This window comes from Ictalurus punctatus, chromosome 10 (assembly GCF_001660625.3).
Source record: "Ictalurus punctatus breed USDA103 chromosome 10, Coco_2.0, whole genome shotgun sequence".
Lineage (NCBI taxonomy): Eukaryota > Metazoa > Chordata > Actinopteri > Siluriformes > Ictaluridae > Ictalurus > Ictalurus punctatus.
This window is the reverse complement of record NC_030425.2, coordinates 10248601-10320689: the sequence shown is the minus strand read 5'-3', so window position 1 is coordinate 10320689 and position 72089 is coordinate 10248601. Positions and strand designations below refer to the sequence as shown.

General features: G+C 35.8%; 1 non-coding gene across 1 annotated transcript; it reads left to right on the top strand.

The window, feature by feature from the left end:
* The first annotated feature begins 29820 nt into the window (after positions 1-29820).
* Positions 29821-47618, top strand: LOC124628568 (uncharacterized). The gene is made up of 4 exons (XR_008397122.1): positions 29821-30296; positions 33824-33975; positions 37742-37882; positions 45904-47618. It is a non-coding gene; the product is annotated as an uncharacterized LOC124628568 (transcript).
* The last annotated feature ends 24471 nt before the right edge of the window (positions 47619-72089 follow it).

Here is a 72089-nt window from a genome sequence, read left to right as displayed (position 1 = left end):
AACATTGACCCATAAAATAATTGGTTCCAAATGAAGAGTTAAAGTGGCTGTAATTTATTGCCATTCCACAGTGCATGTGCAGGATGTTTCTCATTTTGAAATAGACTGTAGGAAGGTTCTGGCACACACTGGGTTTATCAACATTTTCGTCCTTGATATAATTAGAATATGAGCAAGCAGTCCATATCTACAGCAAGCACTCTACACTGAGTTTAAATTATACTATAAACAGACAGAAATCACTGGAGTACAGTAAAGTTCAGTAAGTATTTTACAGATTCCTAAAAGATTAGACTGGAATGTGTAGGGAATATCACACAACATGGCATTCTGTAATAGGAATATAATCATCAATGGGATGATGTGTGATGGGGTCAATTATTTTCCTATAACAAGTCCTGAAGTGTTTTATTCCTTTTATGCCACAGTAATGTGACAAGCATTTTTTATTTATTTAAGAATGGCATGTCAACATTTTTATACATTTATAGATGTGGATTGTCTGCGAAACAAGTTTTTTAATTTAAAAGGAAAAAATAAATCTTAGATGCATTTGAAGATTGCATGTTATTTAGAAAGATTACTAATGCAAATCATTCAGTGTGGATTATTCCCTGAACTATATAAAGATGACTACATTTAACACATTGTGTTAGTAAAAATCCATCCATCCATCCATCCATCCATTTTCTGCACCACTTATCCTACACAGGGTTGCGGGAAGCCTGGAGCCTATCCCAGGGGACTCGGGGCACAAGGCAGGGGACACCCTGGACAGGGTGCAAACCAATTTCAGGGCCCACTCACACACTATAGACAATTTAGAGATGCCAGTCAGCTTTCAACGCACGTCTTTGGACGGGGGAGGAAAGTGGGGTACCCAGAGGAAACCCCTGAAGCATGCAGAAAACATGCAAATCCTCCGAAGCATGCGGAAAACATGCAAGCTCCACACAGGCAGGAATTGGGCACCCAACCCCAGTGGTGCAAGGCAAACATGCTAACCACTAAGCCACCATGCCCCCTGGTATATACATATGTCCATGAATTAAATAAATACATGCCATCACAACAACTGATTCAGAATCACACATTAGCCATTAAGAGACAACAATTAACACTGTGTGTTGGGAGCATACATATGAGCATGTCGACACCACACCTTTCTCTTGGTTCAATTTTGTAAGGGTCAGCAGCAATGTTAAACAGTTTAAGGAAGCATCAGCCAAAGCTGCAGTAGGATATGTAGATGAGTTCAAAGGCAGGCTGGCAGTGGTTACGAATGGGGGAGGCAGCAAGGAGGCATGTCAGATGCTGGCTCCCTAATTACCACCAATCTGGGATTTATTGTTCAGATTGGATGATCGTCCCTTTAAATCTTGAGAGGGAATCATAACCTGAAATATAGAACCATTAAAAATGCATATGGGCCTTGTTTCAAATGCAGCCATGACATATTTCATGCTGACGACAACATGTTGGCCTGTTAATGGTGGTCATTAAACGATGCGTGGTTTCGAGATGGAACTGCTATGGCAAATGAACCTATATATCATATATGTGAAGCATACAATCATTAGTCTGGATATTTCACTTTATGGGAAAGTCCTTGGTCATGTTTTCTTTACGTTGGTTCATTTCTTCGTAGTAGGTTTTGGTTTGCCTGTTGCCTGTTTGTGTTGAATTATGCATGAGTCTTTTTCACAGTGTATGCTCAAGGGGGTGGGATTGTGTGTGGTGGAGAAGATGTCTTCGAGTTTTGTAGCTTGCATGGTGCTCAGTCTAACTTTGCTTTGACTGGATGTGTTGGCTGAGTGGGAATTGCTGTTGCCTCTAATCAGTTTGCCTCTGTCATAGGCCCTCTGACATGTGGGATGATGAGAAGAGGATGCAAGTGGCATGGTGCATTTTTCTCTTCACGCAGGTGGCACTAGTTGTTTTACACTCTGTGTGTGTGTGTGTGTGTGTGTGTGTGTGTGTGTGTGTGTGTGTGTGTGTGTGTGTGTGTGTGTGGTTTATTTTAGTCTGAGAGTGACTAAATGAGGAAGAAAGTTTTTTTTTTTTTTTTTTTTTTTTTTTTTTTATATATATATAAATGAAATGAGATGTCATTATTTAAACACCCATAACTATAGTACTATAAGAGCGTGTGGGTTTTTGTGCAACATGATGTGCTCTGATACATAGATAGTGTGTATACAAAGCAACTATTTTAAAATTCTTTCCTTAATAAAAGTAAATTATCCTCAGTTTAAACAAACTACAGATAAACTGGAATTTACAAGGTAACTGAATTAGAATAAATCTAAATTAAAAACTACTATAACCTTGGTGTCACTATAAGCATGTTTGTCTGAATGTATTAGAAGTTCCTTTAGCTCTTTCAGATCATGGGCTCTTAGTGTGACTATTAGATTCAGGTGCGAGAAACAAAGCTAAGATCCTTTGATACTGTAAAGGGTGACTGCATATAACATTTTGTGAGATTATGTAAGATTACCACTTCCCTAACAATTACATAAATAAGGACTAAAACAGAGTGGTGTGACACCCTTGTACCACTGCAATTTGTCAATGCCATTTTTTTTTTTTATTCAGCAAAGAATGGCATATCATACTTTTTTTTCTAAATTTTTTTTAATCTGATTATAAATAAGAACTGTTTTTTATTGTTTGGAAAGTGCTCAAATATGTTAGTTTTTGTTATTACTTATGTAAATAGTGAATAGTAGTAGTAAAATACATTTATTTATGCAAATTGTACATAACTATAAATAGCTCCCTCACCAGATTCTCTCTCCAGAATTTAATTTAACTGGCCAGATTTATTATTTTTTATCATACTTCTTACGAAGCGATACATCATCAGTAATGTAACCTGGGCTCATCAGGGATTTTGGGTCTTTCAACATCCAACACCTCGCTCGGTGACCCAGGCAGGGTTGATCATGCCTTGGCTTGTGCCAAAGTAGTTTATATGTTCCAAGGATTACCCCGCTTATCATTCAGCATCATATATTTTTCCAATGCATCCAGAAACAAACAGGCCTCTCCCACTGGCACCATGAATTAATTTTCAGTGTCACTGGTTCTGTATGGATTTCTCTTCAGACTTAACACCACACAGATATGTCTGCCTGACAGACCCAGAACCATACAGGACTCTCCAGTGACTAAGGCTGAGGCCAGCCCCACTGGATCAGTTAATGCATGCTCAGGGCCATTGGTTCTGTATGGAATTCTCATGCTGCACAAAGATATCTACCTACATGCATTAGAGCACGACAGTAGCACACATCTCACCCCTATCTAAAATACATTGGGGACATTGTAGCCAGCCAGCTCACTTAACATGGTTTGTGGCTGAGTAGCTTATGTATTCCATGATCAATGCCATTCTGCAGCATCTGTGGTGTCTTTGATAGCTTTCCTAATGTGCGGTCCTGTGATGCCAAGGAGCTTTAGGGCCCTGTACAGAGACTGGCCTATACAGAGCCTCTGCAGCCAACTTCAGTGGGCTCACATTGAGCCCTCCATCCATTGGTTCCAGCATTCACCCACCCGGCCATCACTCTTTGCTTCTTATTTCATAGGCCTCTTCTATCCAATTTTCCTAGGGAACTGTGAGCTCCAGCAGGGTCATTTGATGTTTCTGACATCCAGACAATTTCTGGTCTGAGTGTTGCTACAGTGATGGTGTCTGGGAATTTGAGCTGTCTACCTAGGTCAACCTTCAGTTGCCACTCCTGTGCCATACCAAGGAATATGTCTGGTTTGGTTAATTGCAGCTGCAGCTTTTCTCCTGTCTGACAAAGTGATGACCTGTCATGTTGTTGCTTTCACAAATACTAGTATTATAAAAAAATATTAGAGATCAAAATCCTATGTAAATGCCCTGGAAGTCCTTAAACTGTGTATAATGCTGGATATGCTGTTACCTTTCAGGCAACTAAAGCATCAATAATATTTGGCAACACTTTCTATGAAGCCCATTTTTATAAATCATTATAATGTAACTGTAAGTTAGTAATGATTCCTTCTAAGCATTTTTTAAACACTAATAATGCCCCATGAACATTGAATAATGTTCTAGAAATTATCCATTGATAACTTATAATGCAATAATTATAATAACTAATAATTGTTATATCACGTCACTATTCAGTAAAATTAATTATATTATATATTATATAATTCATTATCATTATTATAACGTGCCGTACTGAACAAACTTTATAAGCATGTAACTTTATAATAATGAATAGTTATAAAACAAATATAAAATATATAAAACTATAAATGCTTATTAACAGTTCTGAAAACATATTTTAAATATCAAGTGCTTCAAGAAAAGTAAAATGTTAAATTATTCCTTGTTATAAGTTGTAAGACACTATTAACTATATTTTTGTCATGTAATATGGAAACACTCAAGTCCATGTTATTTACAAAAACACAAAGTCACATTATTGAAATTTGAAAACGTATGTCAAAATAATAAATGTACATTACAATCCTTTAAAGGGACAGGAAGTATATGTGACATGCGTGTTTCAGTAATGTGTTGATACCACATGGTTTTTTAATGAATAGTGAGACTTTCATTAGAACAAAATTATGAAATACCAGATACAATATTACAACTTCAGCTCACAAATACAACTTCGCCTATAAAGGTATTATAGGTAGGTTATAATATACAGTATAACCTACCTATTAGGTTATAATATACATTATAACCTACCATTATAACATACATAACATAGGTTATGTATGTTAATAATCTACACTCATATATGAATATATATATTCAATTCAACATTCAATTACTTGTTAAATGTACCTTTTGTATTGGTGATATAATGTGTTACAACACTGTTTATAGTACTTGTAGTTATAACAATATGTAAAATGCCACATAACATGTTATGAGTGTATTCATAGGTCATTATACATAAGGCCTTATTAGGAAGCTTTACTGGAATTATTTATAGCACATTATTAGAGCTTTATGAGGCATTTTTAGAGTTTATAAAATCCTTACAAGGAATTATGACAAAGAATTGTAAGTAAATTCCTAATGATGAATATTGGTTACATAGAAACATGTTGCCAATATTTTTAGACTCAATGTCAAGAAATGCCTTTTTCTTAGCTTATTAGCCATTCAGGAATTGTCATACTTATGAACACTGCATGGCCCCTGGGTTCTCTCACTGACTACACTAACATAGTTCCCTGGCTTTTAATTTGTTTGTCTCATAACAGCCAAATTAGAGTTAGTGCTTACTCATGTCTCTTATTAGCCTGTCAAGGCAAACCTAGGATGCATAAAGCATTTATTGCTTTGTTTTGTTCCATGGACCAAATGCATACTTGTTTCAAAATATCATTTGCAAACCAAGAACCATTTTTTTCACATTTGCATCTAAAGCGGAATTGCATCTAAAATTCCTTCCTGCAACATGGAATATTTTAAATACTGTGAATGATATGATGAACATGAGCACAATCAAAAACATGACCTTTATATTCTTTTCATTGTAAAATAAACAAATTACCTTCATGCAGCTTAGGATACACTTTTTCAAGTTCTCTCCACACGTGCCTGGAGCCATATATGTGCAAATACTTTGGCATGAGTCATATTTCAGTCTCTCTATTTTATTGTTTTAATATGTTATATACAACATATCAGAGGAATTACACAATAACGCCATATTTTATGACTTATTGTTTTTGGGTTTGTTTTATTTCATTATTTTGGCTTTTATTGTACATTGTAAGCTTCAGAGGCTTAAATGATTTTTTTTTTGTCCCACAATGCTTCAGAGGAGGTAAAAAATCAATTTTTCCACCTTGTGGTGATTTATATATTCTATCTGCTGTGCCTCACCTCCAGTTCCCCTCCAGAACACAAGTGGCGATCTATAAGGCTGTAACCCCAGAGACTGGTAAATCATAGTTAAAGCAGGAAGATGGTAATATTTCTCTAATCAGCATGCGATGCTGGTTGTTTATTGCAAAATAGCTCTCATCTAATCATGTACTTCATGAACACTGAATCAACAGCATATAAATGTCACCCAGTCAACTTGGATCTGAGAGTGATTAAGCAGGGCTACTGCTTTGTGCATAACTTCAGGCATTATATACCAGTAGTGGAATATCATGACATCTGAATTGAAATAAAGACGACTGACAAAGGAAAAAGTGGTGGCTCTGTTATACTGCCAGAGGCGTTTTGGTGGCACAGGTTGGGTTGTTTTGCAAAACAAACAAACAGCATTTTAATCTCTGTCCAATTATCATTAGCACTGACTTTATTTGTAATGTTTAACAGTTCATGGTTCCTTGTCCTCCTTTCTCGGTTTTCTGATCCTGTCCATAGTTTCTCGTGTTTACTTTGCCTTGCCTCGTTCGTGTTGTTTGTAGATTGTCTGACCCACGCCTGTTTTTGACCACGTAATTGCCTTTCGTTTGGAATTGTCTGCCTGTGTCTTTAATAAAAGCTTTAACTGCATTTGCATCCTGCATCACCTTGTTTTCATGACATACATAAACTTGTGGAGTCTGTGTCAGCTCAACTGCACACTGTCTTTAAAGCAAAACAGGAACATATCAAATACTAAGAAATTCTGAAATTCACATAAATATTTCTAAGATTCTACTTTTCACAAGTTGTTGCTGATAATATAATTTTTAACAAAATCCTTTGTGTTAAATTGAAGAAGAATGCCAAACCGAAGCATTTTTACTAGTTGTCTCAGACTTTTGGATGTGTGATGGTCTCAAACTTATTGGAGACTTATGGGAATTTTTTGGCATGATGTGGCTCACCATCACCAATATCAAAACACCAACTGAGGGAATATCTTTTGGAAGAATGGTGTTTATCCCTCCAGTTTAGTTCTAGTCACTTGTAGAATCTATGCCAAGGTGCAGTGAAGCTGGTCTGGCAGGCCAACACTCTACTAAGCCACTTTAATGTATGCAATTTGTCACATGACTGTAGTTACTTTGTTAATGTTATGCAATACTGGTATACGTAGTGATGTTGTAAAATTATCTCCAGGTACAGGATTATTATTTCCAATATGCAACATAAGCGCTTTTACAGGAAACCGGACCAAAGACTATAATGCTTGCCCTAGATCCAGGGTTCTTTGGATGGCTAATGGTTTCTACTAGGATTCCTTTCTGATAGTGAAAACCTCTGTTCCTTAAGAGGGACGAAGCAAACATGTTCTGAGAGTACACTGCATCAGTATTACATGCAATTTATTTCTATTCTCTTTAAAATGTTATAAGGTTATGCCATGATATTGGGCAGTATAATTATAATACCATGAATTCTTCATACCACACAACCTCTACAGCAGGCAAACAGCCATTTCCTCCCAACTGCAGTACTTCTGCCTACTTTCTTCCTACTTCACACCACGCACTGCATATTTAACCAAGTCCACTATACACCAGCACTGTCCTCTTTCATTGCCAAACAAGTGCAGATAAATGCAGGGGACTCCTGTTTGGATAGTAATAGCTAACAGTGTGTGTAAACCTCATTCATCCATAAAACCTTATCTATCTGCAGGACTGGTGTGATGATAGATTTGTCTACTGTGTCAATGTAAAGTACAGTCAATTTTCTGTATTACTGTGTTAAATTCCATTTACTAGGAGCTGGTATTAATGATCTAGAGTGGTTAAGCACCAGAATACATACAAATAAAAAGGCTCTCTTTTGTGGATTCACATTGTCTTATTTGCTATTAACAAAAGTGAAGTGGATTATGTTTTACTTTTGTCGAATCAAGAACAGCAAGAATGATCAATGATCATGAAAAAATACACTGAATTGTATGATATCGAGGCTGATTTCTTTCTAGCCCAAACTGTAGATTCATGCAGGTTGAGATAGGATACAAGTGCGTAAAATCAGCATGGTTGTTTTATTAGTAGTAATCTAATCATCATCATCAATATTCCAGGTCAGAGAACAGACAGGTAACATCAGACAGGGCATATCTATGTCTACGTTTACACGCACATTAATATTCCATTATTAATTGGAATTTGGTAATTTTCTGATTAGTATTGTGTCATGTAAATGCCACAATCCAGTTGCCTGATTCAGATTAAGAAAATATTATGATGCTCCAAATTCTGATTCCTACCTGTTTTAATTCAAAATTTGTTGCATGTAAGCACCTTATTCAGAAAATCCACTGAAAGGAGATCTATGCACATGCTCACTCCGCAAGGAATTGTGGGTGCTAACAGATGCTTAGCTGTAGGGTAGATATTTAGGAATGGCAACTCAGGCATATTTACAACAACCATGTATACAGGAACATGCCAATCACTGTATATATATAAACATATTCGGAATATGGCTGCAACTTAAATGGAATTTGATGTGCATGAAAACATAGTCTATGATCAAAACTGAGAAACCATAAACAAATAAATACATAATTAAATCCAGAAAGAAATGTAAAAAAGCATTAATAAATGAGAATTCTTTATTTCTTATTTATGTATTATTGTATTTTACCCACATTTACTTATTTTTTCATTTATTTATTTATACATGTTTGTCAACATTTATGTATTTCCACATTTATTTATTTATACATTTCTTTGTCAGTAGGGTAATGGGGGGTGGGGGGTGGGGGGGGGGGGGTGCATTTTACTTCAGTCATAACAGTCTAGCTCAGAGTGCTGGCATAGGCACAGGCAGAGCTCTTTGGCCACTGTGAGAGCCTGTGGTTTGACAAAATGAAATGCAAGAGATGAATTTCAAATAAATAAATGTATAAATAAATAAAAATTACAAATATAAAAATACATAAATAAGGAAACAAAGTATAAATACTCATTTATTTTTGCTTTTTCTTTGTAGATTTAATTATGTATTTATTTATTTCTTATTTTGCCAGGTTTGGGATTCCATACAAAACCAGGAAGTTCTACACTAAGTGGGGGAATTTGTGACAGCTAACAGCAAAAGCACCTTTTTTTGTTTACCATTCTTAATATTCAGAAGAGAAGTGACATGATTATGGACATGAAACACATGACTTTAAAAAAAATAGCAATCATATCTGGCACTGCCTGTTTTTCCTATGCGTGTGTTCCTGTGTGTATGCTAAATCATTTCATGCATATGATGAGACTCAGCTATAAGACTCAACCTTAATGGTTTCATAATAAATACACTGCAAAACAAATCATCTTAGCAAGTGAAAATATCTTGAATATAATTAAATTTATCTAGTATTTCTTAAGATTACAATAAACCAAATATAATTAAACATATTTCTAGACATTATTACTCATTTCAAGCTTTTTTTATTCTACTGACAGATAATGTTGCTTCTTTCTGCTTTTTTTTATATACAAATGGCTTGAAATAGATTTAATAATCTTAAATGTGGTTTATCAGGATCTTATAATAAGAAATACTAGATAAATTTTAGTATATTCAAGTATATTCAATTTGCTAAGATGTATTTTTTTGACTAGGACCACAGGCAGATTTGAATTACTGAACTGGAGGGTATTATCATATCTTCAACAAGTCTTAACATGTTTGTTTTGATCTAATTATGAGTAGCTGTATGTTAGGTTAGGTTAGCTGTACGTGTAGGTTTTTCTCAACTTAATGAATCCAAAGGGACAACACAAACAGTTTAAAGACAAGTGGATGACAAGGAAATGAGCCTATATTCCCAACTACTACTGTAGAAACATCGCTCTACTGTGTTTATGAACAGCCAGTGTCCACTTTCCATGAATAATGCATTCGGTTGTGACCTCTTTGTGAATTTGGCTATAAATTGAATCTTTACAGGGGGCTCGGGAAAACAGGGCTAGAAATAAGTTGGCATGGCAGGGCTGATCATCTGGTTTATGTCTGACCTGTCCCTCCCGATGTATCATGCTGAGGCGTCATGGCCTGTTGATGGGCGCCTACATGACGCTCATTTGCAGACAGATTATCTTGGTTTGGTGCAGGACACTTTGATTAATTAAATTTGAACCTGTTCTGTTCTGAGTTTCTGAAATTGCTAACTCTAATGGCCAGTGTGCGTCATCACTGTCAGGAGATGGATCCCCTTATGTGCTGCAGTTGTTTGTTGCTGCTGTTGTTTTCGATTTCATATCATAATTATAAGCAAATTGTCAAGTGGCAAATGCCATATTAATTTTACAAAATGTAATTTGTACGTTTATTAAGGCCCTTCTTGAAATAAATGGGATATTGCCCTCTGATTAGAGCAAATTCCATCATCTATCTTACTCAGTAGGTTAAACTTCCATGACCAAAGCAATAAAGTAGATAACCATTAAATACCAGAAATGTTTATGAGAGTATTGTGGGGAAGAGAGGCAAATTATAAGGCTGCATTTCAGGAATATGGAGCCCACAGGGACTGCAGTGGGCATGTTGGCAGTTTGTAGAGAGCAAAAAAAAGCAGTGTAGGCAAAATACGTGATGCGGGGTCTTACTCTCCCTCTATAAACCTTAGTAGTCTATTCAGATATCACCAAGAGAGTTGTAAAGGATTACAAAGTGTAAGGTTTTATTGTAACAGACTTTACAGTAGACACTCATCACATGCAACAAGAGGCTTTAGGTATACTACATTGTGAGCATGTGTGTGTGTGTGCGTGTGTGTGTTTTTTCAGCCTGCCAGCTGCTGAAGAGTGAAGATCACATTGAAGAGCATAGATCATTGTGTTACGCTTGTGCTCTTATCTCCCATTGATTTTTTCCTGGCTATGAAGTTGGCGTAACAGCTGTGTGTCCTCCCATGATATAAGCTGCCTTCTGCAAACAGATCAATGTCTGGAGACTGCATTTCCTCTGGGCTCTCCGCAGCATGGGCATAATACCTTACCCCAGATTCCAGATACACACTCTGTGAGGGATGCATTCACTGGAGGTGTATTAATAAAATATAAAGACTTGGAGTACACGGAGGCAAAAGAGCTTATTTATATGGAACACTGTGAGCTCTGAGAATTTACACCATGTCTTATATAGAGAGGGAAGAGTGCAGGATAACATCCTGCTCTGTTTGTGGTCACTTTTAAAAAGTGAGACACTGATCACTACCCACACATAAACTCGCACAGTAAACAGGAATGACTGCTCACTAAGTCGAACATGGTCAAATAAGGATTTAAAACCATTCGATCCTGAATGGTTTCTGAACTAAAATGTATACACTTCTGTCATTTTAAAACTATAAATGACTGTCAAATTTATAATATTCTTATTCATGCAGCACAGAGGCTGTTTTACACGTAGATTTGCTAGCTAATTAGCTTGATTTGGGTGAAAAGATTTTTTTTTTTTTAAACGAGTTCATCTGTGCAATCTGTGTGACCCGTGTCTTAACTGTACTTTATATAGATAAAATCATTATCTAAAATAATTTAATACTGATTCATGATTCATCTAAATGAAATCAATTCTGATTGTTGTTTGAGTCAAGTTATTTTGACATGGCTGAATAAACATGACTAAGGTTTTTAGTTTTAGCATTCATTCATGTTAAAAGCTGTTAACTTATAAATCAACTGCTTGAAGATTTAGTTTTGCTGACTATTTATATGTAAAAATAGGGCTCTTTCATGTTTACCATTTTTGTGTGGACACGCCACTCATACTCTGGTGTACACTCTGGCCTAGTGGTGCATTCAGTACTGTTTTTTTAATTCCATTCCCAATTCAGCCCAAGAATCCTGACCAATTCTAACCATTCCTGATATTATTCTGGTTGAGCATGTTCAAAAAGCCATTTTGAACCAGGTACCATGGTGCCACAGCAGCTAGCATTGTTACCTCACAACTCCAATCAATCCTGAGCCCAGGTTATTGTCTATGTGAAGTTTCTTGTTGGTTCTTGTGTTTCCTCCAACCTCCAAAAAGCAAGACAGTAAATTGGCTGGCAGTGCTAATTTGCCCCTAGGTGTGAATGTTGTCCCATCCACAGTGTATCATGCCCGGTGTGCCTATCCCATGATTCCTATATGCGGAGCCTCGACGATGCTGACTAGATTAAGCACTGTAGATAATTTACACTCCGTGACCATGGTTATGACCAAAGATAGAAATGAGTGAGCAATCCATAAACATAAGGTATCTTATTTGTTTTTTTGTCATTTGAAATATTGCAAAGTTTGTCATATATTAGTTCAGTGGGGCAGTGGTAGCTCAGTGGTTAAGGTATTGGTCTACTGAACAGAAGGCCATGAGTTGTCCCCCATCACCACCAAGGTGCCTTTGTTGGGCCCTTCAGTAAGGCCCTTAACCCTCAATTATCAATGAGATAAATGTTAGTCGCTCTGGATAAGGGCAACTGTCAAATGCCATAATTGCAATTGTAATGTTCAGCTTCTTGAGATTTGAATCAACTTCTGCTGGAAACTTAATCCAAATGTCTGATTTCCATGTCTTATTCACTGTCACGTACTGACCAGTGCAGTAGCTTTTTGCACATTCATGCTGACATCCTTTGTTGAGCTGTCAGAAAAATATTTTCATTGTGGACAAAATGTACAGCTACAATAGAGTTTTACTGAACTTTACTGGAAATGTGTTGTCTTTGTCATTGTCCCGCAAGCTTCATATCTGATCTCTCACTCCTGCCAGCATGAGAGTAAATATGTTCCTGAGCGATTTTTACCTCGGAAAAACAAGGTTTTCTCAGCCCCTGTTAACGTTTACCATGGTTCAGTTTGTTACTGGCAGGAACACAGTTTTATGACGGTCTGAAAGTGACTATGTAAGCAATTATATATCATGATGGTGACGTTAGTTTCATTTTCGGCATTCATCTTTTTAGTATTTGATTACGCTGTGTTAGTCATTATAGACAATTATTACAAGTGTACAACAGTATAACCACTGAGATGATGCACACCAACTGTTCTCTGTGAAATTCAGCACAACAGATATAAGCCTCCTTTCCCCACAGAAGAAACTGCATTTAGTTTTAGAGAACAAGTATATCAATACACATATATTTATTTTCCTTTAAATTACTTAAAAATAATTATAAAGAATATTTTGACATCTCAGTGAACAATATAAGTGGATTTAAATCAGTGCAATATGTGCGATAAACTATGGGTATTATAGGCGCTTTGCTAAGCTAGCTTTGAATCACAGTTCAAGCTACAAACACTGAATAATAAAAAATGTAACAAGTCAATGACATGAAACACATTTTATTGCAAAACACATACACAGTACATGTCCAAATAGGAAAAAAAACAAAACAAAGACAGATCTTTTTATCCTGCTGCTTTATTTATCCTTCCTCCTGAAGTGAAATAACATGAAACTACAGTGTGACAACATGCATATAGAGTCAGGTCCATAAGTATTTGGACAGTTATGCAATTTTTGTTTTTTTGCCTCTGTACACCACCACAATGGATTTGAAATGAAGCGATCAAAGATGTGATTGCAGTGTAGACTTTCAGGTTTAACAATAATATTGCATTAACCATTTATGAATTACAGACATTTTCCCCCTGCACTTTCACAGGTAATTTCAATTGGACAAACTAACATAATCATAAATATTAAGATTATTTTTAATACTTACATATGCAAACACTTTGCAGTCAATGACTGCCTGAAATCTGGAAAACATGAACATCATCAAATGCTGAGCTTCCTTCCATGAGGTGCTTTGCCAGGCCTTTACTGTAGCCACTTTCAGTTGCTGCTTTTTGGGGTCCTTCTGCCTTCAGTTTTGTTTTCAGTAAGTGAAAAGCATGTTCAGTTCTGTTGAGGTCATTGGATATTTAAGAACATTTGATTTCTTTGCCTTGATGCAATATTTTTGTTAAACACCTAAAATTAAAGCTGAAAGGCTAGACTTCAATCACATCTTGATTGCTTCATTTCAAATCCATTGTGGTGGTGTACAGAGGCAAAAATAGTAGTCTCTTCAAACAGCTGAAAAATTGGTGTTTTTTGTACTAGGGATTAAAAACATGTTTTTTGTGTGTTTTTCTTTTGGATCATAGTGTCCTTTATTATTTGGCTTAAGAGCAGCAGCAAAGCCCTGTCTCATATTTTTGCTCCCTTGCTAATAGCAGCGGGGGAGTGAGGATCAGAGCATTGCCCTAAAAGTTAGCTATGGCACAGAGAAAAATAGTGGGATGAAAGCAATGTGAAATGTTTTTCACCCTGAAAGTCAGCTCACTCAGTTCTTCTAGCTACTATACACAACTAATATTGATAGTCCAAAGGATTAAGCCACTGCATCCATTGTGTACATTCAGAGATAGGAAAACAACTGATCTGCTCCACTCATGGGGATTTTCTTTGCTTAAAAAGTAAAGCAAGAGTAAATATGTACATGGGTAAGTGTGTGTGCATGCAGGTTTTGATCTGTATTGGCAGCTCTTTTCAGGGGAATGTAGTTAATGCTTTTTCATTTGCATATCAAAAGGTGTTACATGAAGATTTACGGAATAGAAAAGAAGAAACCAGAATAGTTAGAGTTAGATTTTATCAAATTATTATAATCTATTTCTTATGTAAGGAATACCACATGACAGTCTGTGTTGTTGTTGGAAAATAATCCACAGTGGAGTGAATGTCCGTGAGATATTTCCTGTTATCACTTACATTAAAGCAGAAGTAAACAGTCATATCCTCACCAGCCTCTCTTCTTCATTTTCTTGAAGTTAATAGCTTTTAATGTTACAGAGAAATCAGAAATCATAAAGTCCTCTGTCCTGAAGACTCTCCTGTGATTGTTAAAAAGCTTGTTGAACTGATTGTTAAAAAGCTTTATACTGGCGATGCATTCCATAAATGTTATATAAGCATTTCCTAACAGAATGTTTAACATAATATGCACCCAATATCTGATCATACCTGCTCTTTCAACTCATATAAGCAGCAGCAGGGATGTGCCATGTCAAGTGCACGACATTCGCTAACCTCTGCTCAAAAGTTGCTAGATTTCCTCCTCTACATTGCAAATTCGCTAAAACAGTGTAAAAAGTCACCAAATTTTGTGACAAAGCTGGTAAGTTTGCAAAGCTATATACAGTGTGCATGGCACTTGCATATTTGTTTTTGGTAAATTTCCAGATGGATGTAAATAAATCTGCCAGTGTGCACCAGTGCAGGAATGGGTTAAGTGCAAAATGAGAACTCCTGCACTTTCCTTCACACATTCAAACCCCAGCTAAGAGAACTGATGCAAGAGCAATGGTGAAAAGCAAAGAAATGGAGTGGAGCACTCTTAGTTAGAGCCATGGGATTTGAGAGAACTCGCTCTCTTTGTTTGGTAATGTGTCATTTTACACTTCATTTCTTAGCACTCGGTCCAGATTTTTGACTAGTGGAGAGTGGCCAAGGACTAATCACAAGCTTGGATTCATCTCCACTCTATCACGTGATCCACTGAGGCCTTTTTCAAGGAAGTGGAAGCCACTTACTCTGGGTTTTTTTCTGCAGTTGTTTTCTTTCCTTCTTTCACTCCTGCTCTCTAGAGCTCGAAAATGCAAGCATTCTCCAAATGGAGTCCTCTTCCCTATAATCCAGGTCATACTCTTCTAGTGGTTGAAAGCAGAATATTTACTTGTGGAATGTTGTTGTGCTCTGAAAATACAAACTGTGATAATGCAGACTCTAGCAAAGCACATTTGCAAAGGCCAATTCTTTTTAATGCAAAATATTTTGTAAATTATAGGATTTTATGCTTTTAAATGCAATTCCCTATTTTTTATAATGTGTAATGTGTTTTATTTTTTTTTTTTTAAAAATAATGTATCTATTATTACACTAAATATCAGCATTTTGAGCCTTCTCAAGATATTTCTAAACTCTCAGCTTCTTATTTAGTTATTTATATTAAAACATTTTATTTAATAACTACCTGATATACAGTAAGATGTGGAACCAATTAGCATTAGCCACACTGTAGAACTATTTTCATCCTTAAACAGACAAGAAATACATAAAATAGTTATGTACATTTGTGTATGTTTGTGTCATGGCACACAACAAATTTTGGTTAAACAGCTGTTTACGGAAACCACAATATATTGACTCAGGATGGTCCTAGCTCTTTGGAACAAAAACTGTTCCAATAAATCTCTAGAGCACATTACAAGGTACATGGACATATATAAACATTTTACACATTCTTGTTCCATAGACTTAGAACTTTTAGTCCAAATGTAATGCTCAAGATAGCTCATAGTTCCACATTTAGGGTCAGTTTATTATGGAAAGGGTTTAAGTCTCAGTCTTAATTTTTAGGGGGTACCTAGGTAAATATAGTGTACATGTGGAACATTCAGATTTGAGACTTTTTTTAGGGGGTTAGAAAGTGATTTTTTGTAATTTTATTTAAATTTCCCTCAATTTTGGGTTGGATATCTCTGGTGGGGGACCTGAAATTTTCACAGAAATAAGTCCGCCATAGTAGTAGTTCCGTATCATACTGCTGAGCGGCTAATCATTCCACCACGATGGTTCCACTATGAAATGGAACCTCGACATGAAAAGAAGAAGAAGAAGAAGTAGCAATCAAACACACCTGAACAAGCTAACCAAGGTCTTCAGGATTACTCATGCAGGTAGATACACAGGCAGGCAAGTTTGAGTTTGGAGCTAAACTGCAGATTTGAAGAACCCTGTGGTAGTCAATGCTTCACTGTTGCCAGTATCAAATGTAATAACCTCACTGACAAGCATAAGCTATTGTATGTCAACTATAAACATAATTACTGTAAAAACTGTTATTGTTATTATTTGTTACGCTTATATTACATCTGTTAATTTTTCAAAATGCATGAATAAAGTAGGCTTTTCCACAGATTTCTATTAGCCCTAACTATGTAACCAGTGGGATCTCAAACTCCAAATTTACAGCAGAATGCTACTATAGAAGACTTACTGTATTTCTGTGAACATTTTATTATGTAAACATAATCTGATTTGTATCCCCCACCAGAGATATTCAACCCAAAAGTGAGGGGAATTTTTTTTAAATTACACTTTCTCCCCATAAAAAAATAATAGAAGTCTTCAAACCTGAAATGTTCTGCATGCACATAGCCTAGGTACCCCCTTAAAAATAAGACAGAGACTCAAACTTTTCCCATTATACATTGGCCTTAAAAGCGGAACTGTGAGCAATATTGAGCATTACATTTGGATGTAAGTTCTAAATCTAAGGAACAAGAATGTGCTCTAGAAATCAGTTTTTCTTCCCAAAGAGCCATCCTGAGCCGAGATAAACTTCTGTTAACAGCTGTATAACCAAAATCTGTTGTGTGCCATGACACAAAGATGGCCATCGTAGTTAAACCAAGTAAAATAATAATAATAATTAAATTTGTAGTTTTGCAATGCCAATACATAGAGGTAATCGCTCTAACAAAATTGGGAAAATGAAAAATGGTCAAGCAACCAACATTAGATCATTTAAGATGGAATGACCCAGGTGTGTAGTTACAAGAGTGAGGAGTGTCTGGACCTGCGACTGCATTTGCAGACTGCCTAAGATTGGAAAACATTAAGGAAATAGAGATGGAGAACTCGGGGTAATTTAGATTCAGTCAAACTAAATTCCCATCATTACATGTGTTAGCAATGAGCAGCAGTTCCAGGCTTTCAGAAGGGCCTATTATTGGTCTCTGAGGTCAGTCTCTCACAGGCACATTAGGCTAAGAATTTCCATCAACACATACAGTGCACATCACTGACACCACTACATTGCTGTTATCCTTATCACACATAACAAAAGAATCCCACCTCTGCCAGGAACACAGGGTTAATGGGGTGCCATTCTGTAGCAGGAAATGCTTTTGGATTTGTATGCAAATCTGTTAATGTTTGTTAGATATAAAGTTTTTCAATTATGAATTAAGTAAGGAATAAAACATGATGGGGTATAGGAAAATAATCAGTGACGGGGTGGTGTGATGCAGAACACCACAAAGTGGAGCTACTGTTACTATCCTGAAGTATAGTAGATAGTCTAGGAGATATTGTTACTATCCTGATTATTTTCCAATAACAGCACATCCCGAAGTATTTTATTTCACTTATACTTCAGCATTTTGTCAAATTTTACAAAGTTTTATTTATTAAAGAAAGGTACATCATACTTTTAACAATTTCTAGGTATTTAATGTTGTGGAATGTCCATGGACAATTTATTTCCTGTTATCACTTATATTTTAAGACAAAAATAATGACATGTCCCCAAGAAACCAGAAAGCACAAAGTTCTCTGACCTGAAGACGTTCCCATGGCAGAAATGTTATTGATTGTTACAAAATGCTGACACTGGAGACTCCTTCCAAAAATGACAAATAAACATCTCCTTACAGAAAACTTCACCATATCAACAATTCTACTTCTTTGTTAAATAACAACACTGTTTTTGTTTTTAATTTTGTTTATTATTAGACTTTGATTATGTGGACAGCTTTCCATGACCAGAAAACCAAGAGTTAATCATTTGCACTGCACTGCCAGAAAAGATTCCATGACTGTCTCCCCTCTCTATAATAGCAATACTTGCCAGACAATTAATTGCCCTTTGCTGTTATGTGATGTGTGCAGTTATAAAAGATGTGGTTGCTGGCTTTACATGTCTCAGAGGAAGTACATTTTAGTCCTCACCCTCACACACTGGTAGCAGCAGTATGAATAAATTCTGTGAACACCGGGCAAAAAAATTTAGGCTTAAGGGATTTCTTTCTTTAGGCTTCTATTGAATTTATGTCCATGAAATTCATGACATGGACCATAAAATCAGCCTTTTCCTATGAAATTAACCATTTGCTCTGAAATTCAGAATTGAGCCAAACTGTACTTTGACAGGAGCTTGAAAAATATTGTGATTTTGGATGAATCGAAGCATCCTGGTCACTAGTGTCCAATGTGAGATAGGGCACAATTCCTGAAAATAGTGGACAGTTCTCCATTATGTTCTCCTTTGTTCTGCCACTGAAATTTAAATTCAGTCACTGGTAGCATTTCTGGATTTGACAAAATCTGTTTCGTTGGAATTATCCATCAACAATGCTAAGTCAGGAAGTCTATCAAAGTCACTGGATACTTAGTTATTACATTCAGTCATGGAGATGGCTAGGCTACTAGTATGATTCTGTGTGATTAATTCTGTGTGATTAAACTTATTTAGTCACTACTGTGAAACCTAGACCCTTTATATCTGTGAAATCTGTAGAGATTTTTTTTTTTTAGAAAATAAAATTTTACTCCTTATATAAATATCACATTGATAGTGACTAATGTACATAACAATCAGGACTGCTAACTGGTTTAATGTTTATATGGTGCATCGTTTCAAAGAGTGCTTCAATCTAATTGTAACTGTGAGCTACAACATGTATTATAGTCAGTCCTCATCTCTATGCCTCAACATCATCTCTGTGCCACTAGAACCCCCATCGTATCTGTAGTCATGCCATAAAATCATTTCATTTTGTGTTAAAACACTTTTTTGGTCATGCTCCTCCAAGGCATTTCCTCTAACCTCTGACAAGGCCACATAGGCATCCATCATCACACCTTTTTTCCTGCTTTTGTATAGCCCTGCAAATGTCATAAGAAATGAGAATCTATCAGCAGGCTGAATTGCATTGGACACTCTTGCTTTGCACCTCATGGGGGTGAGCCTGTCATAATTTCCTTGCCTCAAGGTGGTGGTGACATTTGTTGTGGGTTCAGAGGTTCACCAGGAGACCAAGAATGACTTCACCCAAATTGGAAAACCTTTCCTGATGGGAACTGTTGCTCTCATAAAAAAGACCAGGAAAATAAAATCTTGAATAGTGGAAGAAGTGAGAGATTCCTGTATGTGTTAATTGGGATGAGAGCTGTTTGCGTGCAGAAGTGCTTGTTCAACCCTGTTACTGTAACAGTGTGGATGTGAGTCTTCTTTTCTCTCTCCTTTTTTCAGTCTATGTGTCTCAAATTCTAATGCCATTAGTTGGTTGCCTCACTCAGAGTGCCAAGGTCCTGAGGAAGCCTTGCACCACTTGGCACTGGAGACGTCTGTCAACAGAGCTAACATAATTCTGCTTACCAGAGCCTCACTTGCTACCCTTTTCTTATTTACAGCTTGAGCCACTGTGAGACCTTCAGAGGGATAGCTGCTAGTTTGTGAGACTTATTTAAGGGCTGAGTATGTAACTCTAGGGAACCGCTATGTGATTCCCTTTTTTAAATAGACAAGGATCAGGTTTTGTTTACAATTAGAGTTGTGCATTAGATGTAAATGATTGGCCTCTATACAGTCCAGTGTTGCCAACTGTTTTCAGGAGAAAGTAGTTCGTGCATGGCCAAAAAGTCCCTAGAATTCTGCAATTGATGTCATATATTTTAACTTTTTTGGTGACTAGTTATTGGGAAATAATGGTGATCAGTTATTACTTATTGGGATACAATTGTGTTGTTTCTTAATTGGTCATTAAGAAACAACAATATTCAGTTATTGATCATTGGGAAACAATGGTGATCAGTGATAGGTTGTTGGGAACAACGGTGATCAGTAAATGGTCATTGGGAAACAACTATCAGGGATTGTTGTGAATGTAGTCTTGCACAAGACCGACTCAGTCAGGATTTTTATACACCTGTTGTGAGTCGACCGAACCTGCTCTCTAAATTCGTATAACCAGTAGCAGTGTTATAAGGCGGAGAGCTGTATCGAGTACAGGACAGTTGCTAATGTCTCATTTGTTGTTAGGCTGTTTTTAAAAATAAATTTACTAAAGGTGTGTAAAAAGTCACCAAAGCTAGTTGGCAACACCGATACTGACACTAATCAGACCTGATTCTAAAAGATTTTTAAAGGTAAATAGAAAACAGCTAAGAGAAGTATAAAAGCCTTTTGAGGGTCACCAGCTTTGTGTGTTTGTCTAAAATCCCAAAGCAGGCTCCAGGGAGCAGCTACAATTACAAAGGCTCTTACCTTTCTCAGTTGTGAGAGCCCTTGTTGTAATGTACCCACTATAATCCCTTGGCACGTTTCATATTTATATGACTTTCTTTGTTGAAGTGAACATCACTATGTTCATTTTAAAATATCAGGCATTAAAAAAACAACAACATTAGACTCCTTTTCCCAAGTTTCATATAATAATTGTTGAAGTACACTATATGAGAATATTTCACACTGTACTGGGAGTAATAGTTATTTATAGATGATGGACAGCTATTAATGTTTTTTAATGGACAGTTAATGTTTTAGTAATGTTTTTTGACACTTTCTTTATCGGCTCAGGTAGAATTGTCAACGTGATGCCATTCTATTTGCTGAGATTTACCACAACAAAACACAGGTAACTTGTTCAGTGGTATTAATTTTGTGTCACACTTCCTAGTGAGCTCATGGGATGAAATTTCAAATTTTTAATTTTTTCAACAGGTCTTGTGTTTCAGAAGAGCTGTACTAGGAGAAATTGCTACGTACACAATCCTAAATATATTATGGTAAGAACTGTTTCTTTAATAACCCCTTAAAGCTCCAGGACCTGTTGGCAGTTCCAGCCTTCACAATCCTCAGATACCTTGTGATGTTCCATTCATGATAGTCATTGAATAATTCATAGTTATTAGGAATCAACAGATATTGTGTTGTAAACAAATACAGATACATACAGGAGACACACTATACTTTTAGTTTGTTTGTTTCAGCAGAAAGGTCAGGACTAGGATCCCGCAGGATGCAACAAAAAAGTTACACAAGCATAAAGCTTTTAGTTTAATGTGGATGAGCAGTAAGATATGAAGGTCATGGGTTCACATTAACGCAAATTTGTCACTGTAATGCAGTTACAGCAGGGGTGTCAAACATACTGTCCACAAACTGGGTTATAATCTGGCCCACCAAATACATTTTAACCATAGCCCTTTCCAAAAGAACAAAAATAGACGTTTCACATCAATGGTTGTGCATACCTAGGCAGTCACAACTTTTAGGTTTTCAATATTATGAGCTATGTTTTGTAGATCCATGATATGTGGCGCATCCAGTGGCACTGCTCTGTTTTGTATGGCCTTTTTGTGAGCATTCTGTATGCCCTATGTGCAATTTGTGTGATCTGGAAAAAGGACTGGATAGCGGCATGTGTTTTGGGACTTTTTTTGTTGGTGATGGTGCTCTTGTGTGAACTTCTCTGCACCTGCAAAACTATGCCAATTTGCACAAGGGGTAATTGGGCGCTAGCTTATTCGAGCCGGAAAGGAGGTGTACAACAATGACCATGGACCTCCATCTATGATCCTGAGTAATGCAAGGTTGCTCAGGAATGAGATGGATGAACTCCAAATTCTAACAAGGGGATGCTTTGAGTACCGTGAGTCGTGTATTATGTTTTTTTACAGAGACTTGGTTCCACCCAGAGATCCCTGACAGTCTTGTTGGAATAGAGAGGTTCTCACACATTTGCTCTGATAGAAGTGAGCTGATGACAAGTGGTGTAGACAGCACACAGTCCGGGAGAAAATCTGTAACCCTGATGTAGAGTATGTGTGAGTCTCAGGCCATTCTATGTACCCTGAGAGTTTGGTAATATCCTCATCTGCTCTGTTTATGTACCCGCCAGTGGCAATGCCTCAAGGGCTGCGACACAGGTGGCAGACTGTGTTCATGAACAACTACAGTGTACCCCAAATGCCCCTATTTTCATCGTGGGAGATCTTAATCATTATAACTTAAATAGTGCATTGCCAGGTTTTGAACAGTATGTTAAGTATGATACTAGGCATAATAGGATTTTGGACAAATGCTATGGTAATATAAAACATGCATACACAGCCATAGCTAAACCACCCCTGTCTAACGCTGACCATAATACTGTTCACCTGATCCCCACATATAAGACAGCCCTAAAGAGCTGTAAACCCTTGGTTAAATCTATCAATGCATGGTCAGAAGACAGCATAGAAACACTGAAAGGTTGTTTTTTTTATACACTCACTGGGATATTTTCTTTAGGGAGATGAGCCTGGAAAATGCCACAGAAATTACCACAGATTGCATAAAATTCTGTGTTGACACTGATCCCAAAATGGAAAATAAAAGTCTACCACAACAACAAACCTTATATCACAAAGTAGGTGAAGGAGTGTATTAACATAAAAAACAGGCATTTAATACCAATGACCACTTACTTAAAACTGTACAAAAGGAGTTGGGTGTTGATAGGGTGTTGAAAGATGAAAACCTACAAACTATGAACTCTAAAAAAAAAAATAAAAATAAAAATATAGGACTCGATGAGAATAGCCACAAACCGGAAACCCACAAAGAAATCTTTGCATATTGTAGATGAACTGGCAAAAGCAAATGAGTTTAATTATTTTTTACAAGAGGTTTGACAATTATGATTTCTTAGGTGAATGTGACATGGTGCTTGATAGTATTGCTATTGATGATGCTGATAGGCTAGAGATTGACCCTAAATCCATCAACAAGCTCCTTAAGCAAATTAATATCAATAAGGCCACAGGTCCAGAGGGCATCTCTGCTTTTCTTTTAAGAACATGTGCAGATGAATTGACATGTGCCTGGTGCCCCATTTTCCAGAGGTCTCTATTATCACATTGTACTAAAAAAGGCAATTATTACACCTGTCCATAAGAAACTTATTGCTTTAATCTCTGTTGTGATGAAGTGTATGGAAAAGCTCATTATGAGCAAACTACAGCTGGATGTAGGCCCACAGTTAGACCCCTACCAGTTCATAAATAAACACTGCAGCAGATGAAGGACAACCCCTCCATTATTAAGTGGTTACACTAATTTCTATCACAGTCAGCAGGGTAAACAGGATGTTGTCTGAACACTTGACCATCCACACCGGTGCCCCCCTGGGGTGCATTAGTTCCCCAGTCCTGTTCACACTGTACACCAATGAATGCACATGTAGCACTGCTAACAATTACATGATTAAGTTCTCTGATGACACAGCCATCCTGGGCCTCATATTAGACACATCAGATATAGTTGTATATTAACATGAGGTTCAGACCTTTGTCCAGTGCTGCGACAAACATTTTCTTACCATCAACATTAAGAAAAGGTGAAGATGGTGTTTGACCCCAAATCCATTGGAGACCAGTCACCAGTGGTCATCAATGACCAGAACATAGCCCAGGTTGACTCTTACAGATATCTTGGCGTACACATTGACAGTAAACTGACATGGAGTGTTCAGGTAGAAAACGTCTGTACCAGGGTCCAACAGGGATTACATTTTCTTCGTAGGCTGAGGGTCTTTGGTGTTACAGACCCAGATTACACGTCTAACACAAAGAGCGATGATAATCATGGGAGTCAAGCAACATCCCACACTCCAGGCTGTCTTTGACAAAACAATTATCAAACAGGCCCCAAAAAATATTTCAGACCCCACCCATATCCCCCACCCTGAGTACCAGCTTCTTCCCTTAGGAAGACACTTCAGAGCCCCCGAGTACAGGCTTAACTGCTTTAAGAACTCCTTTGTTCCTCTGTCCATCAAAGCCCTAAAAGGCAAGTCAGCCAGAGCTTTACCCCTATAACACTGTTTTTAATTGTAACTATAAGCATGTACATTTTATGATTTTATTTATTTTTAATGATGAATTTTACCATTATGTTGACTACAGGTGTGTGGTACGATGGGCAGTGTGCAATTAGTTGATTGATGGCAGTCTGTGTATGTGCTGTAGGTATTGTGTGTGCATGGGTGATAGCCTGTATATGTACTGTATGTATGCATTATGTTATTTGTATTTAAACAGCAGATACTGTACTGTATTTGTCCAAGACACATTTCCTTTGGTACAGTAAAGTCTATCTATCTATCTATCTATCTATCTATCTATCTATCTATCTATCTTATGACATACAATATCAATTCTCATCAAGTCTCAATTCAAATGTTTGACACAACAAAATGTTTTGCAGGTACAGTGCAAAAAAAACTGTTCACAGCTGTGAAAAACTGTCTTAATTGTTTAACCTTTTGATCTTTTGTTTAAAAAATTCACAGAAATACTCTGCTCTCATGGATATCAAACAATTGCAAACACAGGTTTATCCTAAACAAAATCTTTGTGATATATAGGTGTGCAACAATTATTGGCAGCCCATGATTTCATATGAGAAAAATATATTTGAAGTATATTCCCATTGATATTATTTTTTTTAGTACACCTGTGTGATTAGGAAAAGAAAATTGTTCAACCATTACTTCCTGTTTCATAGGGGTATAAATATGAGGTAACACTTAGGCCAACTTCCCTTTGTCATTCATAACAATGGGTTACACCAAGGAATATAGCTGTGATGTGTGGCAAAAAGTTGTTGAGCTTCACAAAATGGCAAGTGGCTATAAGAAAATAGCAACAGCACTGAAAATGCCCATTTCCACTATCAGGGCAATAATCAAAATTCCAGTCAAATGGGAGTGTTAGGAATCAACCTGGAATTGGATGTGTGTCTCTATTGTCTCAACACATTGTGAACGAGTGGCCAAAGAATCATCTGGGTTATGAGGTTATGACGTTGCATGAGCTACACACTGTGGGAAGTGCTCTTGTATGTGACTGATATCTGAAGTGTGTGAAATCATGCCTATTTATAGGCCTGCCATGGACAGGTTACGTAACATTTCACGCGTCGCGCAACTATAAAGCGACGCCTGTAAACCACGTCATCAGCCTCGTTATCTGAAGCAAAGATATGATTCACAGGAAAGACCCAGTATGACAAAGCTACGTAACATCTTGTTCCCTTCTCAGGGAATAGGGTTACATGCGTAAACCAGATGTTCCCTTTCAATGGTAACTCAACGTTGTGTGAGCTTCACGCTGGGGATGAGTATATCCACTCTGTCATACTGAGGGTATGGCCTGTCACAGAAGCTCCATCAATAGGGGCGTGGCTGGCCGAAATGGAAGCCACGTAGACCCTACTTGTAGGAGGAGCCAACCCTGCTGAGAAACAGTCCTGTAAGAACTCCAGGACTGTAGCTGTTGTGCAGTTACTGGGTCTCACTCGTGTTGCTCACACCATGATGATAAAGTTGAATGCTACTTGTATGCATACAATTTTCTCGTGGATGGTGCTCTGGTGTTTACCATGGTTTCTACAACCTCGGTTGAGAGACGGGAATGTATGAGCTGGTGCCCTTCAGGGGCCAGACTCACAGTTCTCATAGTTCCGGCCGAGGGTGATAAATCAACCCTCTGGCTTAAGACAATAGATCCCTGTGAATGGGAATCCCCCAGGGAGTGCTGTCCAGCAGAGATATATAGAGGTGCTACTAGCAGCAGATGTGGCACGATCTTGGTGAACTCTTGCTAGAGCCTTTGAGAGCAGAGCAATCGAGGGAAAGGCGTACAGATGTGTCGGCCACATGTGTACCATAGCGTACAGCCCTGACCTTTAATTTTTTTGTGCAGGAGTGAGGGCGAACTACAGCGGGCAGCATGTTGTCTCCTCAGAGGTGAAAACGTCCACTTCCGCTTGGCCAAACCTGCACCATATGGACTCACCTACATGTGGATGGAGCCTCCAATCCCCGGGCCTCAGCCCCTGCCTAGACAGGATATCTGTCCCCACAGACCGCTTTCCCAGAATGTACATTGCACTCACTGACAAACTTCCCCTCTGCCAGAGAAGAATTAGTTGAGCCTGCCTGAACAGGGGCCACAAAGGTAATTCTCCCTGGTGGTTGATATATGAGACCACCACTGTTTTGTCTAACACATGGTGATCTCTCAGCTGAGGAGAAGGATTTCAGTGCTAGGAGTACAGCCCACACTTCTGGGCAATTTATATGCCACACTAGATGATGGCCGCTCCAGAGACCGTGAGGGAAGTGTCTGACATTACCGTCTTGCGATAAGAGATGCCCCTAGAGTATGACCCTAGGCTATAAAGTGGTCATATTTGAATCCCATAAAACCCAGAGAAAAGTCTTGACTAGAGAAGCAACGTTCCCTGCGGTGAACCCCAAGCTCCTCATGGGCGAGAACATCTTGATGTTGAATCACTAACTTCCTGGGCTGCACTAGAATTATCCAATCTTCCAGGTAGTTTAGCACATGGATGCCCTGGATTCACAAAGGAGACAGCATGGCATCCTTACACTTTGTGAGGGTGTGAGGGGATAAAGCTAGACTGAAAGAAAGAAGCAATATTGATACATGTTGCCTCCAAACTCGAACCTCAGGAACTTCATGTGACTGGACAATGTAATATGTGTCTTTTTTAGCTCTATTTTCAGAAACCAATCCTCAAACTGAGCCTGTGGAATTATACATTTGAGCGTCAACATCCTGAACCTGTATGTCAGAAGAATATGGTTCAGATGATGCAGATCTAAATTGGCCGCATACCCCCTCTTTTCTGTGGACAAGGAAATAACAGCTGTAAAACCTCCCTCCCTCAGAGCAGAGGTACATGTTCTATGGCCCCTTTGTCCAAGAGAGATCTACTTCCTGGCCTAACATCGGGCACTGCATTGTGCTGATTACTGTGTCGAGCTATGTACTGGATCGGTAACCCTTTTCTGTGGAGGATAGAACCCATGGAGACACATTTGGCAGTAGTTTCCATGCTTCCAGATGGTTTTTAGTAAAGTTAACTTTCCACATTTAGTTGGAGGGAAGGCATAAAATTTTTGTTGCCCTATGACGAATCTCTGACCAGAGAAACTGAAAACATGGGACAACATTGGCTAGGGGAGCCCTACAATAATACTGGGGCTAGCTACCCTAACAACCTCTCATCCCTTGATACCTCCCTCTGTGGCCCCTGAGGTCCTTTTGTCTTTTGGCACTGATTACCATTTAAAATCAGGCCTACTAGCAGGCTGTGACGGTGGCCGCCCGGTCACTCTAATTTCTGCAGGTGGAGGTGGGACACCACACTTGTCTTCTGTGCCTCCCCCACAGTTCAGCAGGTCTGCCTGGTAGGCCTGCCATACTGCCATTGTATGCTGAGAACAACAAGCAAGACTCTCTGCTGTATAGGCTTTGCCAGCCAATGCCGAGGTGGTCTTAAGGCCCGTTCACACCAAGAATGATAACTATAATGATAACTATATTACTGTCCACACCAACACATGATATCATTCTGTTTGTTCTAAGCATGTACTGCAGTTATGCTGTGTGTTGCTTTACATTCTCAAGCTGTTTAAAGCAGGATGGATTCTGTATTTATTGTTCATCAGCTGGGAAAAAATCGTTCTGAAAATGATTCCAACAATATCGTTTCTCTGTGCCATTATCATTATAGTTGTGGTGTGGACTTTGCTATTCTTTTTTATTTATAATGGTTTTTAGAACTATATCTTTATCATTATATTTATCATCCTTGGTGTGAACAGGTCTTTAAATGGCTTGGATGGCAAAGCAGGCCCCCTTGATTTTGCTGCTGTTGCTGGAGAAAGGTGGCTCGAAGTGCGTCCTACATCTTCGGCATAACAAAATAGCTGTATTGTTTACAAATAAGCGAATAATCCCATGTCGCAGGGTTATAAACACGGCTTTCACCAGAAGCATGACACTTCAAACAAAAAAAGGGGGGAGCTTTCTGTGGTGTGAGGGATACATGGCATCATGAACTCTATCAAATATTGACAGATATTAAATGAAAACCTGACAGCCTTTGTGAGAAGCCTTAAAATGGGCCATGGTTGGATCTTCCAGCAGGACAGTGATCAAAAACATACATCAGAATCAATACAAAAAAGGTTTACTGACTCCAAAATCAAGGTCCTGCCATGGCCACCCCAGTCCCCTGACTTGAAACCCATAGAAAACCTGTGGGGTGAACTGAAGAGAGCCCACCAGATTGAACCTAAAAATTTTAAGGATCTGGAGAAATTCTGGTCTCCAACCTCATCAGGCATTATAGTAGAGACTCAGAGCTGTTATCTTGGCAAAGGGAGATATCACAAAGGATTGACTAAAAGGATGCCAATGATTGTTGCACACCTATATTTAGCAAAGATTTTTTTATATATATATAAACCTGTGTTTTGTTTACAATTGTTTAACCCCTTTCGCCCCGACACTAGCGTTCATTCCGCCGACGGAATGGAAAACGACTTATCGGACATTTTCAATTAGCATTAACAAATGAATTATTGTATCACCGCAGTTCTGATACAAGATTAGTCAGGACAATGGTGGCTTTCTGTGTGTAGTTTTATGTCTGTATGCTTAACTCCTGGTGAGCAGGGGGATGGGAAAGGGGCGGAGTTTGAGTCCACTGCTGGGCAAACAATTCACACCTCTCCACGAAAACATTGAGACAGAGATAAATCGGAGAGCACCACTAAAGCTTTTTTGATAGTAAAACACCGTATACAACTGCCACAATAAAATTTTAACATTTAAACCCAAGATCGGACTTGTATAAACGTTTATTACCTTACATTACCTACATAGACGAAAATCAAGTTCGCTCGCGGTTTTACAAATCATGCACATTTCCATTGGTACAAAGTCCATCAGCTTTATTGAAGAAAACAAATGCAAAGTTTCATATTTAGTCACAAATTTCCTCTTCAAAATTCATTGTGTTTTGGTATCCTACCCCTCTGGAATTATTGGCCATAAACTGTACTGAGACACCACTTAAAAATAATAATAATAATCTGCTTTGGGTATGCTGAACAACCCGCCTCCTAAATTATAATCGGGCAGTCTAACTTGATTGATACCAATTTGGACCAATTGTAGATACTTCTAGCTTTCAAACAAACCCAAACTCGATAGGCTTGACCACTCAGAGGCTGAGAAAATCAAACGCGTAATCAGCCCAATGAGATTTTACGCGTGTGTCTTGAGTTGTGTGTCAGCGGTACAGGCCAATCGGCACAGCACTACAGGGCCGTGCAGAGAAACTATCAGGAAATGGCAGCTCCGCTCTAGCGGTCTTCCTGCAAACCTTTATACAGCAGGTTTTTGCATGTTTGGCAGTTTTTTCTGATCGCTAGTTTTCTACTGGCTTTCACTGACTGTGCGATTTATTGGCGTCTTATAGCGGCGGCGTGCTCCCGAAGAAGCCTGAATGCGTCACAGCTTCTGGAGCAGTTATTTCCGAGTGGTTCTTTTTTTTGAGGAAGACTGCGTGGATTGAGTTGAGGGGCTCTATCTACCTAAACCCCCCCCCCAAAGAAGTCAGAGGATAGGGGTCACTCGTGTGTCTATCATTTGAGCCATTCGGAGAGCAAGTGCTCATTCACCTGGGCTTCTGGTACTATTTTTAATAAACATTATATTTTATAAGTATGTTTCAGACTTTTTTGTGTGTGTGAAATTACACATTGTGTAACAGAGTTCATGCTACTGCCGTTTGTTTTCATTTTGTGCCATTTGGAGAGATTATTTTGTGCCTTAAAACAATGTTTTCTGTTTCTAGAAGTCTGCAATATTTAAAGGCTTTGTGCCATTTTTGTAAGTTTTGTGCCATTTAGAGAGGTTCTGTGTCATTTAGAGACGTTTGGTGCCATTTGGAAAGGTTTTGTGCCATTTTGGAGAGGTTTTTACCTGTGTTTGGATAACCTTACACACAATTTTAGTGGTTAGAGATAACGTCCTCATATTTTGGGTGTTCATGGACAAGTACTTGGGGCATCTATGAGACCAGGAATGGGGTTGATATCAACATTTGCTGTGAAGATATAACATTTGTGTTAAAAGTAATTATTTTATTTATTTATTTTTTCTTAATATATTGCCCCAGGTAGGCTAGGTCAAAGAAGAAATACTTGAAATAACTGCTAATTCTTAAAGTCTTAAGTGTCTATTTCCATATGAGCCACTAACTACTACTGTGGTGTGTGTGAGATCACAAAACAAATCAATGCTGAACACAGGTACCCCAAAAACGGACAAAAATACCATTTTTTGGCTACGGGTAAAAGAGGTTAATATCCATGAGAACAGAGTATTTTTGTGATTTTTTTTTTTTTTTTTTCCTTTTTTTTCTTCTTTTTTTAACAAAAGATCAAAGGGTTCAACAATAAGGACAATTTTTCACAGCCTTCTTTGCTTATATTTACCAAGGGTGCCAATATTAGTGGAGGGCACTGCGATATCGTCAATCCATTACTGGCATTACGTTACACCTCTTGAATGTGTTGATGTTTGAGACACTGTCAAGACTTGTCATCAGCATCCAGCCTGTCCCATCTTACTCAATCTAGCATGTTACAAAAATCAGTCCAATCTGTCATTCTATCTAATCAATTGTTAAGATGTTATTGAGTTAGCAATCAACAGTGTTACTCTAGAGAGCCAAAGCAATTATATGGGAGCAAATGAAATAAAAGAAGAGTGGGTTTAAGTAATGAGAGAATGTCCAGGCCCTAGTATTTCCAAAGTTTTTTTGGCCGTTCTTCAATTCTTCAGATTATTTAATTTAAAGTTATGTGTCTCCCTGTTCGTCCAGGTGGAATTCATTGTTGTTTACTGACCCATACCAATAAATGGCTTCTGGCTGGCTCTTCCATTTGTCTTCTTTTCTGTTTACCTGTGGCTAAGAACAAAATATTAGCAATTGTTTGCTGTGGTGTATTTCATCAGGCCTAGTCTGATATGTAATGTTTATGTTATTAGAGCATTCAATTCAGCAAGCACTGGCATGAGTTACATCTCTACAGAGCATTATTTGGGTTACTGTGGCATGTAATCCAAATGTATTTACTTTAGTCTCAGCTAGCATGGCCATTTGATTTAACTCTACACTCTAAAATGCCCATATTGTAACTCTGCAGCAGTGAAGTTTTATATTCGCTGTCAGCCACCTCTGCTTCCTTCAACAGGTTGCAACATTCATGATGCTCATTTGCATCTCACAAATAGGTTGCATCTGGTCTTTTAGTGATGAAGGAAGTTAATTGGAATAGCAGGAGACATGCTTTCAGAATGATCACCACACACCACAAATCAGCGTATTAAGCCGCATAGTGTTTGCCTCTAAACAAATACACACACTGGCTCATAATGAATAAACAGGAAAATGTGTGGGGTGCACTTTTTCAAACCTCTTTGTATATTTAATGTGAATGCTAAAACAATATTTTTTATTTTTCCACATGCAATGTTTAGTGTGACAATAAATTTTATTTGACACAAAAAATAACTATCAAGTAGAAGATTCTGCCAACCATGCAAAAAATATTAGCCAGTAAATTATCTTGTATTTTTCTAATATTTATCTAGTATTAAGCTAGTATTTTCTATTATAAGATTACACTAAATCATATATATGATTCATAAACTGACATTCTTACTAATTTCAAGCTTTAAATTTTCTTATTCTGTTGGCAGATGATTGTGCTTCTTTCTTGAAATAAATGTTTAAAATAAAAAACAAAAAACTATGTGCCAAATAGCTTGAAATTCGTATAAAATTGGCTTCTCATTTTCTCATTTTTCTCATTTTATGTTTATCGTAATCTTCTAATTGGGAATATTAGATAACTATGACTATTTTCAAAATATGTCCACTTGTTAAAATGCCCTTTTTGCGAAGTATATTATCTTCAGATTAGCAGTTAGAGATTATTAAAGTGGAAAGCACAATGTGATTATTCTGGACTTTTTCCTCATAAAAAAAAATCAACAACAAAAAAACACCAGCTGTGTACTTTTGATAGATCACCCCTGTGAAATACACAATGTTCAGAACTGGTTTATTGGCATCGTACCTACAGGCATTTGGCCCACACGTCAATGTGTTAAACAATTTATCCTTGCTTGGTTTTGTCAGCTCATAATTTAGATATGTAATTATCACCCCAAAACATAAATCTCCTGTATCACCTCCAGTGGAAAGAGGACTGGAATGGTTATAGACTGAGCTCTACTGAAGCATATCAGCAAAAAGATTAACAAATAAATCTCTCAGGAATCGGGGAAGCAAGCTTATCTGTTAAATTCTGATTAATTTTTCTATTACTTTTTCTAGTTATAGCACATAGAACAGTTTAAATGATATGCTAAAGTAAGTTAATTTGGTAAATATCATAATACAACCTTATGTAAGCATGTCTCAGGTGTCATGTCAACTTGAGAGTGAAAATGACAAAAGCAGTTGTATAATAGTTTACGGCTGTTGAAAAATGTATATAATCATTTATCTTCAGGAACTGCTTTATTTGCGTCATGGTTATGGTTGGGTATGGATAGTTATGGATGGATATGGTCATGGTTGTAGTGGATTCCCAGCAACACAGGAATACACCCTATATGGGAATTCAGTACATTACAGGACACCACACACACACACACGCACACACACACACACACTCACACACATTCACACCTAGAGGAAATTTAACCAATTCACCTATTGCCATTTTTGAGTACATGGGAGGAAACCAGAGAAGCCAGAGGAAATCCATGTGGACACAGGCAGAATGTGCAAAGCACCCCACAGACAGTGACCTGTCATAACACTATATGATCCTGTCAAAACCGGATCATAACACTATATGAAATCTCATGCTCTCTTGTTGTCAAATCTGACATAAGACAACACAGCTCAAACCAACGTCCTTATACGATCCTTATTGTCAGTGCTCTAAACCCATCAATACTGTTAGCAGACTGTGTTGACATACAGACCAACACAGTGAGTCTCTCTGTAATGCCGATGTTTCCTAATGCTGAGCTTCCCATTATGCTACTCTGCAGTTTAACGATTTCTTTGTCATATGCGAGGTGAGGGAATGCTCTGACAAATGACATAACTAATGCCCCCTGGTTTTTATTCAGTTTGCTATAGGTGGATACTTCTCTGCACAGCCTATAATTGAGTCATCAATGAGCAAGCGGGGAGCCAGAGCAGACGCAGCTAAATTGTTAATGACCGTTGGCTGCACATTGATCACCGCGGGACTCTGTCTGAGTTGCCTAACACTGATGAGGTATTGCATTCCACCTTGCCTTATTCGTCATCAGAATGTAATCCCAAGTGCCCCCTGCACCACTGTGGTGTGAGTGGGAAAATTCACCATGCAGCCCTGATGGAAAATGGAGTCTTTTAAACAAACTGAAAGGCCATCAAGAAGTCACACATCATGAGGTGTTTCATAAATCCAGAGGTGTTTATAACGATACACAGAGATGGACCTCAAGGCACTCCATTTAGAGCTAGAATAAGGTGCCAAGTAGCAGCACTCCAGTTATTAGTGCATGTTAAAATACACATGGCTTGAAATCACTGCTGCTTTTGTGAAGACAAGTGTTTTAAGGATAGTTTCACTAGCTATTTCACTAGCTACGGAAGGAGCATTTTGGTCTGATCTAAGGTTTTATGGTTAGTGTCAGCTCTCTTATTCCTCCTGAAGGACAGATGATAGGCTCTCGTTATTTTTCTTATCCATTTCTCAGCTGTCACAAACCTCATTGCTACATGTCCATGAGAATGATGAGTATGAGCTTCTGTTTCTTTGAAATAATTAATATTCTTATTGATTAAGTTCTAGTGGTTTCTACTTTCAATAGTGCTTTCTCTCTCCTTGAGCTAAAGTGGCTCCTTATATCATCAGAGTTCTTTTGTTTTCAATTCAGTTTGAGGTTCGTCATGACTCAGGAGCTCTTTCTTTCTGCAGCTATTGGTCTCTGTTTAAAAATAGGCCTTTTATCTTGATTCTAGGTACAGCCACAGGGCATGTTATTCTACCTGTTCAAGCTATTTCTTAGACACAGAATATAACAGAATATTTCATCACCATTCATCTAGGAGACATAATAAAAATGGGAAATATATTTAAACTACTCATTTACATTTGAATTTCTGACAGCTGCAGGATATATTGCAGTTTATTATGAGTGGTTTCCACATCTCCAGTCTCTACATTTGTCTTAGATTTCATCATGCTATCAATCTGTCCATCTTAGTGCTACTCCTCTACCAGTTTACTGCTCCATTCCAGTCCAAATCCTAAATCTTTAAGGTTGTTTTGGCATTTATTCCAGGCCATGCAGCGCTATTGATTTCTTATCCTTGTACTTGGTTCACAAACACTTAGTTCATAAAGCCTGTACGATAGGAATGCAGGGAAGGAACATTGGCTGGCCTGGATTATACTGTTTGCCATATACTGTCTACTGATTTCCTGCAGTCAGAACAAGGTCCCTTCTGAACTGCTCCCAGTGCTCACTTCCAGCATTGCACATCTACATTTATTTATTTACCTCAGAGAGTTGGAGTGAATAAGAGTGCAGGTGTAGGTTCATAGAAAACTGAAATAGAAAAAGAGGTGAAGAGAGTGGATACTGCTATTGGAGAGAGTTGAACACAGAGAGTGTGTGAGAGAAATGGAAATAGAAGGCACAGAGAGAGAAAGAGACAAAGAAAGAGCCCTTGTGAGACGACCTCATCTGTCACAGACCGACTTTGTCATTAATATGCGGCAGCTGCATGCTGATGGCTGGCACTGACCCATTTTCTCTCTCGATTCTTGCCGAGTGATGGCGAGAGAGGCACAGGTCTGAGGATAATCCGCTTTGTGTGGAACACCCAGGTAGCATGGCTAAAGCCAAGCCTTTTGGCACACGGAGATGAGCTATGAACACAGACACTCGTGTCCTGTGATAATGACTTCTCTTTGACCACTGGACTGTGATTATGTAAGCAGCAGGAGGATGGCAGTGTACCTGATCTCCAAGAATAATAACCTTACAAAGCAAAGACATCTTTCATATTTGGCCAAGCCAAAAAAATGTCAGAGAAATAAATTTGAAGCTTTTAATATAGACTGGGTTAGAGAGTCTAATATAGTCTAATATAGTCTAAGAAATATATTGATTAATTAATGACCAACTTTAAGGCAAAATGATTGAATACAGAGTACCATGCAAATTCACAGATCAGCCATAACATTAAATATTGTGTAGATTCCGCTTGTGCCACCAAAACTGCTCTGACCCATCAAGGCATGTACTCCACAAGACCTCTGAAGGTGTGCTGTGGTATCTAGCACCAAGACGTTAGCAGCAGATCCTTTAAGTCCTGTAAGTTGCAAGGTGGAGCCACCATGGATCTGACTTGTTTGTCCAGAACATCCCACTTATACTCTATTGGATTGAAATCTGGGGAATTTGGAGGCCAAGTCAACACCTTGAACGCTTTGTCATGTTACTCAAACCATTCCTGAATGCTTTTTGCAGTGTGGCAGGGCGCATTATCCTGCTGAAAGAGGCCACTGCCATTAGGGAGTACCATTGCTATGAAGAGGTGTACTTGGTCTGTAACAATATTTAGGTAGGTTGTAAATGTCAAAGTAACATTAGTAAGGTTTCCCAGCAGAACATTGCCCAGAGCATCACCCTGCATCTGCCGGCTTGACTTCTTCCCGTAGTGCATCATGGTGGCATCTCTTCCCCAGTTAAGCAACACACACAACTGGCTGTCCACATGATATAAAGGAAAACATGATTAATCAGACAGGCCACCCCCTTCCACTGCTCCATGGTCTAGTTCTGATACTCACATGCCCACTGTTGTTGGACAGGGGTTAACATGGGCACTGTGACTGGTCTGCAAGTATGCAGCCCCATACTCTGTAAGCTGCAATGCTCTTTCCATCATAGCCAGCATGAACTTTTTCTCCAATTTATGATGTGGGATTGGACCAGATGGGCTAGCCTTCACTGGCACCCATGACCCTGTCACCGGTTCACCGGTTGTCCTTCCTTGGACCACTTTTGGTAGGTACTAACACTATATAACGGGAACACCCCACAAGACCTGTCTTTTAGCCATCACAATTTAGTCTTTGTCAAAGTTGCTCAGATCCTTACACTTGCCCATTTGTCCTTCCAACTTATCAACTTTGAATACTGGCTGTTCACGTGCTCTCTAATAGATCCCACCCCTTGATAGGTGCCAGGGTAATGAGGTAATCAATGTTATTCACTTCACCTGCCAGTGGTTTTAATGTTATGGCTGATTAGTAGTGGTATTGGCATAACATGGTGATATACTCTAATAGATGCTTATATTAGCTTATGTAATTCAATCCATGACAGAAAACTAGTGTGCTTTCAGACACAGACACTACCTCCTCCAGATCAGAGCATAAATGTTCAAGACTGCTTTAACCTGCATTGCAATATATAACCCGTATTTAATATAATAGTTAAGAAAAAAAAATGTGTGCACGGCTGTTGCTGGTATTAAATATTTCCTAATAATTCACACAGCATATGTTTCTACAATTATTGCATATTACTAAGGCACTGAAACAGTTGCCTCCTGTACATACTAATTTTAGCTCAAAATTTGACTTAGCCAACAAGCTTGCTGTGTTTATAACCTGTGAGGGGATTATAAACCTATGGAGGACCAAAGCAAAGAATAATCCAGTGGATTTATCAAAACACAAGGTTCCTACATTTGTGATTAATAGTGAGGTATTAAACAGGTGTACAAGCTCTTAATGTATTATAATATAAATCATGTACTATATTTACCCCAACACAAGGGAAATAATCACATCTGATCTTGTGTTCATTAAGCAGTTTCAAGAACAAATTTACAATGCTTATTCATTTGTTTTATTCATTATCTCTTTGTTCTAAAGGAAGAATGTTCCACTTTCACTGAGAAAGTCAGAAATCCCCTGAGAGGTAGAGAATGAAAAATATGTTTCTTTTTCTTTCTCGTGTTCTGTCCTTCTCATACAGGTGTTGGACAGTGGTAGAGATCGTTCCCCAGATGGCCGTTGAGTCCGTCCTGGAGGAGAGGCTCTTAAATACCAGCTTGGTTTGGATGGAGACCACTCGACCGGCACACACATTTATCTACTCCAACATCTCCCTGGAGGAGTAAGTGTGCGCACGCTCATGCACGTGCACACACACACACACACACACACACACACACACCCTAGCTTTAAATTTAGTAACCAAAATGAAGCATTTTGCCTTCATTTGTTTTTGCTTTTTTTCTAAATAAAAATAAATGAAGATTTTTAAAGCAGTGCTCCTCATGGGGACCAGCCAAATGTCCCCGTGAGATCAATACTGCAATACTGTCAGATATTCCTATTCATGTGGAGATAATTGGTCCTCTTGTGAGTACCTTCCATTGACATAATTATTATTACAACTAATTATTGCTATGTTACGCCTCAATCTAACCCCAAACCTTAACTCCAGTAACCAAAGGAAATAAAAGCTGCAGGGATTTTTAAAAAAGCCATTTTCCTCATGGAGACCAGCTAAATGTCCCCAAAAAGTCAAAACTGTCAGATATTCCTATCTTTGTTGGGACATTTGGTCTCCACTAAGATACAACAACATACAAATACACTCACTCCTCTTGCTATGTTTCGTAAAGGTGACCAACTGTGTCACTAGTCCTCTTTCATGTACTGGAAATGTTGGCATCGATCAGGTGCCTAATACTGTCTAAAATGGGCCACTCTGTCCATCTTCTGGCTCTTTATCACTGCTCCACCTCCAACGCTGAAGTGGCTAATGAAGACTTTCATAGAAACAAATAAAATATCCAGGAATAGCTGGAGCAGTATTTAACAGGGCTTCTGGCTATTCTTGGTATTAAGTGTGAAAGAATAGCACTTTCAGCCAGTTTCAATTCACTAAAACAACACGGAATTATGCAACTCCAAAAAAAATGGGAACTCTTTAAAAGACAGTTTTTAGTTTTAGTTTTAGTACAGAGTGCTTCAGCTTATGTTAACTCTCATGTGTAAATGACATTTATATACACATAACCTAAAGGTGGGTACACAAACAGGAAGTCACAAGAGCTATTACTGATTGGAAGTTATATTAACCAGTTCTTCCACAAAAAGAGATCCTCTTAGTACTCATATTGGGCATCTATGTGATTCCACATGTTTAGGGTCAAGGTGATTCACCTTTAATGAAATATGAGAACACATAACAAATGAGCTCAGCAGCTTGTTGTGTTGTGAATCTAGATGATAGACATTGTACAAACAGTAATGTAGCATTACAATATGTATCATATAATTGAGAACTTCCATAATGCTTAATGGTTACCTAGACTTTAGGGTAAAGAACTTAAACTTGAAACCTTCTCCTCTGCAAACATTTACTACTCTCAGCTTCTCACACTCTCTTCCATGTGTTCAAATATCCCATATAATTTATGTGTGCAATCTAATAAACTGGTCATGCATGTGGTTTAAGCAGGGCTTATACCATTTAATACCTGCCCTTTGGTCATATTGACACACACAATTATCATTCTCAGAGTGACGTTCATTTGCAAAATGAATCTATTTACATAGAGACCTCCAAATTATATATTAATGCATATATGCATTACACATGTAAGGAATAAAGCACAACAGGGCATGCTGCTATAGAAAAATAATCAACAGTGGCATAGTTTGGCATGCCCTGACATAAAACAGAGTTACTGTTAGCACCCCAAATTTGATTATTTTCTTTTACCAGCATGTAAAATTAAAAAAATTAATTATCAAAATTATCAGTTGATAGTTAAATTTAACTTTGTGGAACATCTGCAACAAAAAAGTTGTACAGCTATACACAGTTGTTCCTTCCCCAACCTCTTTTTTTATCTCTCTCTTAAAGTTAATAAGAAGAGTTAAAAATGCAGCTTGTCATGTTACAGGAAAAAGAAAACAATAAAGTCCTCCATCCTGAAGACTTTTGCATGTTGGAAATTTAAAACTTTACATACTGTTACAAAGTGCTGGCGCTGGAGACTCCTTCCATAAATGTTAAATAAACATCGCTGAAAACGTTTTTGTCTTTTTTTTTTTTTTTGTAATCCATTTAGGTGGAATGTCCACTATACAAGTCCCTGAATATGTTGGTAATATAGAACCAATTTTGCATATTAGATATATTAGAACAAGTTCATTAATATAAACCCTGCAGCTAGAACCTCTATCAGAGCTGCTGTTCTAAAAAAAATAATAAACATCTTCTGGCCAGTCAGAAATGAACAGTCAACAGTATACAACATGCAGTATTAATGCACAAAACAGAAATTTGAAGGATGTGATCCTTAATAGGACTTAGTACCTCAGCTTGCAGATATTATCACATTTGTACATATTCTACACAAGCAAATCAAGGCTTTAGCCTATATTGAAATATGACCTTTGTTCCAGAGACACGGTTCTATGCATGAGTAGTTCAGTACATTTGTTGCATGTGAAAACAGTTTCCGAGCCCGAGTGTACTCCGGCAAATATTTGGGCCACCTGGTCTTCACCTTCAGTAACTGCAAAGTAAAGGGTCCAGAGCCTGACCTGGGTACAGTACATTTGGTGCTAGATGGGAATTCAGTTTGGATCTGATGCCAGTCCATCACAGGACACCATGCACACAAAAATTCATACATTCATTGGACATGCAACATTTTTTAGCAGGTCAGAGGACATCACACAGATCAGAGGTAACCAAAACAGACATGTGCAATGCATGCAACACTGCACAAACAGTAACTTGAGCAGTAACAGTAACCCCTGTCAAATATACAGAAGCACTAATAAAAGAAATAGTGAAATATTTAAATTATATTGATAAAACAGTAAAAGGATGTACCTATTCTCTCTTTTTTTTCTTTTTAAAAACTGCACACACATCAGAAGAGATGTATAACATGTATAACACTGCACAACTGATCTGCAAGTTGGAAGGAAATTGTGTGAAAACAAATCTGCGATGATGAATCTTGTGTGCAGAGTCGGGCCAGGTATTTGAGCCAAGTGTGAAAACGCCCTTAAATCAACCCTTATCCAGTTGAAGTGAGAAATAATGTATAATGACAGCTCCCTCCTTTCAGCTTCCTGAGTCTTAGACAAAGCATAGACAATGTTTTAAAGTCAGCTTTATGCCAGAATAATTCAGTATAGACCTGTTGGTGGGCTAACATTATAAATATTAATAATAATGTGGGATAAAAATGATCACATTTGAGTCTCTTCAGCTAGCCCTGTTTCTTCCATCTTTGCTTTAATGTCATTATTTTATATAAGGCTTTTCTGACACTATTCTCTCTGACATTATTACTCATCAATAATTAGAGAGTTTTAAAGATTAGTCCTCCTAGTCATTACACATTTGGGTATTTTTCTCATGATTTAATATGAAAGCGCAGCTGGGTCAGAGGTATAATTATCTGTAATATTCATATGCGTTCTGTCTGTGTTGGTGCATCACTCATTATTAAAAATGATTATTATAATTTTATTATTACCACAATAATGCTCTTTTGTGCAAATTAAACTAATTCCTGTCTTCAGTTTTTTAACAGCTGTTTTATTCAGTGTTAATCTGTCAGTGGAGGGTCCTCACAGGGAAAGTAAGACAAAAATGTGTGTGTGTGTGTGTGTGTGTGTGTGTGTGTGTGTGTGTGTGTGTGTGTTCGAGATCAGGGGTGATTTTTTTGGGGGGGCAGGGGGTAGGGGGGTAGGACAGGTATCGTGTTAATTATTAATTAAGTCAATGGAAGCTGTATTTTGTTTTATTTATTTATTTATTTATTTTTATTTAGGTTGGGGGGGGGGGGGGGGGGGCGCTTGTTGAGGCCCAAACGTCCCCAAAAAGATATAAATACCTGACCCTTTTACCATTGTGGGGACATTTTTCTGGTCCTCTTAGGGAAATCTGTTTGTTTGTTTGTTTGTTTGTTTGTTTGTTTGTTTGAACAACATCTGCAGTTCTATATTTTTTTTTTAACTGAAAGAGACAAGATATTTCCTTTTGATTAGATTTAGGTATAGGAATAGCATTAATCAACTGCATTAATTAACAATTGATGTCAATTGAAGGTCCTTGCAAGGATGGCAAACGTGTGTGTATGTGTGTGTGTGACTGCCACAGGCATAGTGCTCATTGTTTAGTGGAAAAATGTTTGCATGAGTAGCAGAGTTTGCACAGAGCAACAGTGCTCCCTGCAGTTAAGATGTGGTCTTGCAGAACTGAAAAGGGAGGGGAGCAAAAAAAGGGAATGGAGTCCTGCACCTCACATATGAATCTTGTCCTGATAGACAAGATTCATTTTGCATTTTGCACGACGCATTTTGCTAAATGTTGTACTGGGCGCCTGTGGCTCACGTAGTAGAGCGGGGTGTCCACTAATCATAGGCCCGCATGACTCCACATGCCGAAGTGTCCTTGGGCAAGATCCCCAAGTTGCTCCCATTGGCAAGTTAGTGCCTTGCACAGCAGCTCTGCTACCATTGGTGTGTGAGTGGATGAATGAAACACAATGTAATGTGCTTTGGATAAAAGCGCTATATAAGTGCGCCATTTACCATTTAAATGTTGTATCTACATTTCACTTACGACCAGGTATCCCAACAACAGAGGATCTCTCTCTTTATCGCTCTCAACACCCTGGCTGCAGCTCTGTAATGAGGAATCAAGAACAGTAGCCATGCTGGTCAGCTCTGTTTATTGGGATTGACTCACCTTCGCTTAGGGATTAAGAAGGATTACATTTCCTTGACCTAATCCAAATTGATTCTCCAAGCGAGTGATATATATTGTGTTCCTTCTGTGTGATCAATTGGTAGACCATTTTAAGAACCTGTCATGATCAAATGTCTATTTGTAATGTAATAGTCTGGAATGTAATAGTCTGGACTGTAATCAGATTTCATCATTTCCATTCACTGCTCATGGTGTTTGTACTCCTTTTCACTATTTTTCAGCAGAATCTCTTTCATGTTGTGTTTTTTTTTTTTTTTTTTTTTTTTTGTGAGCCTGAAATGGCCTTATTGAAATGTGCACACTGAACTGTAGGGCTTTTTTTTTTTTTTTTGCCTGCGCTGCAGAAATTAGACAAAGACTTGGGGACGAAGCCACAAAAGCAGCGGAGCTTGATAAAAATGTGGGGCATCTGATTTCCTGGCGAAGCCGTTGGGACATTTTGGAAATTGGAGGTCAGAAACGGAACACTGCACATAATCCACTGGCTATAGAGAAGTATCCGGGAGCATTCACAGAAAGAAATAATTAAAACCAAGAGAAATTAGTTAGTTCTCGAGTTATGGGTAGTCACAGGAAGTCGCCAAGAGTAGTGCTTCTACTGCATTAGCTGACTCCCTTCTGAAAGCCACTGCTTGAATGTTTTAAAGAGCAAACAGCACTTGAGTATGACTAAGACAGATGTGTATTCAAAAGTAGATTAAAGAAGATAAATAGTCAGCTATTATTGTACACTGATGGACTTATGGACTGATGGAGCACTTTAATTGTTGTATTTATTATAACTACTGTAAAATAGTGTAGCAGTACCAGTCCCTTATAATGTAAGGAATGAATTTGTCTGTTTATGTTACATCAGGGGAGCACGGTAGCACGTAGTGGTTAGCATGTTTGCCTCGCACCTCCAGGGTTGGGGGTTTGATTCTCATGTCTGACCTGTGTGTGTGGAATTTGCATGTTCTCCCCATGCAATTCATTTATCCTCCAGGTACTCTGGTTAACTCCCCCAGTCCAAAGACATGCACTGTAGGCTGATTTTCCAAATCCATAGTGTGTGAATGGGTGTGAGATTGAGCCTTGCGATGGGTTGGCATCCCATTCAGGGTGTCCCCCACCTTGTGCTCTGAGTCCCCTGGGATAGGCTCCAGGCTCCCCATGACCCTGTGTAGGATAAGCAGTACAGAAAATGGATGGATAGATGATCAGTTATGAATTGATCTACAGCTATATGGTTAATATACTACTTACAAAACTTTTCGTATTGTCTTCATAACTCTAGCACATACACAAGACCTTTCAACAAAGTCACAAAGTAACTGTATGATATTATGTTTGCTATAAATATAACATGTCAAGCAGCCATCATACACTGGAACCTTCTTGATGATTTTTCCACCAAATCAACACTAGTTTTGAATGACAGGGAACACTACTGATTATTCAGTGTTCATAGAAACACAGCTACATACATGATTAGCATTCTGTTTTCATTACTACTAGCTGCCAGTGGTAATGAAAATCACATGGATAACATGCAATGAGGAACCAACCTGTCTCAGGACTGGAAAGCATATTCATGAAGATGACCATCACACTCTCACCAGTGGGAGGGGTGAAGTTATCTATGTGGAACCTGGAGACAGTGTATGGGGTGGAACCTGAAGACATTGTACAGGGATATCCAGGTAGCATCAGCACAGACGTCCTGAAGCAGCACACCTCTAAGTGATACCCATGAGGAGGAGATGCTTCTCATAGAGTGGGATACACCTAGCTTAGCTATATGTCATGGTGATGATGTCCATCAGCCAGTGGAGCAGTCTCTATTTAGACACTCTGAAATGATCTGGCCACCGGCGCAGCCTCAACATGAATCAGTAACTGTATAGTGAGGGAAACCCACAGTTAGAAGTCCACTAGTCAAGAGACTGTGTGGGCTGCGGGACTGAGCTGAAGCACTGAGGGAGACCCCACTCAGTGCAGATACAGTGAGAAATAGAGGGATTCCAACTCCTGTACGTTTGATAGCAGAGTGGTGTGAAACAGTGAGAGGTTAGTGCTGTACTACGCAACAAGAATAGTTAGTCTGTTTATGGACAGCATCTTAACTCAACTAAAACGACCAGCCACTGTTCTGAATGGAATCTGAAAGTATGAAAAATTACACTCACTGCAGCTGAAGAGATGATAGGAGGTGATCGGAGTCTATTGCCCACATTGTAGAACAGGTTACCTGTAGCTGCAACTGTAGTCACGAGCCTTGCATGTGTACAAGGTGAGAAGAAAAGTAAATACACAACAAGCTATACAATTGATACTGTATTCATCTCCCCTGGTGGTTAGGTGGGGTGAAATAGAATCAACTGAGGGAATATCTTTTGGAAGAATGGCGTTTATTCCTCCAGTACAGTTCTACTGACTTGTAGGATCTATGCTAAGGTGCAGTGAAGCAGGTCTGGCAGCCCAACACTTTACTAAGTCACTTTATGTTGATTTTTTTGAGGCACCTGTCTGTGAATATGCTCTTGATGAGGGGAAAATAAAACACAGATTAGCTCAAGATTAGTACTCATGTTAAACTTAATAGTTGTAATATAAGCTTCACAAAATGGTCAGTGGTAGTTGAATGATTAAGGTTCTTTGCTGAACGGTTGAGTTCATCCTATGACTCCCAAAAAGCCATATTTTGGATCCTTGAGCAAACCATTTAGCTCTCAACTGCATACTTATGTGCTTGTATTCCACCTCACTTTGGGATAAAAGTGCCTGCCAAATGGATAAAAAGATCCCCTCTTTCAATTACATATCCACTTATTTAGCATTCAGTACAAATTACGGCCTTTGCTTCAGATTGAGGTGTAGTGATGATGAAAATGACCACCATAGACACAGCTAATGTTCTTGAATTAAGCAGGATTTATGACAATTTTTTTTATTGGTGCAAAGAAGGCGAAACAGATTAAGGTGAATTCATTGCAACAGTGAGTAATTACATGGTTGAGTGGAAAAGCCAACTGTAACAATTTTTGCAACATGAGATGAAAATAAAGCAGAGGATCTGTCCGAGGTACATTTTGCCCTGAGGTCCAAACCTAGAAAAGTTTTGATGAGTGCTTGTAAAAATTCATTCTGTGGTCTGCGTTCCAAGGGCAAAAACTATTGCCCTTGCTATTGTGATTATAATCTTTTAACTAGAATGTTCTTGAGTGTGACCATCTGTACTGCCTTACAATTAGCATAACATAATGGCACTTCAATGCATTTATATAAGCCATTCATTTACATATACAAAGACGTTAACTTTAAATGGTGTTGTTTAGTTTTATGCACAATGGTATGAAGTTTTTTTAATGTGATTGTAAATTGTTTTCTCCCCCTCTCCATAGGTCTGAAAAGGCTGGAGAGATTGCAATAATACCTCTAACAAAGGTAAGGTGACATTTTCTTGGCAAAAAAAGTGTAATACTCAGCAACTGTAATATCTGGGGCTGTCAGTGAATTTTAGAATATAAACCAAGTGATTGTGTTTTTCATTGTCATGTTTTATGTTGTTTTTTTTATTCAATTTTACTTGTATAGCACTTTAACAATAGACCTTGTCAGCAGCTTTCCAAAAAGCTGGATGCAGATTTCGATCGCTAATGAGCAATTCAGAGGCACTTGTAACAGCAGGAGATTCACACTTGAAAGCATTGAGGTTGGCATGAGGTTGGTTTTTCTCTGCATTGCTCATCTTGATTCATTTCCTTCATCTGTATTATGGACTAATATACTTTTAATAACAGAAAACAAGAGATGAATGTATTAAACAAACTGAACAGGGACAGAAGAGAAAATAAAAAGAACTTGCTTTCTGATAATGTGGCAGACTCGTATGATAACCCTTTACCCTTTTAGAGTAAACTCTCTAGTGTGTACAATGTTTAGCATTGCTAATGCAACTCAAGTGTGATAAATCCTTCTTTTCTTGTGTTTTGCCTGCGGCCTGAACGCAGGAGGCTCGCAGGCAGGCAAGGACACGAGTCACACATGAATTATGTATGAATAAATATTTTCAAGCACACTCCTGCATCCCTGTGCAAGTCTCAGCTTGATTGAGCTATAGTAACAATGTAATGGGTATTAATTTGTCCATTCCAAACAGTTAGCATCAGAGCAGGGAGTATAGTGGAACTGTGAGGAGAGTCCTCAAACAGCTGGGAATGGGGGTGTTTGTTTTGGTCTCCAATTTTTACATTTTGAGAAAATTAGAATTATAAATTCTTCTGGGGAGAATAAAAATGCAGACTAAATGGAACCTATAAAATGCTGGCACTTATTTCAAAGTGTATTTGTGAGCTCAGAGGTGCAAATGGTTCAGTCTAGCCATGAACAGTGATTCATCATTTAAATGCAGCTAATCACACCTGACAAAGCAGTGCTAATGCTGTTATTCATTTCACCAAGAAAACAAATTTGTAGTGTCTATAAGAAGAGACTGAAAGCAAAGTAAAAGAAAACGAAATGGCTGTTGTCAACTGCAAAGAGCACATTTGGGCTTTTTAACATACCTGCAATATAGATACCCATCTTCTTATTTGGACATAATATGAGCATTTACAGTAAGGAGCAGTGAGACATGAAACCAACCAGAATTTAAAGCAAATGGATTAAGCAGTATCAAGCAGTTCATGTTTGGAGCATCATGGATTCCACAAGATGTTGGAAACATTCCTTTGAGATTCTGGTCCATGTTGACATGATTGCATCACACAATTCCTGCAGATTTCAGGTATACATTCAAGCTGTGAATCTCCCGTTCTACCACATCCCAAAGATATTCTATTGGATTCAGATCTGGTGACTGGGAAGACCACTGAAGAACACTGAACTGATTGTCATATTCATGAAACCAGTTTGAAGTGACTTTTGCTTTGTGATATGGTGCATTATCATGCTGAAGTAGCCATTAGAAGATGGGTAAATTGTGGCCATGAAGGGATGCACATGGTCAACAACAATACAATTCAAGTGATGAATGATTGATCACTGGATATTTTTTCTTTATTGCACCATTCTGAGTAAAGTTATAGAAATACTCAAAACAGCCCGTCTGGCACCAACAATCATGCCATAGTCAAAATGACTTAGATCACATTTTTCCCCATTCTGATGGTTGATGTGAACATTAACCGGAGCTGCTGGCTTGTATCTGCATGATTTTATGCATTACACTGTTGCCACACTATTGTGGCACACTATATTAGATAATTGCATGAATGACTAGGTGTACAGGTTCCTAATAAAATAGCTGGTTAATGTAAATCAGCCTTAACTGTGCACCTAAAGTTGTTCATTTCATTCAAACCTTTAAAGTAGTCCAGTCTGAAGCAGTGGGTATATTATGTCCCATTTAGTGAATGAATGAATGAATATAAACCCTTAAACATCCAAAATTCCTTGAGCAGCCCTTTTTTCTAAAAGTACACACAAGATGCAGAATGCAGTGTTAAACCCCTGATGCTGTCTTATCTGGCTTGACTGAACACTTTGCTACATTTTGCACTATGGCAAATCCTTCTTGTGCTTTATTAGCATAACTTCGATGTTATCCTAGGTGTCTGCCTGTTTTCACAGAGCAACGGCTTTGTTATCAAACCAGCTGTCATTTACTCACATTCATTGCCCTTTAGAGAACAGCAGTAGTAATGGCACTTCTACTGAAACAGGCATCACTGCATGACATGTACCAGGTTAAATATGAATAAACAAAAAAGCAAAAAGGTAATGAATATTTTGCGCAGCAGGCAGATATGCAGAGGCATTATGCTTAATGGCTCAGCTATACCTCCAGAGCGAAGCAGCTTTGCAGCATGCTCTTCCCATGAGTTGGTAAATATTGTTCCTTTTATGCTGTGGTGCCTGGTTGGCAGCACAAAGCCATGTTCAAGGAGGTTTTGTTACTTGTCATGACTGCCTTGCTGGTGACATTTGCAATGCATTAAGTGTAGCCTTCATGCTCCAACAAACAAACCTGTACAAGGAAGTCACACATGAAGAACCGCTACTGCTGCTTAACAATAACAGTAAAATACAAGAAATAAAATCATATTAATAAAATAAACAAGAGAGAAAGTTATGAAAATGAGAAGCATAAAAAACTATCAGCATAAATATAAAAAAAATTATAAAGATTTAGGAAAATAAAAATAACGACAATAATCCTGACATCTGAGTCCGTAACCAAGCAAATTCTCTGCAAGCTTCCATTAATAAGGTAATGAATACAAGTTGGCAAGTTGGTGACATGATTTAAGACAAGTTGTCTCTTCTTTTTCCGAGCAACATCTGTTTTGTCAGTCAACATATGACACATTCCTGGCATAAAATACAGTACTGTGCAAGTCTTAAGCACATGCAAATAAATGCTATTCAGCAAAGATGCCTTCAAAAATAAAGAAATTTAATGTTTCTACATTTAAAAATACTATAAAGTGCAGCAATAAATGAAACAAAGTCACTATTTATTTTGACAACCCTTTGTTTAAAGAAAAAAAAAGTAGTCTCGGGTACCCTTTTTGCATTTTTATAAGGAAATGTAAGTTTTATTGAGCATCATGCAGAACCAGCCAAGGTTCTTCTGGAGATTTTGACTGTCGCACTTGCTTCTTATTTTTGCAGAAAATCCAGCAGCCTTCATTGCGGTTTTTGTCTGAAAAGTGTCTCTTACTTAATATGTTGCTTTCTTTACTGACATACAAACATTTTTCTGTAACATTTAATTTTGTGCAGGAAAACTAATGTTTGGAAATATAAAATGTTTTTGTACTGACTCGATAATGTAGAGGTCATAAAATAAAAATCTATAACAAAGTTTGTACTAAAAAAATAGGGTGCCTAAAACTTTTGCATAGTATTGCATGTCAGTGGATTGGATCACAAGATGCATCAAATAAAATCAACTTCTAATTCAGCATTTCAGGGATTTCAAGGCAGTATAGTTTCTAATGTTAATACTCAGTGTTGGACTGGTACATCCCTATTTGTATGCCTAGTGAAACAGCTAGTGAAATGATTAATCAAGATCATTCATGTAGTCAAAATGGTCATACCAGGACAAGAACCAGTGGCTTGCTTGCTACAGGTTGTGGCACATCACAACAACATAGGGTTTTCAAATCCTATCAATTAAACCAATCATATACCAACTCTACTGAATGCTTGATTCTGTTTTGTCAGAAGGCTTTGAATAAATTTCTGTAACAGCACGGCTCTGTAGTAGTGGTAACACAATGTCACTATCTGCATGTTTATTATGTGTATTTGGATTTAAACCCAAAGTGGGCATGTCCTAAGTCAGAAGGTTTTTTTTTTTTTTTTAATGAGCCCTTCTGCTATGTCCCAAAATTTTTGAAAAACACTGGAGGAAAACCCAGAGGTAGAAATGCATGTATGGTCTGTGAATTGTGGCTCAGACAGTTCATCAACCTCAGGTACATCACACAAGTTTAGAATTGGCCTCAACTAGACATATGCATATAACAGTTTTTTAAAATTCCCCTCACACATTTTTGTTTGTACCTGCCCACAATGTATTTAGTTGGATCTATTTTGGTTCACAGCAACCTTGACCAGGCAGTTACTAAGTATTTGTTGATATCGTAAATATTTCTATAAGAAGCAAATTCTTAATCTCTGTTTGAAATAACTTTATTGAAACCTTATTAAATAATTTGACTGATTTGTGTTAAGATGTGTTAAGTTCAGTTAAAATGATCCATTAATGAAAACAAAATATGGGCCTTAATAGTCTAATGATATTATGAATTATTATCAATGGTACTTTTACTTGAGTAACTATTTTTGATGCTCAAAAATAGTTGGTTTGTTTTAAAGCCAACTTTGCTGTGCGTTATCGCCACCTTCTGGAGAATCATTTGCCGAATATTTGATGACATGAAATTTTCATTTAATTTTTTTATAATTGAGTAGTCGTGACGGCCCTAGTGCCATTATTGGACAATAAATGATTGCAATTAAATCTATGTTGTGTCAGCTCACCTAACACCACCACATTGTTTACTATTTTCGTATTTTTCTGTAACAGCATGCCCCATTGTGTTTTATTGTCCACATAAGCAACCATTTTTTAACAATAGTCCAGTCAGTCCCATGACACAGCCCACACACCACAGTCAAAAATGTTATGAGCTGTGGTCCAGTCTGAACTGTTAAAAAGGTTGGGAACCCAGATGAAGTCTGCAATCTGGCTTCAATACAAGATTTATATTGAGGTTGTAAAAATAAACGCATTGATGGTAGAACTAACGTGGCCTTTGCAGACATGGCCCAGATCGATTTTGTACAATATTTTCAGCCGAGAATTTGATCAAGAGCATAAGTTAATCAGATGCTTATGTGATTATTTGTCTTTGTTACCTCTGGCTCTCAGCAGTAATGCTACTAAAAGAGAATCATGTACTCTATTAAGTGTCTAGAGGGAGTGTGTATGGTGCTCTCATTCTGTCAGCAGGGTGTGAATCTCTCCAACACCTTATATCACTCCAGAAACACCCGATATCACCACAGCCAAACCTACATCTCCAAAGCCGTGATGGGTGCAGGGCAAAAAAAGGAGTGTGTTAGACATGGATGATTGACAGATAGTATGAGGTGTTAGAGTGGAGCTACATCGTTGTGTTTTCAGGTTGTAATTAGTTTGCTTCTGTATTTCCCTCCTGTTCTGTCCCGCCAGATCCATACATTATTCATAGATATTATTCATAGTGTGTGGGAACGTGTGAGCACACTGCATGCTCTGTGCTACAGAAACCCTATTTCTCTTAGGGGGCTTAGTGACAGTACACACCCGCAAGATGTGGCAATGATTGACAGCTGACAGATTAATGCACCACTTCTGCCACCACCTACACTAACTGAGAATATCACATTAACCAGGTGGGCTAGATTGAGCTTGGTGCCATAGTTTGCAGTACTTTCACATTACTACTTCAAGAAATTTTATATATATATATATATATATATATATATATATATATATATATATATATATATATATATATATATATATACACACACACACACACTCTTTTTAATGTGGTGCCTGTTATATTTTGAAGTGGCAGTGTACTGTAATACTATAATATACTGTTCACATGGCATCTTTGGTAGGCCATTTTGTTAATCAACAAATGAACTTGTTTAAAATGACACACTATTATCCTGCGTCACACAGATTCAATAAAAATGCTGTTCCTTCGGCTAACAAATCAGCTTAATTTGTCCTCCTCCCACTTTCATAATGGACACTGATAAGAAATTGTTTTAGCCTCCTGTGAAGGTTGAGGGTCTTGTTTTTGCTGGTTGTCTCTTGCCTATCATCCATCTTTGTGCCTGCTCATCCAGAACCACCATGATGATTGGTTATGATTGGTGTGTGTCATTACATTAGGCTCTCTCTCTCTCTCTCTTTCTCTCTCTCTCTCTCACTCTCTCTCTCTCTCTCACACACACACACACACACACACACACTCACTCTCTCTCTGTATTATTCTTTAGCACCAAGTGGTGCTTGGAATCACTTATGATTTACACTGTAGAAAATTGAAATTATCAGGGCTCAAAGGAAAACATTCAACAACTCAGCAAGTCTTTAATTGCATGACTCATTGTCTGAATGTGAACTGCCTGTAGTATGTTATCAAATAAAAAAAATGTGCCATGGCTTCAAATTTTGGGATTGAAACACAATGGTGGTACTTTTGATGTAGTGTTACTATTTAATATTAAATACCACAATACAATACTGTTTTGGAGGACTGTACAATAGTCCTCCAAATATTTATATCTTTATCTAAATCTAGATTTAAATCCAAAATGGGTGTGGGCTAAACCGGAAGGGTTGGGTCCCACTGAAGAAATAAACCCACTCACGGAACGAACTAGTGAATTTAGTTGGTTTCCTGCTGAAAAACAACAATAGAAACCATCACCATCACAGCCTCTAATAGTTTCCTCTACAAATACCATTACAATCCATCAGCTAACCATTAAAACCAATACCTTAATGGTATCCACTAGACATAACATGCCACCAATAGAAGGCAATAAATTACCAGTAGAGACCCACAGGAAGCATTACAGTTTCCATTAAAACCAATATAATTCCCATTATAACCATTAACGCCATTACAAATTTTGTGACGGTTTCTATAGTTTTTTTCAGCAGGGTTCTGTTTCCCCATATATATATATATATATATATATATATATATATATATATATATATATATATATATATATATATATATATAAACAGTTACTAAGCATGACTGAATGAATGCTGTATATGCATCTTGCAGTGACTCAAGTTCACTTTAATGAATCTGGCCTTTTTCTCGCAAGCTTCATGTCTGACCATTCGCACACACACTCAAGTTTCATATCTGACCACTCGCCTGCATGAAAGTAGAAATGTCTCACTTGCATTATTTTTTCATTGCATATCATGGAATCCCAGTCGCAAAGCGCACCTTTAGTTTAAATCAGATGCCCTGTGAACCTTTTGGGAAAGTTTTCTAAAATAAAAAACTAAATAACCGAAACAAAACCCAAAATAATGTGACTATTTGTATCTGTACCTATTTGTATAATATTTTCAGTTTAGTACACATTCTGTTAATATCGAATTCTATATTTGTATTCAGTTCATAACTATTCCAAACGTTTAAGTGAACTACAGGGTCAATAAAAATGCGTATTGTATGTAGAGTATCATGCCATCACTGGCAAAGCTCTTTTTGTTTTCGCTGTCTGGAGGCATTGTACACAAAGTGATGACTTCCTTGTGACAGAAAATTCTGTTTCCGCCAATCCCATTGCATTAGGGATTCTCTCTCAGTATCATTTCAGGTCAATATCTGTCAGAAGCATTTGAGCATGAGTTTAAAACAGCTGAGACCCATTCATTATTCAGAGGGTAGCATCGAATGGCACAGTCCTGAGAGAGCTATGTGGAGTTGCCAGATGAAATGGATTGATGTCCCAGGGACTTGACCTGTGTGCTTATTATTAGGTTCAGATAGGGTGAAAGCTCTAGTAGAGCCAGAGAAGAGAAGGTGCAAATTTTGGGAAGTAGTCCTTTGTAAAATGGAGAGAAAAGTCAATAGTAACATTGATCCGGGCTGGAAAAAAGTTATTTACTAAGGGTAATATTTCAAATTCCAAATTGTTGCAGGAGGAAAATAAATCATATTAGAGTAAATACAGAAGACAGGCATAACATCAAGAGAACACAGTACGGAGGTGGCTGGGGTTGACTATGAAATTCTGTTCTCACATAGTTAGTATTATTATTGATTTGTTTATTATTGATTCCATTCATTTTATATTGGCATTGGGAGAACAATGCCATTTTATATTTTGGAGAACAGTTTGTACTGATACCAACCGGTAGAAAATGATCTAATATTATTTGAACACAATCAACACAATCATGTCAGTCAAGAAATACTGTATATGAGGAACTTTCTCTCTTTCTGTTACGTCAGTTTAGTGAAAGTCAATTCTGCTACTTGTGGTTTGCAACTTTGTTTACTTTTAGTGAACAATTTAAAAGGAAGAAAATATATTCAGTCGATTTCAGAATGATACCTTTCATTAAAATGACGTCATTAGATCCATCTATGGTCAAGTTGTAGCCTTCTAACAGAGGCCGCCAGGTTTTAAACTAAAATATGCTGGTGATTAGCAAAATTCATGATGCTGTTAGTCTTCACAAAAAAAAACCCTGGACCACTAGCCACAAAACAGCACAAAATCATCAATGATACACCTCCATATTTTAAACAGGTTATGGGGGCCTTTCCTTGTATGCAGTCCCTATTGTTTGCCAAATATTGCAGATGATGTGCAGGCCCAAAATTTTTAACTTTGGTCTGATCACAATACAAAATTGTAATTATCATTCTAATGACACTTGATGAAGTTCAAGTGCCACATCTTCTTTTGTGCAACCCCAAGGATCAACTAAATGGGAACATCAGAAACCGTGATCTTTGGGTTCTTATTTGCTTCTGTGGAACCTGTTTCAACTGTTCTTAAGTTTTGGAGCATTTAATTATGATCCTGTTTTTGTTTTTTTACTCTATATATAACTGTTAGCTGTGGACATTGTAACAAAGCAGGTAAACAGAAATTCAGATTTTGATTAAGATTTAGGTCCATATTGAGCATGTGCCAAGTAAAAACTCCCTGAGATGACATGAGTAAGAAACCTTGAGAGGAACCAGACTCATAAACTTAAATTAATAGTCTTTGCACCGGTAACCCACAGTGGGTCCACTCAGGGGTCTTAACCACTGACTTACCATTGCTCTGCCAAACAATTATGGGCCAGCCAGGAGTCCAACTTAGAATCTTCTGAGCCCTAATTACTCCAGTTATTTAAAGAATTATAAAGGTTCAGCTCAATTTAGTTATAGACAAATTTGAAAGGTGATACTAGCCTAAATTTATTTTCTGATTTATTATATAGTTACTTTCAGCAAGCCTAGCATACAGGAGTTTGTCGTTATTCTCCAGGCATTGTGTAGCTGGAAAAAACAAGTTAGCATTGAAATAGTGGTCACAGGATGTTGTGACTTTAGTGCAGTACTTATCTTATCGTAATAGAAAGATTTGGAACAAGACATGGAACAAAACATTTCAAATACTATTTTTGATAGTGCCTAGATACATGATCACTATCATCAATTCCTGCTAGTATGGTAGGTATAAAGGACGCTATATGGCGAAATGTTTCTGGACATCTGACTATCACACCCATAGGTGGGTCTTTCACCAGCTGTTGCCATGAACACTGGAAAACATTGGAAACAAACTCAAAAATGGTTAAAAAATAAATAAATAAAAAAAACAGCACTGTCAGCAGGGCGTGTGAATTCTGACAGTTCCTCATCACTCGAGTTCATGATTGGTCTCCACTAGCATAACATGAAGTTAGAAGCACACAATGTCTTAGGATGTCTTTGGATGATTTGAGCTTTAAGATTTCCATTCAATAAAACTAAAGGGGCCCAAACCTCACAAAGCAAGCTCCATAAAGTGAACACCTTTGGGATGAACTGGAACTCTGACTGCACCCCAGGCCTCCTGACCCAACATCAGCACCTGACCTCCCTAATGATCTTGTGACTGAATGAGCAAACCTTGAGTTGAATGAGCAAACCAGGTGTCCACAAACCTTTGGCCATATTGTGTACTCAGGTTCGTACTCAGGAAATTACCGTACCTACCATAAGCCAAATGACATACTTCGTATTGAAGGGGCTGATAATAAACTGCTATACAGGTCTGTTTTTAGGAAAGGCAATATTTACAGCCTTTCAGAAAATCTGCTTAACCTCAGCTTCTGTGTATGCCATTAGGAAAACTTGTCAATTTGAAACTACACAGTCTGAGTGGAAATTATGTAGACAAGAGTGGTGTGCATCTAGTCTGGTATGCATCAGTAAAGAGCCTGAAACAACAAGTGCAGAAGACCTGAGTAATGGTACTTATGCACTTATATAGCACTTTTTTTACACTGGTAAAGCGCTTTTAATCGCTTTCATTCACCCACTCACACACCAATGGCTGCAGAGCTGCCATGCAAGGTGCTAGCTTGCCATCGTGAGCAACTTGGGGTTAGCATGTGGAGTCATGTGGGCCGGGAATCAAACCACCAACCCTGTGATTAGCGGACAACCTGCTCTACCTGAACCACAGCCGCCACATGAGTAATGAGTGAATGATGATGATCACTGTTAAACGTGAAAGCTACAAGTGAAAACACGTCATGTTTTTTGTTTTTTTTGATGAAAAACAATGATAAATTATTATTTTATGTTTATTTATCCTCGGTAATCTCTATCCTGATCAACCTATCCTAATGCTGGGTTTGAGACATGGATACACCAGTCCATTGAAGGGTATCACACACTTGCACATACCATGAGGCAACTTACTGTAGTCAAGCTATCTATCGGTATGTTTTTGGAAGAAGAGATGAAACTGGAGTACACACATGAGAAACTATTCATTTACATTGAATGTGTTGATTTGATATTACATTGACTCATTTGCCAGACTTTTATACAACTTCATAGTGAGAAAATATCAAGTCCAAGTCCAAGAATACAGCTGAGCAGGTTCTTGCTCAAGGGAAGAGTCTTTGGATTTTAAGTCACCAACATTCATTAATTAGTACAGGATGTTAACTGCACCAATAGGCCTGTCATTGGTTTGATAATGCCTTGAATTATGGTTTTACGGTTATTAAGGGTGTAACACAATGGCAATATCTGTATGTGCATCGGTGCTCTGAATATTCCTATCTGTATGTGTATTCAGATTTAAACTCAAAATGGGTATGGCATCAGAGTTGTTGTTTTTTTTTTAATAGGAATTTTACCACCACTGCTCCAGAAACACTGGAAAACCTTGGATTTTTTTTTTTCTTTAAACGCAGCACTGTCAGCAGGGTATGTGAATTATGACAGTTCATCATTACTCGCATTCATGATTGTTCACTAGAGATGTGCTTGGGACAGTTTTATCATGCTTGCAGTTATTATTTTTGTTTTTACCTGCTAGCGATATTTTCTAACAAATTTAGTTATTTCTATTTCTCAAGCTATAAACAAACTGGTAGCTTCATTTGAGCCACCACAACCCTGTCCAGGCACTTACTAAGGATGAATGAATGAACACTGTGAAGGCATCACACAACAATGCTAACTGCAAGCTCACATCTGTAAAAATTCTGCCCTGCAGAATCTCAGTCCCAATTCTGTGACCCTTTCTGTAAGGCCTTCTAAAAAAAAACTTCTCTTTTCTCTTCTTCCTTTTCCATATTTGTATTTGGATTTGTTTAGAACACATTGTAGGTTCATTCCAAATAATGTATTCATAGTTGGTTGCATCAATATAAACATCATCATAAAACCTATAAATGTTTCTATTGAGTCTTCGAATTTCAAAATAAGGTAACTATAAAATTCAGTACTGTATTCCTTTTACAATTATTAGCTATTATACAAACAATACAAGCTATACAGTTTGTTGTTGTGCTTAGAAACATTATGACAGCTAATTTCACATGATGAATAAATTTGCATAAGTTATTAAACTTGCCATTTGTGTTGTGTTTTAAGTCTCTGGTACTGTGTTTCAGGAAGATCCAATCATGTAGCTGTACTCCATATAGATTTCAACCACATTATTTCTTTTGCCTGTTTATGAACTATGGTAGAGCCCACTTCTTGGTAGCTATATATTAACGCAATTAATATATGATATTACAGAGCAATATCAAGTAACACTAGACATGGATTCTGTCATTGTAAACATGATAAAAGCTTATGACAGTGATCTGAGGTTATGCCGTTGATCACAACACGTGTAATGGGTTCTGCCTACTCTTGACATTCCCAGCATCACATCGATTATTCATGCATTGCTGCAGGCTTTGGGAACAAGGCTGTGCAATGCTGTTCCTGCTCCCCACTATGCAAACTGCCACTTGCTCTCAGGAGGTGATCATGATACTCTGTTATTATTGTCCAACTGTTGGATAGACTTCAGCAGCTTCATCTGCCCACAGAGGCCTACTCTTGTTCTCACAATGTTGAATTTGCACTCCTTATATTTATCTCTCTCGTCAAATAGTATATATATGGCACTGGTGTGACAATATGAGTAGTAAGATTTGTCTCCTCATTTCTCATTGATTAATACATTCTTTCATATCCAGTAACTGTTTTAACCTGGTTAAGGTCATGATGAATCCAGAGCCTATCCCAGGAACCCTGGGTGTCAGGCAGGAGATGGGATGCCAGTCCATCACAGAGCACCATGTAGACACCTTCACATATTCATTCATATCTACTGGAAATTTAGCCTAGTCAGTACAGTTTCCTGCTTGTTTTGGGAGGTTGGTGGAAACTAGGGAATCATGTGAACATGGAGACAAACATGCAAAACTATGCAAAAGCAGTAACCAGAACTCAGGAGCAAATTGAGGACCCTGGAACTGTGAGGCAACAATGCTACCAACTCTTTATTTCTATGTTCTATATTTAGTCAGATGTGTTTTTTCCAATATCACAGGGTTGGATATTGTTGTTTTTGGTATAGTGAGCTAACAGGTTACTGTGGATTTTTCTCAATAGCACCTTCAGTTAAATATTCATGTTTTCAAATGCGGAGTAAGAAGAAACATTTTTGCTAATTTATTTAGCAGTTTTATCCAATGCTACTTAGATGTGAGGGCAGTTTTACATGGTTACACAGACGGTTAACAGCCTTGCTCAATGGTCCAATTGAGCTTGTGTAGAATTTCCTAAATTTTAACCAGTAAGATATAAAATTACACAAAATAGTATGAAGAAGAAAGGCTGGTGTTGATTTCTTTCTAGGCCAGACTGTAGACTCATGCAGTCTATCAGTAAAAGTCATGTCAAGTGATTCAAATTTTTGTTGGGATGTGTCAGCCCATGTTGCTGACACATCTTTAACACATCATCATCAGTGATTGACAAGATGCATATAACATACAGTCACAGATGCAATGAACAAGAAGGAGGTGCATTAAAGATTCATATAATTTCAGATGGATTTAGTTGGATATTACATTTTATCTCTTCCATATATCAGTATAGTGATAATATAGTGACCAGCTGTCACTAAATGTGGCACAAAGTGAAGACATATTCAAGGCTGTGTCCCAAACCACATACAATGCATTAAATGTTGGTATCATCATCCCCTCTGTATAATAGATGTTGGAAATAGTGTTATGAGAAAAAAATACTCTGTCATACTAAGTGAAAGAGCAAAACATCTCATGCTTTAACAAGAGCTAAACAACTTAGATGATGCTGTGTTATATAGTTCAGCGCTGGCAATGTGAGCTAGCCAGCTAAGATCAGTCTTACTGTAAAAGAAAGGGATTTCTGCTCTGATCTCTCAGTGCAGCTATAAATGTACTCCGTCTTCCTGGGGTTTCATGCAGCCCATAGCCTATTGGTGGCAAACTAACTGGATTACTTTAAATAGCTAGCAAAAAGACAGGGTGAAAAACAAAGCTCATAATGCTCATAATTTCATGATCCAATCTGTGTTTTGCATTATTTTGTTATCTCATTAGTGTAATATGTAATCCTGATCCGGTTTGTGTTCTCTGGCTAACTCGCTTGACTAAGAAGTATGCTACCATCTGCTCTGCTGATTGATGTATTTATGTATGATGTACAGTATGCATTCGTCAGTTCAAACATGACAGAAATTACTAATAGAGGCTTGGGACGTCTTTTACAGTATTTTTTCTATTAGAGTATTTAGAGGGTTTTTTTGTTACATTTTTTTAATCTTACCCAAAAATCTTATGCACTGCAGCAGATTTCAAATGATTTCTAAGCATCATTATAACATTGAAATCATATACAGTTAACTATGGTTACTTGCTAACAGTTTGTTCTTATGATATCATAAGCTTTTGATATAAATACAGCTATGGATGACACATAGATGTTTCATAGAAATGTACATACAGCAACATGCAACGGCGAAAGAAATGTGTATCTGTCACTGAAATTCCTAATGTTTGTGTAACTGGTGTTTTTGCTTTGATTTCAAATATGTAGTTACTTACTGTCTATATTTATCTCCAGATTATAACATATTCATGCAAATCAAAATCAGTAACCAGGAGTACTTTCTAAAATTATATCTCATGAAAATTGCTGAAGCATTGGAATTCTGAGTTGAAATTCTTACCTGAGGGACACATTTTCTTAATCAAAAGGACATCTTGTGCTGGTTAGCTTACTCTCATGCCTCAGGCAAAGTTTAAGTCAAATGTTTCCCACTTTGTATATATCAGGGCTTCTTTTCACAGCCCTGAGACTCTTGACAGCTTAGCAAAAGTGGGTCATGTGATACCAATGCTTTTAGCTTCTTAATTTCACCTCTATTACCATTTGTCACAGAGCTCTTGCCATTTGGTCTCTTAACCCTCCTGAGCTTTACCCTTCTGGAAAATCACAGAGCTAAAAGGCAAACTTCTGCTCTTCGATGGGCAAAATGGCAAGAAGGTAAAAGAACTTCACCAAGGAATCTTTTTGCCTAAAACAACCAACTTCTTTTTTTATTCTCCATCTGTATTATTCCCCTGATGGTTCAGAGTGAGTCTGGAGCAGGTACATCATTCTGACTCGTGTCAGGGTACAATGACAAAAGTGAGATAGGAAGATGCACAGAGTCAGTCTGCAGTACTGTCTTTGAGCAAATGTGACATTCTAGTCAAAAGAGACTAGAATGAAGGCAAATTACAAATATATCAGCAAATATATCAAAAATGAAGGCAAATTACAAATATATCAGCTTCAATTCTGACTCCATGAACTCTACATTTTAGCTGTAATGATTGACGATCCCTTTTGTTTTATTCAGAGAATCATATCTTTATCACAAAGTTACTTGGACAGTTACAAATTAAGAACTTAAGTAGAGTGTATAGAAATATTACATGGTTCTGGTTTATAACTCTGTCGTCTGGGTTCTCAAGTGATAACATATTATTAGTCATTATACTACAATCTTCTGACTAATAATCTAATTAGTCAAAAGCTGTCAGTATTTCTAATACATTATTATTATTTCTAAAGTGCCCTCCACTAATTTACCCTTGGTAAATGCAGTGCAACTTTTTTTTTTTTTTAAATACTGCAACTTTTTCGCCAGTCACTTATTCGACACGTTTTGAAATGAAAACATACTGAAATTTGCGAGTATATTTATTTTGTGAACTTATGTTTAAGTATGTATATTTTATTTTTTTTCATACATACTCATTTTTTTAAGTATGCATACTTAAAATTCTAGTATGTATACTTAAAATTCTAGTATGCATACTTAAAAAATAAGTATGCATACAAAAAATTCTAGTATGCATACATATTTTTAAGTATGCATACAAAAAATTCTAGTATGCATACTTAAAATTCTAGTATGCATACTTATTTTTTAAGTATGCATACTCAAAATTCAAGTATGCATACTTAAAATTCTAGTATGCATACTTATTTTTAAGTATGCATATAAACTTTGTGTCCATACCTAATTTTTAAAACTTTAATACTTGTATAACTTTTAAAAAATCATACATATTTTGCATACTTATTGTTTAGTATCTGTACATATTTTTACTGATTTGTACTTTCACATTTCTTTGCTTAAAAACTTCTATGTATGAGTAAATTATGTAAACGTTGCTTATTTAACTAAAGCATATGGTAAGCTAGTTAAACTTTATCGTGTTCTTGATGTAGTGGTGAGTGGCATAATGTGTAGTAAAGGGTTGTATTATGAGTTCATGTTGCAAGGGTTCCTGGTTCAATGCTGAACTTTGGTCACTTTTGTAGAGTTTGACGGATCCTCCTGGGCCTGTGTGGGTTTCCTCCATCTTCTCCAGTTTTCTCTCACCTCTTGAAAACATGCCACTTTAATGGTTTAGCTAAAAGTCTGACTTGTGAGACTACCATGACTCTGACCATCACAAATATGTAGATGATTGAATGAATTGTTTCAGCATGATTCTGATGCTCAAACTGATTTATAAAGAATAGTAAACATGTAAGGTTTGACCAATGAACCTAACCAATAACTTGGTTTTGGATGAAACCATTGGAACAGAAACATGTGCAATTAAATAGTTGATCACATTTCCATGATATCAGTGTGAAGATATGCATTTAATAAAACAGGCAGTTAACACTACTGTTCCCCATGTATTTGGGAGCCATGAAAGAAGTAGAGCTTCCCCATGTCGTGAATATTACTTTTACCCCTCAGACTTACAGACGTGTTTTTTAAGTATGCATACTTAAAATTCTAGTATGCATACTTAAAATTCTAGTATGCATACTTATAAAGTATGCATACTTAAAATTCTAGTAAAATTCTAGTAATAAATACTTATTTTTTAAGTATGCATACTTAAAATTCTAGTATCCATACTTATTTTTTAAGTATGCATACTTATTTTTTTTAAGTATGCATACTTAAAATTCTAGTATGCATACTTATTTTTTAAATTAAAAAATAAGTATGCATACTAGAATTTTAAGTATGCATACTTAAAAAAGAAGTATGCATACTTAAATTTCTAGAATGCATACTTATTTTTTTAATTAAAAAAGTACGCATACTTATTTTTAAGTATGCATACTAGAATTTTAAGTATGCATACTTAAAAAATAAGTATGCATACTAGAATTTTAAGAATTGCATACTAGAATTAAAATTAGTGGAGGGTACTGTAGAAATAATAATAATGTATTAGAAATACTGACAGCTTTTGACTAATTAGATTATACAATATTGCATACTAGAATTTTAGGAATTCTGATGCTCAAACTGATTTATAAGGAATAGCAAACATGTAAGGTTTGACCAATGAACCTAACCCATAACTTGTTTTTGGATGAAACCATTGGAACAGAAACATGTGCAATGATAGTTAATCACATTTCCATGATATCAGTGTGAAGATATGCATTTAATAAAACAGGCAGTTAAGAGTTCCCCATGTATTTGGGAGCCATGAAAGTAGAGCTTCCTCATGTCGTGAATATTTTACCCCTCAGACTTACAGACGTGTTTTTTAAGTATGCATACTTATTTTTTAAGTATGCATACTTATTTTTTAAGTATGCATACTTAAAATTCTAGTATGCATACTTAAAAATAAGTATGCATACTTAAAAAATAAGTATGCATACTAGAATTTTAAGTATGCATACTAGAATTTTAAGTATGCATACTTATTTTTTAAGTATGCATACTAGAATTTTAAGTATGCATACTTAAAATAAGTATGCATACTTAAAATTCTAGTATGCATACTTAAAAAATAAGTATGCATACTTTGCATACTTAAAAAATAAGTATGCATACTTAAAAAATAAGTATGCATACTTAAAAAATAAGCATGCATACTTAAAATTCTAGTATGCATACTTATTTTTTAAGTATGCATACTTATTTTTTAAGTATGCATACTTATTTTTTAAGTACGCATACTTATTTTTTAAGTATGCATACTTAAAATTCTAGTATGCATACTTAAAAAATAAGTATGCATACTTATTTTTTAAGTATGCATACTTAAAATTCTAGTATGCATACTTAAAATTCTAGTATGCATACTTAAAAATAAGTATGCATACTTAAAAAATAAGTATGCATACTAGAATTTTAAGTATACTTAAAATAAAAATTCTAGTATGCATACTTAAAATTCTAGTATTTTAACACTTAAAATTCTAGTATGCATACTTAAAAATAAGTATGCATACTTAAAAAATAAGTATGCATACTAGAATTTTAAGTATACTTAATGATTCTGATGCTCAAACTGTTTTCTAAGGAATAGTAAACATGTAAGGTTTGACCAATGAAGATAACCCATAACTTGGTTCCATGATATCAGTGTGAAGATATGCATTTAATAAAACAGGCAGTTAACTGTTCCGCATGTATAAGGAATAGTAAACATGTAAGGTTTGACCAACGAACCTAACCAATAACTTGGTTTAGGATGAAACCATTGGAACAGAAACATGAGCAATTAAATAGTTGATCACATTTCCATGATATCAGTGTGAAGATATGCATTTAATAAAACAGGGAGCCATGAAAGAAGTAGAGCTTCCTCATGTCGTGAATATTACTTTTTTTATTTATATTATTACCCTCAGACTTACAGATGTATTTTTTAAGTATGCATACTTAAATTTCTAGTATGCATACTTAAAATTCTAGTATGCATGATTATTTTTTAAGTATGCATACTTAAAATTCTAGTAATAAATACTTATTTTTAAGTATGCATACTTAAATTTCTAGTATGCATACTTAAAATTCTAGTATGCATGATTATTTTTTAATCACACTATAATTTTTAGTATGCATACTTAAAATTGTAGTATGTATACTTATTTTTTTAAGTATGCATACTGAAAATTCTAGTATGCATACTTATACTTAAAATTCTAGTATGCATACTTAAAAAATAAGTATGCATACTAGAATTTTAAGTATATTTAAATTAAAATTCTAGTATGCATACTTAAAATTCTAGTATGCATACTTATTTTTTAAGTATGCATACTAGAATTTTAAGTATGCACTTAAAATTCTAGTATGCATACTTATTTTTTAAGTATGCATACTTAAAATACTTAAAATTCTAGTATGCATACTTATTTTTTAAGTATGCATACTTAAAAAATAAGTATTCTGTTCCAAGTAACCATTGGAACAGAAACATGTGCAATTAAATAGTTTATCACATTTCCATGATATCAGTGTGAAGATATGCATTTAATAAAACAGGCAGTTAACAGTTCCCCATGTATTTGGGAGCCATGAAAGTAGAGCTTCCTCATATCGTGAATATTTTACCCCTCAGACTTACAGACGTGTTTTTTAAGTATGCATACTTAAATTTCTAGTAATTTCTATACTAAATTTCTAGTATACTTAAAATTCTAGTATGCATACTTAAATTTCTAGTATGCATACTTATTTTTTAAGTATGCATACTTACAATTCTAGTATGCATACCTATTGTATAAGTATGCATACTTAAAATTCTAGTATACATACTTATTGTTTAGTATCTGTACATATTTTTACTGATTTGTACTTTCACATTTCTTTGCTTAAAAACTTCTAAGTAAATTATGTTTTTTATTTAACTGTTTTATTTCAATGTTGCTCATTTAACTAAACCATATGGTAAGCTAGTTAAACTTTATTGTGCTCTTGATGCAGTGGTGAGTACGCATAATGGCATATTTTGAGTTCATGTTGCAAGGGTTGCTGGTTCAATGCTGAACTGTCGTCACTTTTGTAGAGTTTGACGGATCCTCCTGGGCCTGTGTGGATTTCCTCCAGCTTCTCCAGTTTTCTCTCACCTCTTGAAAACATGCCACTTTAATGGTTTACCTAACAGTCTGACATGTGAGACTACCATGACTCTGACCATCACAAATATGTTGATGATTGAATGAATTGTTTCAGCATGATTCTGATGATCAAACTGATTTATAAGGAATAGTAAACATGTATGGTTTGACCAATGAACCTAACCAATAACTTGGTTTAGGATGAAACCATTGGAACAGAAACATGAGCAATTAAATAGTTGATCACATTTCCATGATATCAGTGTGAAGATATGCATTTAATAAGACAGGGAGCCATGAAAGAAGTAGAGCTTCCTCATGTAGTGAATATTACTTTTTTTATTTATATTATTACCCTCAGACTTACAGATGTATTTTTTAAGTATGCATAGTTAAAATTCTAGTATGCATACTTATTTTTTAAGTATGCATACTTAAAATTCTAGTAATAAATACTTATTTTTAAGTATGCATACTTAAATTTCTAGTATGCATACTTATTTTTTAAGTATGCATACTTAAAATTCTAGTATGCATGATTATTTTTTAATCATACTATAATTTTTAGTATGCATACTTAAAATTCTAGTATGCATACTTATTTTTTAAGTATGCATACTTATTTTTTAAGTATGCATACTTATTTTTTAAGTATGCATACTTAAAATTCTAGTATGCATACTTAAAATTCTAGTATGCATACTTATTTTTTAAGTATGCATACTTAAAATTCTAGTATGCATGATTATTTTTTAATCAGACTATAATTTTTAGTATGCATACTTAAAATTGTAGTATGCATACTTATTTTTTTAAGTATGCATACTGAGAATTCTAGTATGCATACTTATACTTAAAATTCTAGTATGCATACTTAAAAAAAAGTATGCATACTTAAAAAATAAGTATGCATACTAGAATTTTAAGTATATTTAAAATTAAAATTCTAGTATGCATACTTATTTTTTAAGTATGCATACTAGAATTTTAAGTATGCATACTAGAATTTTAAGTATGCATACTTAAAAAATAAGTATGCATACTTAAAAAATAAGTATGCATACTTAAAAAATAAGTATGCATACTTAAAATTCTAGTATGCATACTTAAATAAGTATGCATACTTATTTTTTAAGTATGCATACTTATTGTTTAAGTATGCATACTTATTTTTTAAGTATGCATATTTAAAATTCTAGTATGCATACTTATTTTTTTAAGTATGCATACTGAAAATTCTAGTATGCATACTTATACTTAAAATTCTAGTATGCATACTTATTTTTTAAGCATGCATACTTAAAATTCTAGTATGCATACTTAAAAAAAGTATGCATACTTAAAAAATAAGTATGCATACTAGAATTTTAAGTATATTTAAAATTAAAATTCTAGTATGCATACTTAAAATTCTAGTATGCATAGAATTTTATGCATACTTATTTTTTAAGTATGCATACTTAAAATACTTAAAATTCTAGTATGCATACTTAAAAAATAAGTATGCGTACTTAAAATTCTAGTACTTCTAGTAATTCTAGTATGCATACTTAAAAAATAAGTATGCATACTAGAATTACTAGAAGTACTAGAATTTTAAGTACGCATACTAGAATTTTAAGTATGCATACTTTTCTTTTAAGTATGCATACTTAAAAATAAAAAATACTTATTTTTTAAGTATTTAAAAAATAAGTATTTTTTAAGTATGCATACTAGAATTTTAAGTATTTTAAGTATTTTCTTAAAAAAATAAAAATACTTATGCATACTTAAAATTCTAGTATGCATACTTATTTTTTAAATATGCATACTTAAAATACTTAAAAAATAAGTATGCATACTTAAAAAATAAGTATGCATACTTAAAATTCTAGTATGCATACTTAAAAAATAAGTATGCATACTTAAAATTCTAGTATGCATACTTAAAATTCTAGTATGCATACTTATAAAATAAGTATACATACTTAAAAGTCTAGTATGCATACTTAAAAAATAAGTATGCATACTTAAAAAATAAGTATGCATACTTAAAAAATAAGTATGCATACTTAAAATTCTAGTATGCATACTTATTTTTTAAGTATGCATACTTAATTCTAGTATGCATACTTAAAAAATAAGTATGCATACTTAAAATTCTAGTATGCATACTTAAAAAATAAGTATGCATACTTATTTTTTAAGTATGCATACTTATTTTTTAAGTATGCATACTTATTTTTTTAAGTATGCATACTTAAAATTCTAGTATGCATACTTAAAAAATAAGTATGCATACTTAAAAAATAAGTGCATACTTAAAAAATAAGTATGCATACTTAAAATTCTAGTATGCATACTTATTTTTTAAGTATGCATACTTAAAATTCTAGTATGCATACTTAAAAAATAAGTATCCATACTTAAAAAATAAGTATGCATACTTAAAATTCTAGTATGCATACTTAAAAAATAAGTATGCATACTTAAAATTCTAGTATGCATACTTAAAAAATAAGTATGCATACTTAAAATTCTAGTATGCATACTTAAAAAATAAGTATGCATACTTAAAATTCTAGTATGCATACTTAAAAAATAAGTATGCATACTTAAAATTCTAGTATGCATACTTATTTTTTTAAGTATGCATACTTAAAAAATAAGTATGCATACTTAAAATTCTAGTATGCATACTTAAAAAATAAGTATGCATACTTAAAATTCTAGTATGCATACTTATTTTTTAAGTATGCATACTTATTTTTTAAGTATGCATACTTAAAATTCTAGTATGCATACTTAAAATTCTAGTATGCATACTTAAAAAATAAGTATGCATACTTAAAATTCTAGTATGCATACTTAAAAAATAAGTATGCATACTTAAAATTCTAGTATGCATACTTAAAAAATAAGTATGCATACTTAAAATTCTAGTATGCATACTTAAAAAATAAGTATGCATACTTAAAAAATAAGTATGCATACTTAAAAAATAAGTATGCATACTTAAAATTCTAGTATGCATACTTAAAAAATAAGTATGCATACTTAAAATTCTAGTATGCATACTTATTTTTTTAAGTATGCATACTTAAAAAATAAGTATGCATACTTAAAATTCTAGTATGCATACTTAAAAAATAAGTATGCATACTTAAAATTCTAGTATGCATACTTAAAAAATAAGTATGCATACTTAAAATTCTAGTATGCATACTTATTTTTTAAGTATGCATACTTATTTTTTAAGTATGCATACTTAAAATTCTAGTATGCATACTTAAAATTCTAGTATGCATACTTAAAAAATAAGTATGCATACTTAAAATTCTAGTATGCATACTTAAAAAATAAGTATGCATACTTAAAATTCTAGTATGCATACTTAAAAAATAAGTATGCATACTTAAAAAATAAGTATGCATACTTAAAATTCTAGTATGCATACTTAAAAAATAAGTATGCATACTTAAAATTCTAGTATGCATACTTAAAAAATAAGTATGCATACTTAAAATTCTAGTATGCATACTTATTTTTTAAGTATGCATACTTAAAATTCTAGTATGCATACTTATTTTTTAAGTATGCATACTTAAAAAATAAGTATGCATACTTAAAATTCTAGTATGCATACTTAAAAAATAAGTGCATACTTAAAAAATAAGTATGCATACTTAAAATTCTAGTATGCATACTTAAAAATAAGTATGCATACTTAAAATTCTAGTATGCATACTTAAAATTCTAGTATGCATACTTATTTTTTAAGTATGCATACTTAAAATTCTAGTATGCATACTTAAAATTCTAGTATGCATACTTATTTTTTAAGTATGCATACTTATTTTTTAAGTATGCATACTTAAAATTCTAGTATGCATACTTAAAAAATAAGTATGCATACTTAAAAAATAAGTATGCATACTTAAAAAATAAGTATGCATACTTAAAATTCTAGTATGCATACTTAAAAAATAAGTATGCATACTTAAATTAGAATTTTAAGTATGCATACTTATTTTTTAAGTATGCATACTAGAATTTTAAGTATGCATACTTATTTTTTAAGTATGCACTTATTTTTTAAGTATGCATACTTATTTTTTAAGTATGCATACTAGAATTTTAAGTATGCATACTTAAAAAATAAGTATGCATACTTAAAAAATAAGTATGCATACTTAAAAAATAAGTATGCATACTTAAAAAATAAGTATGCATACTTAAAAAATAAGTATGCATACTTAAAATTCTAGTATGCATACTTAAAAAATAAGTATGCATACTTAAATTAGAATTTTAAGTATGCATACTTATTTTTTAAGTATGCATACTAGAATTTTAAGTATGCATACTTATTTTTTAAGTATGCATACTTAAAAAATAAGTATGCATACTAGAATTTTAAGTATGCATACTTATTTTTTAAGTATGCACTTATTTTTTAAGTATGCATACTTATTTTTTAAGTATGCATACTAGAATTTTAAGTATGCATACTTAAAAAATAAGTATGCATACTTAAAAAATAAGTATGCATACTTAAAAAATAAGTATGCATACTTAAAATTCTAGTATGCATACTTATTTTTTAAGTATGCATACTTAAAATTCTAGTATGCATACTTATTTTTTAAGTATGCATACTTAAAATTCTAGTATGCATACTTATTTTTTAAGTATGCATACTTAAAAAATAAGTATGCATACTTAAAAAATAAGTATGCATACTTAAAAAATAAGTGCATACTTAAAAAATAAGTATGCATACTTAAAATTCTAGTATGCATACTTAAAAAATAAGTATGCATACTTAAAATTCTAGTATGCATACTTAAAATTCTAGTATGCATACTTATTTTTTAAGTATGCATACTTATTTTTTAAGTATGCATACTTAAAATTCTAGTATGCATACTTAAAAAATAAGTAGCATACTTAAAAAATAAGTATGCATACTTAAAATTCTAGTATGCATACTTAAAAAATAAGTATGCATACTTAAAATTCTAGTATGCATACTTAAAAAATAAGTATGCATACTTAAAAAATAAGTATGCATACTTAAAATTCTAGTATGCATACTTAAAATTCTAGTATGCATACTTAAAAAATAAGTATGCATACTTAAAATTCTAGTATGCATACTTATTTTTTAAGTATGCATACTTAAAAAATAAGTATGCATACTTAAAATTCTAGTATGCATACTTAAAAAAGTATGCATACTTAAAAAATAAGTATGCATACTTAAAAAATAAGTATGCATACTTAAAATTCTAGTATGCATACTTATTTTTTAAGTATGCATACTTATTTTTTAAGTATGCATACTTAAAATTCTAGTATGCATACTTAAAATTCTAGTATGCATATTTATTTTTTAAGTATGCATACTTAAAAAATAAGTATGCATACTTAAAATTCTAGTATGCATACTTAAAAAATAAGTATGCATACTTAAAATTCTAGTATGCATACTTAAAATTCTAGTATGCATACTTATTTTTTAAGTATGCATACTTATTTTTTAAGTATGCATACTTAAAATTCTAGTATGCATATTTATTTTTTAAGTATGCATACTTAAAAAATAAGTATGCATACTTAAAATTCTAGTATGCATACTTAAAAAATAAGTATGCATACTTAAAAAATAAGTATGCATACTTAAAAAATAAGTATGCATACTTAAAATTCTAGTATGCATACTTATTTTTTAAGTATGCATACTTATTTTTTTATGTATGAATACTTAAAATTCTAGTATGCATACTTATTTTTTATGTATGCATGCTTAAAATTCTAGTATGCATACTTATTTTTTAAGTATGCATACTTATTTTTTATGTATGCATACTTAAAATTCTAGTATGCATACTTATTTTTTTATGTATGCATACTTAAAATTCTAGTATGCATACTTATTTTTTATGTATGCATACTTAAAATTCTAGTATGCATACTTATTTTTTAAGTATGCATACTTATTTTTTATGTATGCATACTTAAAATTCTAGTATTCATACTTAAAATTCTAGTATTCATACTTATTGTTTAGTATCTGTACATATCTTTTACTGATTTGTGCTTTCACATTTCTTTGCTTAAAAACTTCTGTGTAAATTATGTAAACCTCGCTTATGGTAAGCTATTTTAAAGAGCACTTTATCGTGCTCTTGATGCAGTGGTGAGTTGGCATAATGGTGAGTTGGCATTTTAATGTTATGAGTTCATGTTGCAAGGGTTGCTGGTTCAATACTGAACTGTGGTCACTTTTGTAGAGTTTGACGAATCCTCCTGGGCCTGTGTGGGTTTCCTCCAGCTTCTCCAGTTTTCTCTCACCTCTTGAAAACATGCCATTTTTAGCTTGTGAGACTACCATGACTCTGACCAGCACAAATATGTAGATGATTGAATGAATTGTTTCAGCATGATTCTGATGCTCAAACTGTTTTCTAAGGAATAGTAAACATGTATGGTTTGACCAATGAACCTAACCCATAACTTGTTTTTGGATGAAACCATTGGAACAGAAACATGTGCAATTAAATAGTTTATCACAT